General features: G+C 28.9%; 1 protein-coding gene across 2 annotated transcripts; it reads left to right on the top strand.

The window, feature by feature from the left end:
* The first annotated feature begins 332 nt into the window (after positions 1-332).
* Positions 333-38,352, top strand: LOC129971947 (dual specificity protein phosphatase 3-like). Of its 2 annotated transcripts, none has more exons than XM_056085931.1 (2): positions 333-1,120; positions 37,577-38,352. In XM_056085931.1, the coding sequence occupies exon 2, from the start codon at positions 37,634-37,636 to the stop codon at positions 38,195-38,197; it is 564 nt and encodes a 187-aa protein (XP_055941906.1). In that variant the 5' UTR covers positions 333-1,120; positions 37,577-37,633; the 3' UTR covers positions 38,198-38,352. The 2 variants fall into 2 exon arrangements, with proteins under 2 accessions (XP_055941906.1, XP_055941902.1); XM_056085927.1 differs by lacking the exon at positions 333-1,120 and adding an exon at positions 12,238-12,322 and having other exon boundaries at positions 37,577-38,350.
* Positions 38,353-60,948: the final 22,596 nt, after the last annotated feature.

Raw genomic sequence — 60,948 nt, 5'->3', positions numbered from 1 at the left:
GATGATATTACTATAACTTAGTGAACATTGTGACTGATAATAGTCAGAATTTCTTTTTAAAAACATTTTTAGAAATAAATCTATAAAAATTCTAAAATGGCACTTATTCTTATGAACACTAATATTAGTTATACTTAAGTGAAATTCGCATACTATAGGCACTGTTGTAAACAGAGTCTAAGAATTATTGCTGTAATCAGTTATTAATGATCTTTATTATTAGGAGCTCTTTACCATTTAAAGATACTGAAATCAATTATTCAATACCTCAAGTTGGATTTAGTGCGTTTTAACTTCAAAAGATTGATCGAATGATTTGATTGTATTTTCTGTCTTCAAATATAAAAAAAAGTCGTTTGATCTGATACTCAAATTTGGATAAGCACAAGTTTTCACGAATAAGACAAGACGCTGGTAAATTTTGTAAAAAGAATTCAAGAAAAACAGCCGGTGCTCTACTATTTTATGAAGCCAAATTAATATCTTGCCCTTCTACTTTATTAAAGGGCAAAATTATTCTACAATAAAGAATACAAATTCAACTTCTAGTCACAAAGCTATGAAATTCACGTGCTTTCATTTTTTTGAAATTTAATATGGAAGCTTCAAGTAAAGACTCCTATTGTAGTGTTCTTCTTGACAAGATTCCAGTTACAGTGCTACAACTGTAGTTCTCAATGTGTGATTTGCCTTTTCTTCTGGGAAAAGAATAAAAATAAGTATCAAGCAATTACTTTACAGAAGGACGGTTCTTGAGATTATTTCTTAACCCACTCACTGAATAGCTGCTTCAATTGGTTCATTGCAGAATCGTAAAAAAGTTGAATAAATACTTGACACTGTAGTTTGCATCTTCAAGAGCTCTACAAAGAGCTTTTGTTGATACTGCGTTTTAGTTTTCATATCCATTGTCTTTAATTGATTTTTTTTAATGTACATGAGGGAAATTCGTGTCAGTTGTGTTATTCAAAGACTTCCAAGTGAATCAAACAGACGGATAGAAATTAAGTGATATTGAACAAAAAACATTAAGTGGATTAATAAATTTCACAATTTACAAATTGTTCTTCATATAGGAACTCTTCCAAAGATTTCAAGAACGAGGACTTCTCAACGGAAGGTAAGTATATTTCTTACTAATAAATTAATCAACTATTTTAACCTTAAATAAAGCATTGAAACTTTCATTCGGTTATTTTCTGTAGCGGAACTTGCCTATTTCGAAAATAAAGAAACCATAAATGCCAATTTGATTTAAGAAAACCTTAGCCTAAAAATGAGAACACCAATAGAAAACAATTTTTAACTTCAAAATGGCAATAGACATTTATCTTTACAATTAAGTTTTCTAAATTATACTAAGAAATAGTAAGAAAGGTAATTAATAATTTAAAAAATAATTTCAATAAATAAATAATTTTAATAAATGAACTTTATGAAGTTCTTTAAATACAAAAATTGTACAATAACACTTTTATGTTCACACGACAGTGAATTTATTTAATGAAAACAATTCGGGAATAAAAGCAATTTCTGACGGTTTTGAATTTTGAGTTCAAATGAATCAAAATAAATTTGAAATGCAGAATTGTATTTTATCATTATTTTAATAGAAATATCAAGGGATCGAGGTGGGGAGATGCTAGTTAAAATCATCGGATTAGCAAAGCTCTCTACATATGGGAGATAAGAAACTTAATACAGTGGCTATAAAGGACAGTAATTATATTGTTGCAAAACTCTTAAGCAATAATTATTCAGACAAAATATTAGCCATCAGTAAATGGTTATTTTAATTAATTGCTTTAAATGGCAATAAAATAAAATCCTGCAATTCATTCGAGAATTTAAAACATTTTGTGGAATGTAATTTATGAAAAGCTATAATCTTGACGTCTTTCTTTAAATATTTAATTTTTTATGCAATATTGATTATTGTATAACATTGAAGTAATTTGTGTCTCTCACACCAGATGGCGCAATTTTGTTCATTACAATTTTCTTGCTTTTACGGACACATATGTTAATGTTTTTTTCCTCTGCCATTTAAAAGCTGGTAGTATGAAGTTCTTTCTCGTGTATGATAACTTCCTTTGAATCAGGGGTCGGATCATTTAGAAAAAGTTCAGCCTATGTATATCCATTGCTCTCCCACTTTTGCTTAGTGCAGCTGTAAATTTTTAAAATTTATACCTGGATGTTTGGTAGTCAAAAGTCTGTTTCTTATATCAATAAAATATAAATTAAATGCTTAAATGTTTTAAATAACAATATTGAATTTCCTAATAAATTATCTATTCATATTTTCGCTTATTTTAACAAATTTTACCTCGCTTTCTTATTTGTCTAGTACAAATTTTGCAATCGATTTTAAACTAACTTCTTGAAGAAGTATGGACTTGACACTTTAAAAATCACTAAGAATTGAATGAGAATGCAATATGGGGAATTTTTAAAATTCACAATCACAAATTTTCAAAACAATCTGTATGAGAGTATGAAAAATAATTTTATACTTTTTAGTAAGTTTTAAAAACATCGGGTATTAATTTTTTTAAATTTAAATTTTCATTCTTGTAACATATTTAAATTTAATTTATTTCATTTCATTCTTGTAACATATAATTGGTTAAGAAATAGTGGATGAGATACAACTTTTGAGAGTCTATACGAAAAATTGACATTTCGGTTTTTCATTATTTATAGCAAGCTTAATCGTATTCAGTTGATAAGCTTTGCTTACAGATGCAATATCTTGCTAAATTGCAGTTTACCAGGAAAAGAAAATAGTCATCAAATGGCTGCCATAAACCTCTTCCTAATTTTATTGATACTTGTATATTTTTGTTGATTTTTTTAATCATTTAAATGAATTTTTATTAAAATATGGAATATCTTATTTTATTATCTATAAAGCTAGCTCATCAGAAAATTGGTGGTTTATGATTATGACAATATTTGGAGTTTTTCCCTTATATAATAATAAATAGCATAAATAATTTCGTTTATAGCATAAATAATTTCGTTTTCTTGGGGAGTATCATAGCTACCTCTTAAAAGGATGCTATTATAGTCGATGTCTAATCATTGGCGGATTTCCGCCAAATCAATGCTTAAAAACCACTAGTTGAGCGAGCCCACCAGTAGGCCCATTAAAAATGTTATTAGTCTAATTGTCAAATAAATAAATGTGCAAAAAATTCGAATTCTATTAACATTTCAAAATATAAATGATCAGGTTTCAATTTATTGCATTTATTTTTACCATATTTATAAGCATCAGTCGCCTATTTTAAAAATATTGTGCACAAATAATAAGGGTGCAATCATGAGTCTTAATTAATAAATAAAAACATATACTTTTATAAAGTTACCAAAATAAAACAGAATTAAAAATGTAAACAGAAATAAATATGCCGCTAACAACAGAAATAAATATGCCACTTTGGTAATATAAGCTAGTATTTATATTTATTAATGTTGCAGCTATGGTTTGCTATTTATGTTTTTATGTTAAAAAGAAATTATTCTGGAATTATGTGAAAGGTAGAGTTTTATTTTTTGTTATACAAATTAGATTATTGCAGTTATGAAATTTCTGAAATTTTGATGCTAATCAGCGATCATTTACTGACCAAACGAAGCACCCGTAACGAATTAAACCAAAATGGAAAGAAGAAAAATGTTTTAACTATTGCAGTAACATTCCAACCATCCAAATTAATTGGGAGCATATCCTATCCGGATAATTGAATTTCCGGATGGCTGGATAATTGATGGGCAAAGTGTTATTTCTTAGAAGGGGGGAAAAGGAAAATTTGCTTTTAACATATTAATTTCGTGATTAGAAAAATATTGTTCATATTTTGTAAACTTATACAAGAAAAACCAAGAGTTTTTTCAAGATTCTATTGTCAGTATTTTTCGAAACACTCTTTAAAACTTACTGTAATTATTAACTATTGAAGATTTATAATATATTTTTAAAAATTATTTAACAGCGATAATTCAACAATATTAATAGTCACAATGTATATCGTCACAGTTTACACCATAATAAATTATGTTGTTACATTACATGAAGTTATTGTTACATACAATATGTCACACAATAAAAACAAGTGTACAACAATCTTTTTTTTTTTTTATTATTTTATAGATTCTATGGAACAACAATAAGTCTATATTCATAAGGCACTTGATTTCATTATTCTGATGAATGTTCATTATAATGATAGTTATGAAATGTAGTTTTTACATTATATAATTTTTGAAATTAACTGTATAGTCTTAAGCCCAATTCATTCAGTTGCAAAATTGTAGCCAATCTGAATTATAAGATTAGTTCCGAAAACTTTATGGAGTATCAATTATCATATTCTTCGTCCAAAGGTGCCTGTTAAGGAGTCCTTTTCCTTCATTTGTTTGTCTGAGTTCTAGTTATTTTTCTTTCAGTGCTTGGTAATTTTATCATTATAATTTGTAATTTTAGTTATAACAGTAGCTTAATTTTTAGTAGTAGTTAAATTAGAAAATAATATTGACTAGAATTACAACTTCCCAATACTAAGTTTTCATTTTACTACAGAATTTCTAGAATATAATGAAATTAACTTCCGATTAACCAGCCGCCTATAGCAATGAACAGCCAGTTACCACTTCTTTCTTACACAAATGTATCCCTATCCGTCTTTCTTTTAGTTTTTAATGTCATCTTTAAAAAGAAAACATTTACTATAAAATTAAAATTCACTCGATAAAAGTTGTTACATTATAACAACTAGCCCTAACGGAATTGTAACAAGTTGTCCCTCGTGGCGCTGTTTTATAATTTGATACTTGTGATTGTATAATACAGTGGTATACGGAATTTTAAATACGATATCAAGTGCTAGAAATCCAGTCTTTCTTGTAGTACTGATTTTATATAGAAATTTCCTAAGATTCCGAAGCAAGTAAAAAATTAAAATTTAAAAGAAGAACTGCAAATAACTTTATAATTAATGTTATCGAAAGCGATTTTGTTGTTACTAATTGCAGGCAATTCAAAAGTTGTTGAAGAAGCCACAGGAATAAGAGTTATATAGAAAAAGAAAAATCGACGATTAATTAAAAATTCGAATAACTTGCTATAATAACTAATAATGAAAAACTAATTTGAATAATATGCAACAGTTAGCTTGCTCTTCCCTATTGTATTTAAGTATCATTACTTGAACATATCAAAGTCAATTGTTTCGTTGCATTTATACACTTCTACTCGCAATTTTTTCCAAACACCCTCCCCTCAAAGCGACCCTGATAACGTGTTCGGATAATCGAAATTACACCGCATTAAAATATCGCTGCTTGAACGTATTAAAAGCAGTTTATATATATATTTTTTTTATTTTATTTTTACACGAAAAGAATTTGTTAACGGAAAGACTGTACTTAAAATATAATTTTGCTTGAAATTATAAAACTCAATAAATATTTCAAGAATCTCAAAGGGACTTCTTTCGTGACAATTATCAAATAAAAGATTAAAATTACTTTGATTATTTCCATTTTTTTATTTTAGAAAGCTGGTAACCAAATGAATTATCTTAATTCATATTATTTCGTAATTTTTTATAACTTATAATAAAACATGATTTCATGAAAATGGCACATCCTATTGTAGTGAATAATTACTACACCATTTTAAAGGAATAGAATTTTAGGTATATAAAGAAATCAATTACTAATTGTTTTTCTCTAAAGAATTATTGCAATGACGATTAATATTTTGATAAGATTAGAAATCGTGTTATAGAAATTCAAGTAAAAATTTAATCCCATTTTTTCATCATCAATAAAGAAATTTGCAAAAGACAATTTTATTCAAATGAGTTTCATATACAACTTAATATAGCGTTTACGGCGTTGAACCATTTTGGCCAGGATTTAATTGTTTTCTAATGTTGAATGTTTTTTACTGATGTCATCTTTCACTAGCTGATTATTGATTCTATTTAAAACATATTTTGTGAACTAATTTTTTGCTTTTTATTCAATAACTAGATTTAAAAATTCTTAAAAGTTATTACAAAACTGACTAGTTATGAAATTCAAGAACGAAGATTTTATTTAATATTCATTTGAAATATTTCCTTAAATTTCTGATTGTTTGGCTAAAAGGATAATATATGTATGTATAAGTAATTATTTTTTAATTATTACAAGATCATTCATTTGAATAATTGCAGTGGCAATAAAATGCTATTTTTTGTGAGTCAATATTTAAACATCACAACTTTTTTCTCTTTTGCATTTTTCATTGATATTTTATAGTATTGTTCATCAAAGACCACTTCCGACATCTACCTTTATTTATTTCGTTTACTCTGCATTACATTACAAAAGCAAACCAATGTTGAATGAACTCATGTTCTGCAACTTGTTAGAATGTTTGTTGTATTAACTTCAAGATATTTATAGAATCTTCTAACATTTGGAATTTTTCTTTCCTCAACTTTTGAAAGCTTTTCCGAACTAAAAGAATGTTGTTTAAAATACTATTGATATTTTCCATAAAGAATATGTTTTTATATTTCAACAACACTTTTTTTAACGTCAGCATTTTATTTCATCTTCTATGACAGACGAAATTAGGATTCTATGAAAAAACGTTTCTTAAAATTCATTAAAAGTCAACTTTTACATATTTTTAAATATATTTTGTTTCATAATAAACTCGCTAGATGGCACCACCAACAAATATATATTTCTGTTTAGTTGTTAATTTTGTCTTGGGAATAAAATTCTAATTTTCACTTATGAGGCTGAAATAAATAAAGCCTGAATAAATTTCCAAATTAGTTTTCACTTAAGATTATTAATCTTTGCAGCCATATATTAATGCTTTATTTTTTTTCAGTTCCGTTATTTTCATACGCATTTATCATCTTAAAACAAATTTTTGATTCAGTTACAAAGTGCGATATTAGAAATGAAATTAAACCAATGTCCCAAATAGAAGTTATACTTTTGAATCATAGAATTATTTCCAACTTTTTTATTTCGAGTAACGAGAAATCAGATAGGTTTTCAAAAATTTTAGAACCATTTTTAATAAATTGCTGCCCCATCAGAATCGTAACTGGGTATTTCAACACTTACGGCAAAATAATTTTATTCATAATAACCGAGACGAGTAGAGAATAAAAAATGTCTGTTTTCTGAATTGAATTTTGTAAATTTGGTTCGAATTTTGCGATTATGATTCGAATTTTGTGTCTTTTCATAATTTTATTTAGCAAATCAACTACAATCGCCATCCCTGATTATATAGCGATAACTTTTAAAGATTACATTTTAAAAAAAGTATTAAAATATATATTATATATTCATTTAATACAAAAAATAGTTATATACTTAATGTTCAAATTAGCATAATAAAACATACACATCTGTATTTAAACTTAAGATAATTATTTAATTCATTGAAATATATAATTTTAATTTATAGCATAAGAAAAATTAATTAGATTAAAATAATGCCGGATATTTAGATAATATAAAATAAAAATTACTATAACAAAAATATATGTAAATACTTTGCGTCTTATTTCATACTTTTGCAATTATTTATTTCATTACTATAAATAAGTTTGTAATGTCTACATATCTTTCGGTATTTATTTATAGGAAATTCATTAATAATTTTGGTTTTATTTATATTTTCTAAAATGGCATATTCTAAGGATAAAATACTTAAATGATATAACTTGGATTGTCGTAATGCCAATCCCAAATAGTTCTTAATCTTATTTAATGGCGGAATTCCTATCAGTGCAAGCTTTAATTACATACTTTGACCCCAAATCAATATTAAATCAGTATAGTAAATTTTTAGGATAAGTGCATTCTCGGGTTAAAGAGAAATTACTAAAAAATATAAAAGTCAAAGATTTGTTTTAGTTTCATAAGATAAGAATTTGGAAAATATGAAGTAAAGCAACATTTAAAGGACATTTGAATCACTAGCCGAAAGCATCGTAACATAATAATGTTTCAGTCTGATTTGCTACTCTTTATTTAAAAAAAATTACTCATTTATTACATTGCACTGATAACGAGCGTATAAAAAACATTTAATGTCCTTCAATGCGCTTGTTTATAAATATTCAGTAAATAAAACAATGTAAAGTGTTGTAAAATATCTTTAAAAAATTTGTTTATTCATTAAAATTACTACAAACTAATTTTTTTTAAAATTTTCAAGGGGTATAAAAATAGATTTGCACCATAATATGCTCTAAAGTTACCAAGGATAAACGTCAACAGTAAAATTAATCTTTGGATTAAAAAAAAAAAACATTATTTTTCTTTAAGAACATTCTAAATAAGTGCTTATTGTCCAAGAAATGATTATGGTACAAATTTGCTAACTCTACGTCTAATTATCTCTGCCTATAGTGGACAGCTTTTAGCGTGTATGTATATCTAGCTCCTAAAAATTATATTAAAAATGGTTGGTTGAAGAGGATTGGTCACAAAAACAACAGAATAAGTCACTGCGCACATTTCCGAATTATGTTCAGACAAGTCATTAGAAGCAAAATGTCATATAAGTAATTAGTTGATTGTGATAGTTGTGAGATAAGTGATAGGAGATAAGCGTGCATAATCAATAATTGTGCACGCATATCTTCGATTTTCCTCTGGTCTTTGGGGAAAATACTGTGTAAAAGTGTCTTGAATGATCTTTCCGATATTTCAGAGTCGCAACAAGTATCTGTGCAGTACCTATCTGCTATCAATCCATTAACAATAGCCACTAACGACTTGTCCAACTTAATTCAGATGTGTGTACCGGAGCTGAAAGTTACACTTTGTTCAGTATGAAAAGTAAAGTTTTCTTTGCATGAAGAAAAAAAGATAAACATAGAAATATGGTCATCATCCATCATTAGTCGTCATCAGCTTAATATATTTGACCAAATAACAGATGTCGACGCAAACATTATTCTAAAAAAAAAATGTTTTTTGAACATCTTTTTTTAATTTTGAAATGGGACAGTATTTTTACAGGAAGTGCCAACGCCTTTATCCACCTGCGAACTAATGTCGTCCAGGGTGGTCAACTCTAGAGTCCAACGCCTTCGCTGAGCTTCTCAGAAACGCAGATCAATCATACTTTTTTTCTTTTTTATGGCCATTAAATGTACCCTGTCATACGAAAGAAAGTTGAAGCTGACGATGACAGTTCAGCTGACAAAAAATATTGCTCTGATAACGGACATCTCGCAGGGGCCGGGGGAGATAATATTTCTGAAATTAATTAGCTCCACTTGCAGCTTTTCTGACTGCAAACTTTTTATAAACTTTTAATCATGGGCCACGCTTTTGAGACGATCGCAGAATATGGTTCAAGGAATATGAAATCTAATCGATAAAAACGAGTAATTGGAATAAAAGGAATCATAGCTGTTCAAATCAATCATAATAACGAATCTGATAAAGGTTTGACAGCAGGATGACGTTTTAAAGAACCCCTAATTTAAAAACTAAGCAACATTAATGTAGTACTAATGCTAGAGATCATTCTAATTATTGTGAAGCGAACTCTTTTAATGACCTTAAGTTATGAACTTAAGTTTTTATATTTCTTTAAGTAGAAGATCTCTGCCTTCCAGAGAATATAGTGCATCATTTCGAACATGGCATAATCGATTTGCTTCTCGTTTAAAATTTCTAAATGAAACATTATAGCAATTTATTTAATTTCTCATATACGAAATATATAAAGATAAGGTATGACACAGTACACTCCCGATTATCCGCGGAATTGGGTGGCGCGGCCGCCGCGGATAACAAAAATCGCGGATAATCCGAAATAAGCTAAAAACGGGTATAGCAAAAGAGAAAACAGTCATTCCAACTTTGAAAAATCGTTTTATGTACAGTAAAACGTAAAATAAACAGCAGGAAATGTTTAACTAATGCTTAATATTTTAGCATATCACTCAAAACTAACCTAAAATGCATTTTGTTAATGAAAACAGAAAAGTGCTTTGAACTTACGAGAGGTGTCAAGGATACACAGAAAAATCAATACATATGTACTGTTTTAATACTGTAATGTATTATGTAATTACAAAAGCATAACTGTAAAACTACACCTTTTTGAAGAATCAGTCATTTGTGTTTGCTTCTTGCTTTGGAAACATTTTCTCTTTGCTTGGAAGCAAAAAAAAAAAAAAAAACTTAGTGCGGCAGGCGCGGATAACCCGTCCGCAGATAATCGGGAGTCTACTGTATCACCAAAAGTTGATCCTGTTTTATGAATATCTATGTTTTTATATCGCTCTAAAATTGAACCAGTGGAAGTGATCTTCCCAAAACTTTCTCTCATACTCTTTAATAAAGGTGTTATCTTAGATAACGCCTTGCGTGGCGTACAATAGTTACGAAATATTAACCTTTGGCTTGAATTTAGCAGTTTTACTGAGTCTATCATGTCATCCTTGGCGAGGTTTTTTGCCGTTAATAGTAAACAAAATTCGAATTTTTGTTTTGGACACTCTTTTCCCATCCGATTGAAACCAAAATTTGGCACAAAACTGTACTTGTAATCACCAAATTTGCTATATTGCATTTTTGAGTTATCGTTCTTGCACGTTTCTGAAAGTATAGACCTACAGATAGTCAACCCATTGTTGGATTTAACTTAAAATTTGACAGATGTCTACACTATAGATGGTGAATCTGTGTGCTGAATTTTATCTATCTAGCTTTCTTTGTTTTGTAGCTATAGCATTAACTTATATTCAAACAGTCGGAGAGAAAGACTTCCCCTCAACGGATTTTGATCGGAATTCGATAGAAATCAACAAAGTTGGTGTAAAGACTCTATACCAAATTTTTACCATCGAGATCAAAGCGCTTTTGAGCTAGCTTTTTCACAGACAGGTGGACATTTCCGAAAAAAAGGTTTTTCGAACTTGGAGAAGACTCAAACGTGGGAATTCTTCAAAATTTCGAATTCGATTTTTTTTTTTTTTTTTTTTGTAAATTTTTTTTATAACGATGACAATATTTTCCCTATACTTCATATGCGAGAAAGTAAAAATGAACACAAATTTAAATTCACTAAGACGAAAAAGTTAACTTAAAACAAATAATAGCCATGTTATTTAAATTTAAAATGTGCAAAAATGTAAAAGTAAATTTGATGCCTCCAATGTATGCTGCCTAGGGCCGTAAACCGCCTAAATCCGCCACTGGGTATCGGAATAAAATCAGTTTCTGATCAATAAATCGATGCGTCGAGTTGAATTCTTCAAAATATTTTTTTCCGAAGAAAAAAAAGTTTAGAAATAATAATTTTTAAAACAAATTATAAATAATCTAGTTAAAAAAATTAATGTGTTAATATTTCATTTATAATAATAGCCCTATAACTTTTTCTGAAATAAGTTAAAATGCATAAAAATTATTGCTCCAGATTAATTATTTTTTGTTCAATGATGACCGGCGAAATTTATGATTAATTTCTGTTTATTACTCATGATTTTTTTAAAGAAATATTTGAACTTGATATTATATTTGAAGTAATATTTGAAAGTAATATTAATATTTAAAATTAATAATAATGAACATTCCCATTTTTTTGTAGTAAAAATATTTGAAATTTAAAACAGAAATTTTGATTCTTGCCTTAATAATAACTCTATTTAGATATACTGTTTTACTGGTTCTATATTTCTAGAAATTATATCCATTCCTTCTACTGAATATAAATCCATTGCTAGATTCTCACGAATGTCTTCAAGTCACGGTCCAGGTGTTGGAAATTGTTTGAAACAGAATAAATGAAGAAGTCACATTCGTCACGTGAAAAAGGTGTTAAGTTGACTTTCCCCAAACATCACACCTATGGGAAATATTTCACTTTGAAACGAGGTATTTTCCCTCCGTAAGCACGTTTCATAAAAGTTAGGTGACAAATGTGCAGTAATAGTTGGCGTTTTTCAAAAATAGCAGCTATTTTCTCACACCGATGGGTCCAGATAACAGCGTTTACTTGGCACTCTCTTTTCCAAATATAACTTAGGTGCTATCTGCATTTGCGGGACTGTAGAGTTTGAATTGGGAGATCCCAGGTGCCTTAGTCATGAATCTAAATCCGTCTGGATGCAGAGGATTACACTAATTCCGAGCTCCCCCTGGCGGCGTATTTGAAAAAGTACCAAATTAGATTTACTAGAAGTTGAGACCAGGACACCATTTGGAGGAATGAAAAGCTGCTTCGAGTTTATTTTGACAACGAACAATGCGTGAAATAGGATTACAGGTAATTGTTGTCGGAAAGATGGAAATGGTTATTGCTATGTTCTAAAAAGATGTTTGTTCGCGAATTATGAAATGGTTCTTTGTCAAACTATAATCCGATGAATAAAACTTTCCCGGAACGCTCTGAGGGTTTCTTTTATTCCTGTTTCATTAATCACTAGATCTTTAACTTGCATGTTCTTAGACAAAGAAAAATAACCCCTCTTTACCTTAAAACCTTCTCAGTTTTTTGGCATGATATCCAAGCATGATCGGTCGGATATTTATCTCGACTTAAAACAAAGAATAATATATTATACATTATACTAGCTGCCTTTGTCGACTAACTTACTGACATAAATTATTGACTTTTTTGGATGTTGAACTATTAATATAGAATGCTATTTAAAAAAAACTTCGCCATTTTGTATGATTGAAAAATTTGTTTTTAATTGTATCATTCTACTACAAACCACTGGATGTGCAAATAAAGTGTACATACTACTAAATAAAAGAGCAAGTGAAATTCCAGTTATTCAGTTAATGTCAAAAGAAAGCAATTATTTTATCTTAATTTTTTAATTTTTTTTTATTTTGACATTAGCACACGATTGAATATTCTGATGGATTAATTTGAATTTCATCATTATCCGAAAAAGTTAATCATTATTACATTGTGCACTAAATTAAATCTTAAAAATGACAGAAAATAAAGAGAAAATGATGCGTTAATAAAATTGACATCAGTACAAAGGTAATTTTTTGAATTTCAAGCTAAGGCAAAAATCATTTTTCTGAGACGATAGTTATGGCAAATATTAATGAATTTTCAAAGGCAAGTCATAGAGACAACTTATCTGTTTTATAACTTAACTCAGTGGCACAACAGTCCATGTAGGTCAAGGCCTACAGTGCCCATATCTGCTTTCTTGACCGAGGGCCCTGGGGTGCAGGCATATGTTCCAGTCAAGGTGGTCAGCCTAACGTGGAACCCCCAGTGTTTAGTTCCCAAGCATGCTTGGTCCTCAATTTATCGACCCACTCAAGGGATGAAAGGCTGAGTCGGCCTTACCGAGGCCCGAATCTTGGATCTGCGCGTTGGGAGCGCAAAGGGCACTACCACTACGTCACCGGGCTTCTATCTGTTTTATTCTACTGTTAAATCTATTTCCGTACTTGATTTAAATTTCTATTAGATATCTATTTATCTGTCTTGATTTTCTTTACATCTTTCTTCTGATTGAATTGAAATTTTGGTAACACAGCGATTCCTTTTCTGAGCATTTCTAATAATATTTTGTAACTCCATTAATTAACTAAGTGAAGCTTTTAATTAAGCGCGGTTGTAAAAATGTGAAATGTAATGTTCATAGAACGGCTTTTTTTACATTTTACTGTTGCCATTCGACAGTAACTAATGAATTCTGGACCATGCATGTTGGCGTTTCATGCATAAAACTCTTGCACTTTATTTATTTTTGTGAGACATCATAATCAATGTTATTTTTTAATCTATTTTATTTTATTTTACTTGTTCCGTGTTTGGTAATATGGAATTTTGAAATCGATTTTTCTATTCACTTTCTGATGTAGAGAGGAATTCTGGAATTTTGTTCTGCTAAATGCTTCTGATGACGATAAAGCAAATATTTTCCGATGTTAATTATTATTAATTGCTTTAATTAAGATGGTATTAAATTTTGCAGAAATATACTTTGAAGATTAAAAATGAGAGCTTCAGAAATATTTTTTTTATCAATTAAAAATTCTCAAAAATATTTCAATATTATTCTTACGCTATTTTAATCTTTAAATATTATGCCATATCTAAATTTCATCCGTCTAGCTCAAAGCATTTTTCAGTTATCGAGTTCATAGAGTGACAGGCATATAGTATATTTCTCGGACTCGGAAATGTCCAAAGCATAAAGATTCTTCAGAACCTCGAGCTCAAATTCTTTGACTATTGCAATACCTTTTTTCTATATTTTCAGTACGAGAAAGCCGGCGTCCTGGCCTAGGGGTAGCGCGTCTTCCCTGTTATCTAGGCGCTCCGGGTTCGAGTCCTGGTTCTCTCTTCCTTGTGTTAACTCTTCCACACTCTTCCTAGTGTTCTCTGTGAGGTGCGTGAATGAGCCCCCCTGTAAAAAGGGGTTGTGCAAGCGAGTGTGTGTGTGTGTCTTCATTTGAGCTAGAAGTCAGACTTCTACCCTCTGGTGCTCAGGGGTCTTTACCCTCGGAAGCAACTCTCAACCCTTGCTTCTGATATGACATTGGGTTTGAAATATGAAGCAAATCATAAAAATTAATTTGTCTAATTATTTGGGAATATTAATCTACAAAGGAATTGATGTAGAATGTAACTTGAATGAGATAAAAGATAGAATATCTGTGTTTCTTAATCTTAAAGTTTTATGACTCCAAAATTGAGAACTTGGTATTTTGTAATATGTTGTTTTCATTAAAGGAATGAAAATTGGTTTTTGTTTTGAATGATCTGATGGAAAATTTAGAGATAAATCGGAAAATGTTTTTTTGATCAGCCAAACAAGCCTGGAAACATTTTACGAATTCAATCTGAAACTTTAGATAATTGTACGCCCACACAATTGCTAAATGCCCATCTGTACAATTATCGAAAAGTTAATTAAGCAAAGAAAATTATCTATCACATAACCTATTTGTAATAATAACAGTAATTATGAGAAAATGTTGGTACAGAAATCAATTATAAAACAGGAAATCCAATGACGAAATTTTTTTGTGAAAAACCGATTTAATAAAAAGGTGAAAAATTCAATTTTAAGGAATTCATACGTATTAATTTTTCTTTAAAAGTAAAATGATAACGGTGTAGTGCGCGAATGTTTGAACACACACCAAATAGCAACTTCAAATGTTATTAATTTTTTTAATTCTTTTCTTACTTTGCAAAGAAAGTCATAACAGAAAATACAATATCGATTAATCAGACATAGCTGAAATAAAAAGAAATGGGTCAAGTATTCTTCATTCATTGATAAATACGCAAATTCATAAGATAATTCTGACTGTATGAAATTTCGGATCAGAGCACTCATTCTTGAATCAGACTGTTCTATAAACCAGATACAGACGGCTGTTCTAAAGCAGTTCCTGATCTTGTTTTTAAAATATTGCATTTTGTTATTAAAACATGATATTTTATAAATCTATTGGCTACATATTACAGAACGGTTGCAATTCGACAGTACAGAGAATCTTATTCCATGTATTGTGACATCAAGTTAAGAAGCACTGCATATAATCCAACTATATTTAATATAAAACTCCGAAAAAAATTATTTTCATGGAAATTATTTAGATGGATGTTTTCGAAAAATACTCTCTTATTATAAATCCGATTTGTATTAATGTTTCCGCCAATTTTATTTTATTCGTATTTTTTTTCAGCTTCTTGACATTCATAATTAAACTCTGCTTTTTTTTAAATTTAATTTATATTTTGAAAATTAGATTTCCAGCTAGTGAAACCAATATTTCTTCACTTTTCAGTTCTAATAATTTCTTTTTACTGGATAAATTATATCTATGTTGTTTTCATGTTCACAACGCGAGCTTTGGTTTAGTCGAAAAGCTTATTATTATTATTATTATTATTATTATTCTAAAGTTGTGTATGGATAGTTTTTGTGCGATAATTTGCTTCGAAGTTATGGGAAAATGCTGTCTTTTGACTAATTTTTAATTAAAATCTAATTAAATCTTTGATAAATCTTTTCTTAGTGAGCACCTGTACACAGGAAGTGATTATACCTGATTAAAATTGAGTGACTAAAATTGATTTGAGTGATTAAGAGAAGTGATTAAAATTTTATTTTTATATCGCATTTTCTTACATTTCCAATTTGAAACTTTGATGCTCTTTGTTTACCTTATCACTCTGAGGATTCAATAATCAATTAAAACAGGAAAAAGCAATGAAAACATGGAATAAGACATGAATCACAGCAAGTGAAACGGAGGTCCGGACGATTCGTCGAGAAACACGTGAAAGTCCACTGCACATACAACTAATTGTTTGATTTAAAGAAAAAAGCAACCCTTTTCTTCCTTTTAAGGGCGTTAGAGCTTCAAATAGAGTAGACCTGACTTGAAGCGCTGATTTTAAATTTTGGTTTCGATTTTTGTTGCTACGACAGAAACATAGCTACTTTATTGAATTTTTTTTTTTTTTAATTTTTTTTTTAAGAATCACTCTTAAAAAATAAACGTTTGTGGATAATTTTCTAAAATTATATTAAAAATAAAATTTTCACGAAGAATAAAATATTCAACGTTTATCCTTACACGAAAGGATGACGTTGCAGACTATTTATTGCATATCTTGATATTCATTTTTGGATGAGGATTATCCAGCTGATTTAGGCAAAGATGGAAGTGCGTGCAGGGGAAGGAGGGGGCTTGAAATTTCTATTTATTGAATTATCACTTCAACGCAATTTTCTATTGACAAAACTATGAAAAAATTTATATCAGATACTGCTTATTAAATATGTTTGAAATATAGTAGACTTTATACGTGGGATTTAAATAAAAGATTTTATGCTTCTTAAGCATAAGGTAGCATTAAAAAATGCAATCTTTTTATAAATATTTTTTTGCAGCAATTCTAATTTGTGAGTTGAAGAACCGTCAGAGAAATCCGGCGAATCAATTAGTCACCAAAGCCGGCTAGCATTGTTATCATCAGAATTGAAAAATGAAACAAATGTGTAAATTTTGTAAGGATTTTTATTTCTGCTTAAAAAGTAGGTATATGAAACAATTATTTTCCTTAAAAAGATGGCGAGTTTTGCTTCAGGCAAATTATTAACGTAATTCTTTCAAAATTGTATGATTAAGTGCTCAAAGCTTTTTATTGTTTATGCATTTTATTGCATTAAGTGTCCCTTTCTTTCCTCGTTTTTGTCAATCTCCACCGCAAAATCAGGCAGCTGCTTTGCACTATTTTAAAGCCTTGTAAGTTACAGACGCTTTATTTACTTCTTCATTATCTCTGTTTTTGTTATCGGTTGATGTTATTCAGTTCTTCCTTTTAATTTTTCAATCATCAATTTTAATTTTTTTGAATTTTCCTTCTTCCATATTTGAAAATTCCTTACTAGAAATTGCTTTTGTAAATTATACGATTACTTTGACTTCATTTTAAGTAAATGTAAATTCTTTAAAATTGTTCATGTGATATTGTTTCTGTAAATGAGGCCGTTAGTGTGCAGTACATCAAGCACGAATAAAAGTCAATTGTTGGATCTGTATCATAACTTTGGCACCCAGGGCAACAGATGTTCATAACCCCCCCCCCCCCCAACCTCTTACTATTCATTCTAAACGTAACCATTATTGACGGTTCAGTAGAAGGGTGAGGCCATTGCCACTGTGGTAATTAGAATGCTGCGTTGAACCAACCAATCAAATGGAAGTAAACGAGGAATCAAATCTGCCTTTGATTTATTGTAATCCGCAAATCGTATTTTCTCTCTTTTTAGCATATAGGAATTAATATTTCTTATATTTTGAAGAACTTTTTTGAGTTATTTTTTTTGCATACAAAAGTTTTTAAATTTGAGGACAGAAGCATAGTAACTCATAAGGAAAAAGAACATTTCATAGAAAAGAATTTATTTTTTTGTCAAAAATTTGGAAAGAGAATTCATCTTAATGTAAATATTTCTTGAGTGCTGACTAAAGTGACTAATTATATTAAAAAAATTAAAACAGTTGGCATGAAAAATTGTTTGATTTAAGGAAAAACTGATATGGAGTTCTTTAACAATATTTATGTTTTGTGATATTATTGAAAGTGTTCAGTATTTTCCTGTTTTGAGATTATTTGATTGAAACATGTCAAAATTTATTAGAACAAAGAGGAATGCAGAAATCAGAAAAGAGGCACTGCGAAAGTATTTTGAACTTATATAGTTTCAGAATGGAATTTTACAGAGAAAGAACTTTTGGTTTTTAGCACATGGTAATCATCGAAGTAAAATAAAAGTCCTTGAAACTCAGAAGTTAAAGCAAAGCTGGAGTTCGAATGATTAGCAAATAAATATTTTTAGAAGGAAGATAAATAATTTCATATACTATATACATTTAAAAAAAAAACATTTTTAATGAAATATGTGGTGGACAAGGAAATTGGATTGGTAGATAACAAACAAAAGACATTGGAAAAAAAATTAGCAAAATAATAAAATGAATGTATTGTTTCTATTACTGCAAGGGAAAGCCAAAACCATTCATACATCAAACATACATTACACAATTCAAACAATTGCGACATCGGCGTGAATCATTTCTACACCGAACTTTTTTTTGTTGTCCAGTCATGTCAGAAATATGTGTAACATCGGCAGTATTTCCTGAGACGTCCGAATAGTTAAGCGGTTTGACAACATTGTAACAAGACTCTTGCTATCAGTGTTAATCATATGTTAATGCAATAGGCACATTGACCCGGTGTATGAATAATAACGGAGCCTTCGAAATAGTATCAATAAATCCTGAAACGTTATAAGAAAGTGTTTGAAATGAAAACTTATGGAAGAACAATTATGTCTATTAGCGAATTAACAGATTTTGCGGCCTTGTGCAGTGCGCATTATACCCCTCTTTCTGTAAGCCGATCAGTTTGGTTTCACGTTTCAGCACATTTTAAATTTAGCCATCAATATAATCAGTTTTAAGTTATTATAGTTAATATTAGAAATTTTATGAAGATATCATTATTTTTATTTATTATTCATGACTGCGAGGTATCCACGTTTTACACAAAATATTATTTAAGTCCAACTTTGATATTTTATAAATACTGCAATAATTAAATAAATGTGATACAGCATATAAAAATTTGACCAATAATGCTGGACCAAATGTTATTTTATCTGAATGTTTTAAAACATATAGAATTAATATTTTTTTACAAATTTATTTATCTGGCAAATAAGTTAATAATATGTCTTAAGGTGTCACTGCACACTCATGAATTAAACGGAACGATCCTAGACGTCCGCCTAGTTGTAAATCTGCCACTGGTTAAGTCTATGATGTCACTCTCTGCTTTAGAGATAATATAATGTTTCCGCAGTGATTTCAGAGAAAAAATCAATTTCCCTCGCAAAAAAAATTATTTCCCCTACAAGTCTGAGGTATCAGCAGAAAGTAATATAATTGTCAAAAAAAAAATTATATTCTGATATTTTGATGAATTCCCAAGTTTCACATTTCTGTATTCGAAAAATACATTTTTGGAATAATGTCTGTCTACGAACACGATTAAATAGAAAAATGCGACAAGCTAGACTTATGAAATTTCTTATGTGATCTGTACATCAAATGAATGGCCTCATATCAAAATTTGAACGAAATATGTCAATGTATAGAGTTTGTTTGGATGTCCGTCCATCTACACGTGAACATTATAGCTCAAATACAAAACTAACAAAGTGGATGAAATTCGAGTTATGGTTTTACCACCTGTATTTTATAGAGGTATCAAATTTTAAACTAAATCAATTTATGGAATAACTGTCTTTCTGTATTTCTATGTATGTATATGTGAAAGAGTTAATTGAAAACTGCGTCAGGTTAAAAGGATGAATTTCTGCATGTGATCTTTACGCCAAAATAAAATTTGTATCAAATTTTAGAACCAATTGCTGAAATGAAAAAGGTACTCCTTTCGTTATACTAATAAAGTTAAGAGAAGGCGTACCTCGTACCTCACTCCAGATATTCATATCAATATACTCCATATATACATGTCCACTCCAATATCAATATACTCTATATATACTTATATTGTATATACTTATATATACTTAATATCAATATACTTAAATCTAAATTATAGCAAAGTGGAACAACTGATATATTTCAGTTAGAAAAAAAAACTCCTATAATTTTTATCTTTAGTAGCATAAATAACTTTTTAAATTTAAACCAGGGTTAAGAAATATCAAAATAACCTTTATGCACAAAAATTCGAATTAAAATAAAAAACAATATTCGCCAGTCGAAATGGCTCTCAAAGTATGAATTTCCGCCAATATGTTTCAAAATTTATTTTTTGGCAGGTTTATTTGCTTTTATTAAAATTATTTAATCATCTGTATAAACAATTCATCTATGGTTTCAAGGTAAATTTTTAGCGATTTGACGTTCTTCTACAAAACTAAAATCAAGTATATTCTTGATTTAAATTTAATAAAATGTATAATTTAAAAAGTAGGAAGAGATAACCAAAGGCAATAAAGAATTTAACAGCGCAATGTCGCACATCTTTTGACTAATGAACAGTTTTAGCTTGGCCTTCAGTTGTCAGTCATATGACTTTTGTTTTAAATTTAAGATTCTTCATAATTAATTAAAATTTTGTTTAAAATCTAGTTGTTATTCTAGCCAAACAATCAATTCATCGCATTTGTTTGTCTCGATTTTGGACTTGGGGAATATAATTACCGTAATAACAGAAATTCGTACATTCAGTAGCTCTAAAACCTCGATAACTTAAATGCTATTAAATGTATTATATAAACTGTTAGGCTTTCCACAAATATTCGCGGTACAGTTGAAAATAATATTGACTAAAGAAAGGAAATATTTTACTTATTTTTTGAGAAATTCAACTTTAATTCATTAGAACGACAATTGAATTATTGCCCTGGTTAATAAGTTCCACTTACTTTTCGTGCCATTTCAACATTTATCTTATCTTTCGTCAGTTATAATTTAAATGGTTTTTATTATTTTAAAATTTGAATCAATAGCTTAAATTTATTTTTAATTTTAAATTTCAATCATTTATTAAAAATTATTTTCATATTTTGAAATTTTAATCAATTTAAAAAGCTTGAACGTTTATATTTTTAATCGATGAATTAAAATTTTAAAGGATAATATGAAGTATCTCAATATTAAAAAAATTCTAAGAAGTCACGAAAATGATCGTTACTTTATCCAACAGATCAATGCTATTTCCAAGTTATTATTTTATAAGTAAATTAGGGAAGACGATTGAGTCTTCAAAACTGTAGAGAAAAACAAATTAAGAACTTACATGCATAAAATGGAGTTCCTATGGTTTTTGATTTTGTGCTTTATATTAGAACATAGCATACATCCTGGCCAGCTTTCACTATTATCCTTCATATATGGTGTAAGTATTTAATATTTCAAAGAAATTAACACAAACGTCAAAGGAAATAAAATTTAAATCGAACAAGAATTTAACATTAAGAGAAATTAAAATTAAAGAATAATGAATAAAAAGATTACAAAGACTTCAGGATTTTCATATAATTGGAGAGCAGAACTTTCTTTGATTGCAAAATAATAATTTTGCAGCTTTAATAATCGATAAATTTATAATTATATAGAAATTAAAAGTTATTATATTCTATGTTAGTAATGCTTTAAAAATAGAATACAGATTTTTATAGAATACAGAAAATTTAATTGTTTTTATGACCTCAAAAATTACTCAACTCTCGTTTACTAAATGTACGAATTTGACAAAAAAACTCAAGAAAAATTTTGTGTTGAATGAAATTTATTCCAAAGCCAACTAAACATGCATGAAATTGTTCTTTTTTTCTTATTCAAATTATATCAGTTCTTATGCGTTCTTGTGCTGGAACAAAGAAGTAAATTATATTTTGTCTTTCTGAAAAATAAAAAATAAAAATAAAAAAAATAGAAAAGATCGTATTTCAGTACATCGAATCTTTATTCAAGGTTAATTTTGGCACATGTGCTTCCGTTCTTAGCCGTGATTCAGAATTCATTTTATTCATGTTCTTATTGATTTGATTAGTTGTTTTTTTAACCATTTCCTTGTTTTGAATTCCCTCCAAACTTGTTTTGCTTGCATTTGCATTGCCCAGACTGAATCAATCCGTGGAATATTAACCTTTGATTAATGCTTACTCGACTGGCGCCAAAAGAAACGCGATATGATGCTTCACTTTCGAGTACTTTGAACTTCCACATCATTGCTTATTCATTGAAATGAATATTAAAATGAGAAAACTGTTATAAATTTAGAGATCTGTTCTGCATTTGATTAAGAGCTTTTGAAAGCGAATTCTTATATTGTTGATGAATACAGAATTGCTAATGCAAATTAATAACGACTTTACTCATATTCTCATCAAAATAATGCAGAATGAATCAATAAAAAATGGTTTCACCATTTGAACAGAACAGGAATAAATATAAAAAGATTGGGTGTACTTATTTATTGTGTAGTTCTTACTTAGTAAATGCATGAAGAACACTGCACCAAAGAGAAGGGCAAAGTGCTAATATCTATTTAATAGATTTGATTGAAGAAATTACAATAGTATTCTTAATATGATCAGATAGGTTAAGAATTATCGCAAAATTCATAAATTTCGTCTAGTTGAGTCGGATTGAATATATAATAGTTCCACATTTTGAATGAAACTCCACCGATTTTCCTGTTTATTCCTAGGTAATGCTTTCACATTAGAAATTATGCTAAGCCATATATAAAGAACTATGTTAAATGTTATTCAAATAAATATGGTAAAGGTAATATATTATATTGCATAATATATATAATATATTAATATTTATATTATATTGCATAATCCTAGTTTAGTTTATAATTCTTAAAAAAAATCTTCATTATCTTCATTTCCGTTATGTGCTGCCATTAATGTGAATTATATATAAATAAGAAATGTCGGACTAATTTTTTTTGTGAGCTTAACGTTTCTAGTCCTTTACCATACCTATAGAAATAGTTCCCAAACTATGTGCCATGGAACTTTAGAAACTTCTATTTTCTCACAAGGGAGCCACGAAGTATTATATAATTTCACCAATTTTGTTATTTTGTTTGCATTTTTAATTCAATTTCGTAAATTCTGTTACATTATCAGGACACTTACCACAGCTAATAACTCGGATTAACCATTAGAATCCTGATTTTACAAATTAAATTTAAAAAAAATATCAATGTGTTCATTACAGTAACCAGATAAGGGGAAGAAAATAACAATCACAAAACATATCTTAGTATATTTTAGCCTGAAGTATCAAAATTGATAGTGACAAAAATAGCAAGATTTTCTTCAAGCAAAACAGGCCCTGACTAAAAATAATTATATTATAGTAAAAATAAGATACTCGCCTACCTCAAAAGTATTTTTGTTTTTCAGAAAAATGAATTGAATGTCATTCGTTCAATACAGCGGGAAAACAAAATGTCATATTATTTGAACAATTCTGACAGCTGGAGTTTCCTTTTAAAACTTTTGTTCAAAAGAACATTATGCAGTGGTAACATAAATACAGCCAAATATCAAAAACCAACTGCAAATGCACAATTCGATTTAAAACTCCAGTAGCAAATTTGAGACTTAGGGCATTTAAAGGTTAATAAATATACTTTCGAAATATTATTGATATTTTTGCTTATGTGCAAAATACTTTTAATGCCACTGTTCATTTGCATTTATTGCACATCAATGACATTTCATTAAAACTTCGGCTCCTAAGGTGAAAGATCTCAGAGAATTTTAATCCCTTTTACTACTTATTTATATAAGATCGAGATTTCAGGAACTATTGAAATAAAAACAGATGAGTACAATTCATTTTCACAATTTTAGAAACAATGTATTTATTAATAGGCTCATCCATTTCACTTATTATTATATTTATTAAAACTTTTTGAAAAATTATTATATATTTTAAAATGTATCATTTTTTCCCACTCCTTTTCTAAAATTGTTAGCTATTTTGTAAAAAATACTAGTGAAATTTCATACAGGGTAATGTAGGAAGCTGTGGTATCAGTTAAGAACGGCGCGAAATGAAATCGTTTCGGAACCACTGTTATAAACCGTCACTTTTGATAGCTAAGGTTAACCAAATAGAATTAGAATAATTATTCATATTTCTTAAAAACGCATTTTCTTTAAGAACGATTCCTGTATCAAACTGTATTTGGTATTTTTTCTTACACAAAAGCATTTTTATTCTGGCTTGTGATCTTGTAAGTAATATATCAATTTAATTTTTATTTTGAAATTTATCTTATTTAATTAAATTATAAAGGAATTCGAAGAGTCAGAAAAATTAACAGACGATTCTTAAAGTTCTTTATTCAATTATCTTTCCTAATAAAATTATCTATTTTAATTTGAAACATTCCAAGAAACTTTTACAACTCATGCTATTTAGTTTATTTTCGTTTTTCAATTTTTTATTGATTTAGCCTTCTGTTGGACTATAATGTTTTAAAATAAAGTGCTTTTGTATGTGCAATGAATCATACAGAAATCAACATTCTGTTTGAATTTTTAAAATAAATCACTTTCACAATTAATTTCTTTTCGAAACATCCGAAACGTGGAATTCATTGTGAATATGATGTTAAAAATAGATCCACAATGTAACGCTAGAATGAAAACAATTAAGAATAGAGATCACCTCGTGAACAATTTGTATTCTAAATTCAGTGCATTAGTCATAATTTGTCTTTGACCTGATTCGAATATTGATTCAGTCTAAATTCCTATTATGAAGTTTGCAGAATTATTTTAAACATTTATACTTCTGAAATAGAATTTAATAGCAGGTTAAAGACTTGCCTGCGAATTTTTTCAAAAGAATTCCATTTTCAAACCAGTTAATGATTTAATAACAGGTAATTTTAAATAGAGATTATTTATCATTGTGTATTGAGGCCATTGGGGATTTTCAGTGTAAAAAATAATTTTGAATATAAAGGGAAACCTTTTCTGTGCTTTCATTTCATATCTTACGCTACATAATATCCTTGAATAAAATCGATTTAAATCATTTACATTTTGGATAATACTGTTCTTTTTTTTCCATCTGGGAAGATATTTCCAGAACTTTTGTGACACATTAGTTGTCTGAAATTAATTTCTCTGATATTTGTTATTTTCAAAATCATTAATTTGTTCGGATTTAATTTTTCTGGAATAGTATTGCAAAACCAGATAACTAAGCTGAAATGAAATATTTCTCAAGGTTTTATTATGACTACTTTCAAAAGTATTTTAATATTTATCTAAATAAACTCTTTTTAATTGAACGAATTGATTCTAGATCTGTTAACCTTAATCTTTTGCGTATTCACTAGGTAATTTTTTAATAGTTTTCCAATAGTGCATGATTAATTCAGTGAGTTATATCAAAGAGAAACTTAATAAAGTGAGAATAAAAGCTATGTTGTTTTTTTTAAATTATAATTAAAGAAAACTGAGTCTAAGAATGAATCGCAAAAGTTATTGAGAATTACAGGAAGAGAACAAGTTTCTATTTTAAAAAAATTAAATTCAGCAGTAGATATCAATATTTTAAAAATGTATAAATATTAGCATTCTTTACATACAACAGCATAATTTATAAGAATAGAACACTACTAAACCCAAATTAAATAATTTTAATGAGTATAATTAAAATATTTTAATTATTTTAATGAAAAAATAATTTTTTATAAACTAACAATTCACAATATTTCAAATACGACAATTTTGCAGTAAAATTTTGAAACAATTTAATATCGGATTGAAGAAAACACTTTTAAAAAAAGATATTTTTTTATTGAATGCATTATATAACAATAAAGTCCTCGTATGATATATAGGCCTTAGAGTTTATTTATCCAGGATTACTAGAGATACCATATATAAGATATCTACGGATCTCCATAGACAAATTTGTATATGGGTGGTATAAATTCGATTACTGCAGGAGGTGAGATCAGTGTGTTATTAAAAGAAAATTATTTATTAAATATATTACTAACTCTAATCGAATATAAATTCATAATAGCATAGAGACACATTTCCAAGAGAAATAATAAGCGAAGCGTGGATCTTTTTAAACGACAAATCCTTTGAATATTCCTTATAAATTATTCAAAGTAATTAATTATTACAAATGTATAATTATTCTAAAATGTTTAATATATAGTTCTGCTTGTTTTTTTATATCCGTAATGCTGTATATGACTTTCGGTGTTATTTAAGCAATAATGGTGGTGTTCTATTATGAAATGACATTCCATAGAATGGTTGTTATACATTTTATGAGTAATGTGTTTTTATTAATTCACAATGGTTGTTATACATTTTATGAGTAATGTGTTTTTATTAATTCATAGTATATGAATTAAAAATGATTTTGTAGCATTATTTAATAGAAAAAAAATCAAAGGACGACAGAAAAATTCAAATTCTAAAAGAACTCGATTTAAAAACGTTCGTCTAAGCCAAACTGCATTGCAATTTCCTTTTTCTTTCCATTTTCTAAGAAATTAATTTCAAATTATATTCACTACCATTAATTTCCCATTTTCAAGAGCTTAAATATAAAAAAGCAACTTTCTTAATATATTGTCTGTTGGTATGATAGATTTATCCATACTTGTTCAACAAATTTCAGTTTAATCCTATCGAATAAATTAAACAGAAGGTCAATTCAAAACTTGACAACGAGGTGCATAATAGATTACATCGAATGAAATGAAACGCTGGAAACACGATTACTGTTATCCATATTTATATTTGTAATCTTACAAGTTAAATTGCGTTTTATGTTAATAGACAGAATTTGTTTTGGTAATGTAACTACCAGCGCTATTTATTGAAGTAAAAGAAAAATGCACGTTATTTTTTTTAATTATCGCTTAAATAGAGAGAGAATGACTTATGTATTTTGTATTATTTCAATAATATACTTAATATTTTAAGCATACTTTGTGACGTATGCAATAAAATAAATTGATGATTTACTCTAAAAATATTTGGACTATTGATAGTGTAGTTTTGCTTATGCATTACAGTGGTCCCAAGAAATACTCACCCTGTGATTAGAACGTCCAATAAATGCAAATGACATGCCCGTCGCAACAAATAGTATTGGAACTGTAAACGATACTAGATAAATACCATTATGAACCTCTCTACGGGAGATCCTCTCAAAGAGGTGGATCCTGCCGTTGGTGAGGAGACCGTTAATCAGTCTTACTTCTACAATAATCGCAGATCACGAATGTAACAATCAATCGGTTGTAATGGTCAAAATAGCGAGAAACGGATCTTCCGCATTTAAATAACACAGAGATTCCTGGTCGGTTCTATTGAACAACAATTTGCTTACAGCGATCAATTTCGATATCCAAGCGGTTCGGCGTGGGGGTTTTATTACGGCCAATCAAGAGGATGATTGGTTCATTGAAAAGTTAGCAGACGTTCTCAAAAAAAATATTGAGGTCTGGTTCAGTTTTGATGCAAATAGGGAGACAACTTTAAAAAAAAGGATTTAATTGAAAGTAAACATAGCCACTATTTCTGATGAACCAAAAATCAAAATGCTGCTATATTGATAATGAAACGCCTCTTGATTTCTTATGTAATCGCATTTCATATATTGTTCCATTCAGCATATTTTCATAACATATATATCTGAATTTTTCAGAATTAATTGTTTTAATTTTGTCGATCAGTTTCCAATGAGTTTCACGAAAAATGCAGAATTGACGGTTTCTTATTTAAATCGCTTCAAATTAAAACATGTATCATTTCGAAGTTGCAAAAATAATAATAACACTTTTTAGAATTTGTTGCTAACGTGTGATACATGATAATTATTTACTAATGATGGTTACATAATCTAGAAATAGTTAAGAAGTGATTTATAAAGTTTAATTCTAAGTCTTCTAAGTTAAAAAATTGTGTAGGCTAAATAAAAGACTTTTAATGCTAATTGAAACCGCAGCTTCTCTTCAAAACTGATTGGCAATAAAGGTAACATACAATTTGTTTCTAGCCACCTTTGGCGATCAATTGGTTTATCGGGAATACTGGTTATTTTTAATCCAATTAAATCTCTTATACATACCTTGATATTTATTATCTAAATAATGTATTTTTAAATATGAGATTGTAATAGACATCAGCACCATATTATTTTAATATGTGGTGACGCTTCATAAGCCAGATAACAGCTACGAGACGCGAGTAATTACTTTTGTCTTGTGATCATGTTAATCGGCTAAGAACTCAAACGTTGCGAGTTCGGTCCTAGCCTATCTCCAATAGCAACAAATACTCTGTTCTAGGTATTTTGTATGTAAATCTTCATAATAGTCAAGTACAAGTAATAAATCCATAGGATGATTTCTCTACAAACTGCACATTGCCTTTTATAACTACATTCTCGCATTCCTCACGAAAATTGCCAAAATAATTAACAGAATCATTTTTACGTAACTTTCTGGAATGGAAGAAAATCACATGATTGATTATTTGATGAAACAATAAAATCAGTTTGAATTTCTTTTCAGCAATAGAAAATGTTGGTGAAAATAATGTAAACATATATTTAAAATTTTCCAAAATTCAGAAAAAAAATTGCATAACAAATATTCATTATTTAAAAAAAATTTTAAATTATAGAGAATTACTTTTGTCAATTATATTGTAGACAATTATCACAGAAAAACGTCGAGTAAAAGAAAAAAAATTATCTCCGAGATCCACATTTCTATCATTCAAAATATATTTGTGCCAAATTTAATAGCTCTAAATCAAATGTTCTGACTTTTTGAACACTCATATATTCTACTTTATTAGTAGTATAAAGATATTCGTTGTTAAATCAAAATTTGGATGATTACACTTGGGATTATATAGACAGAACATCAGTTTATTAGAATTTTTTTTTTTAATTCTAGAAGAAAAAAAACACGTGCTTCTTTTTATATAATAATCTATAATATAAGAAGCATTAATTTCCTTCTGATACAGTTTTTGTGAGAAAAGAATGTGCATAATTTTTCGAAAATAATTCGTTTTTTCGGCCGAAATGCGCATCTGTATTTTCTTATTCTTCTGGATAAAATAGAATTTTGTTAAAGCCATGGAACAATAAAAAAAAAGATTTGAGTTTATCGAGCCATAAATCATATCTGCCTGATAAGAAAATATTAATAAGTAGAATAGCGAAAATGTCAAGAACATAATTGTTAATCATAAAACGTAAGAAAGATTCAAAATTTATTTCAGGCATATTAAAGAAAAAGACAAACCAGAATTCGAATATTATGCAGATCTCCCTAAAAAAAATTCATTTGAGTATTTTACTGTCTGTAGTTACGTGCAGCTGAAGCAACTGCCAAAAAATAATTAACAGAAATATAAGAATCTGATAAATCTTAAAGAACAAAAAAAAAAAAAAAAGTCGTTTTTAACATCCTAAGATGACATGATTTAGGACAGTTTCGCCAATTGATGTGAACCGACAATCTGCATGACGTGATGTGAAGCCATCATATGGCGATTTCGTGCCGTCTCTGGCATCTTCTTTCAGTTTTTTTAGTCTTCAACAGGGTAGAAAGGGTAGAAATATGATTCGTAAAGAATTTAGAATAAAAAAGAAATTACAGAAATGAATTTTAAGGCAAAAAAAAAAAAATGAAAAAGTATTTTAGTATAGTCTTTCTACGCGTATTGAAGAGGGATTTTAATCTATCGCATCTTTTTTTACTTTCTCGTAAACGAAGGGTAAAAAGAGAAAAGCATTGATTGATACTTACGACTTCGAGTTTTAGTGCCAAGTTACTGTGATGTAACGTGAACATTGTTTTAGCCCCAAGCTACTGTGATTTTACGTGTTTGCATTATGTTTAAGTGAGCTTGGCTTAATCTGAAAATCGCCAAGTAAACTTGAAGGCCCTAAATATTACTAATACCGAGACAAAGTATTGCAACTTCAAAAAAAAAAAAAAATAGTACTATCCACATTACTGACCTTTCTCACTCCGAAAAATACATTTTGCAAACATGTTTGTTTGTCTTTTTGTGAACATCATAACTTAAGCAGCAGGAGTAGTCATCTCAAATGTTTCTCGCATACTCTTTAATAAAGGTGTTATCCCAGAGAAGGTCTTGCATGGCATTAATGTATAATAGTTAGGAAATATTAAACTTTGGCGTGAATATAGCAGTTTTACTGATTTTATCGTTTAATCTTTGGCGAGTTAATTTGGCGATTAAATTCTGGCATTTGGCTAATAGTATCTGAAAATCAAATTTGTGTTTTAGATACGTTTTTTCCCAACAGATTGAAGTCAAATTTTTATACAGAACTATTGTTGTAGTCACAAAATAACTTTCAAAATTTTATGTATTTAAGTCACAGCATCATTAAGATATCACATTTACATGTTTCTGAGAATGCAGGCCGATAAACTGTCAATCCCTTGTTGGATTGGCTCAAAATTTGAAAGGTGTCTAGACTATAAATATTAATTCGAATTTTATCGGTCTAGCCTTCGTTTTGTATTTATCGTGTTAAATTATATTCCGATAGACAGACTTTTTCTGAGTGGATTTTGCTCAAGATTTGATACAAATCTGCAAATTTGATCTAAAGACCATATATGAAATTTTATCCGTATAGATCAAAGCGTTTTTGGGTTATCTTTGACACAGACAGATGGACATTTTCCAAAAATATATTTTTCGAACTCAGGTAGATAGATCTAAAGCGTGGAGATTCGTCAAAATCTCGAGTTCGAATTTTTTGACGATTACTATACTTTCTGTATACTATGTATGCAAGAAAGTAAAAACTATTTCACCTAGATAAAGAAAATTTGGCGCTTAGTTTTTATACCACATGTCAAATTTGTATATTTCTCACAAATTTTGAACGAAGTCCATTAAATGGAAGTTTTTCTCTCTACTTGTCTAAATAAAAATTAATAAGATAATAACAAAATATAAAGAATTAGATGAATAGAAATAAAGTTTGGCACAGAGTTTAAGTGTAAGTACTTACCCTGTGATAGTAAGTGTGATGTTGAACCTGAATCAGCGAGATTTATAAATCGAATAATTTTTTAGTTAAACAAGGAAAACTATTATTTATTTCCCGATTTCTCATGCTCGATAATGCTTCATTGTTTCACAATACCTACTATTTATGCAACAATGTCATTAATATACACAGTTAAAACAGTTCTCGAAAACATTCATTTGAAATAATAAGAAATTATATTTTCAAGAGAATTCTTAAGTTACTAGTTTCTTCAGCGGCAATATAAATCTGTGCATTGAGAGTTCAAGCTAAAGCAGTGCGAGCTCATTTAAAGGTAATGTATTTAAACAATTCTTTTGTTTACTTAATAAAATTTAAGAGCCAATAATATAATTCGCAATAAAAATTTAAAATACAGAAATATGATTCGTAAAGAATTAAGAATATTGATTGAAAAAGAATTCCAGAAATGAAGTATAAACGAGAAAGTATTTTATTATATTCTTTTAAAATGAGTTTGAAAATGTTTATATTATTTAAGTGTTACCCATTATTTTCTGATTTGATTTTTAACGAAATGCATATTTATTTCCTCATCCATATTCAAATACTTTACAATAAAACAATGAATAAGAACAAGTTTTCTTATGGAATTTATCTCTTATCAGATTAATTTGATTAAAAATTTCTTATTTTAAATGCCAATATTTACAAAACAATTTATCACGAACAATCAAACTAAACGCTACGAAAGAGCGAATTCGTATTTATGTAGACATATCAAATGTGCTGCATCTATTACAAGCACAAGCATCTCACCTAGAACTAAAAGTATAAAGTAACATTTAGTTCTAGGTGAGATGCTTGTGTGACTACATAGCCACATGAGATAACTGCATTGATAAATCGAGATTTAGAAACAGTAGAAGTGAAATAATTTAAAAGATGGAATATAAATGAATCACTGATTAACTGCAATAAAAATAATTTCTTTACAAATTTTCCTTCCTAAACATATTTTTTAATGTTATTCCATTCTTCTCAATGCATGCATTTGTTTACTTTCTTTTATATAGAGAAAATATTGTAATCTTCAAAAAATTCGAAATCCAGATTTTGACGAATCTTTATTTCAGACTTCTACATAAACCAAATATATAGATTTTTTATATTGTTTTCTGTTAATTGGAAATTTCTCCGTCTGTTTGAGCGAATACAAATGAACGTAACAGCTGCAAAACATAAAGAGATACTTTATTAAAGTTTGGTGCACACTTTTAACATTCAAAGCGTCGATCTCTATCAAAGTGTTGAACCATATTCGTCTATGGTTTGAGCATTTGTTAATCTGTATATTCCCATACATGTGATTGCAATAACTAAAAAATGCAACAACTTAAATACTTGAAATTTGAGAAAGTTATTTCTGAAACCGTAATTTCATGTTGAATTTTGGTTTCAGACAGTTGAACATAGCTTTTTTTGTTTTCTACAATACAAAGCACTAAATGCTCATCTACTCGACTCTGAAAATGGAAGCTTGAGCATGCATAGTATTCATGGTCAAATTCAAGATCGATTATTTTTATATGGGGCAGAGGGGATAATACATTTATTAGGAAGATGCGAGAAAGTTTCGGAGAGATTTGACTCTCTGATTTCTAAAAGTAATTATCGATTTCTTTTGCAGACATATCCGACATCTTTTTTATTTCCTTTTTATTAAATTCTTGAACTTCAAAAATGATACGTTTATCATCTTTTTTTAGCTTTATTCTGGATTTGTTTTTAAATAAATTAAGTCGATTATTATTCGAGCTAAAGGAAAAGCCTTCATGCTGAAACATAACTTTATTTCAGTGGTTAACAAAAAATTTGGACAATGATAATAACCTTATCTTTGTGCAAGCAGAATTTTTAAAAAATCGAAAGCAACAATACTACGATATCGTTGCTTTCGATTTGATTAATTTCTATCAATATCTTGCTGTTATTGATAATGACTAATCAAATGAATTATGAAATTTGTTGCCCATTAGGATTACGTACAACGTACTTAGTAATATGCAATGAAGACCATTAAAGGGAATAAAAGAAATTAATATCAAAAAAGATATATAATGTACTCAAATAAAAATGCCATCTGATATTTCCTCCAAAGACGAGCTATTGCTTGAGTATCAATATCGTTTTAACGTATTAATCTTTTTTTTTTATGTGTATGTGAGAAAATAACTCTGAGCACCGTTTATCTTCAGGGCTACAGGGAATTTGTTAGTGTTTCTAAAAATGAAAACGGCTGAGAAAGACGGGGAAACGACCTTAACATTGTGTAAACATCCTTCAGCTAACTTCCGCTACAGAGCACTTGATTCATACCTGCGAAAAGTTGCTAATTTCCGTTTGGAAGACTCCTTTTTTTTTAAAAAAAAATATTTTGTGTAAGATGTATCCAATAACTGCATTTGGTGTAGAGAAGTTCGGTCATTTTAAGAAAATGGATAATTTGTGTATTTCGTGGGTATGAACCAGTTACTGGATAACATATCATGGATAACAGGTTAAATTTTGATCTTTGAATAAAATAAAAAATGATACGATTATGAATTTTTAAGCAAAACTCATCCAAAACACTCGGTTCTAATGAAAATTTTGGTTTACGTAACTGGAGTATGGAATCAAGTACAACTCTTAAGTTTGGTGCCTAATTTTAATAAAATTGTGCCCTTCTAGACCGGATGTTATCTTGTTAACAGTATCTCAGTTTTGATTGTCACATATGGACTAACAAAAGTTGCGATATAAAATCTGATATATATTAGCTTGTCACAGATTAACTGATGAAAGCTGTAGAAGAAAATCTGCTGCACTTTGGCAGAATGCTTAAGAAATGAAAAATACATTACTTGCAGATCAATTTAGATGTAAATAAATAGTAACATTTAAAGTTTTGTTTCCTTACAGTGGAATCTTTCTCTATTCATTATGTTCACGAATGCACAAATCAAATCAAAACTAAAATCTGTTTGTAACAAATATCCATTGACAAAAGGAAATCAGGTATGACTCAGGCTTAGGGGAAAAAAAAAACACTGAACTTTATAAAAATAATGAATTCTGTCAAACCTAAACACTAAGAAGTAAATTAAATACGATTATGAATAATAAAAAAAATTATGCTACAAGTGCTTGAAATATTACAAAAATTTTAGATCATTACATAAAAGAAAATCAATCGATTTCAAGAATGATAAAATTCGATTCCGAAGATGCTGAAATTCGCGTTTCCGTGGAGATCTAATAATACAAAAATAATGCTAAAAAAGTCTCTTGGCTTTATTTCGTCTCCATCGTGCAATTCTCTCTCGCATTTAATAATTTTGATTCTTTGCTGAGAATTCTTTTCTATACATAAAGTTCAAGAGCACACAAATTAAAACTTGTCATTAAATTTAGATAGAAACAAGAGGGGATATACAAACAGAAAAAAAAAATATTGTGAATTACAAGTATAAAAAATGCTGAATAGAAAAGGGAAAAAATCTACCAGTGAAGCAAGAATATATTAACAGCTGCAGACCTCAGCTGATTAATCTTTGCTGCAATCCAGCATAAAAAAAATGCAGATAAAACAAAAAATTTAGGCTATAACTAATTATTATTAATTCGCATACATTAAAACAGCATGTCTGAGTCGCGACTCCAAAAGAGCGTTTGGACGTAATTAAACAATTCTTATATAAAGGTATAGTAATGCCTCGCAACAGTAAATTTTTGGGTTAGAGTTTGTACCTCGGAAACTGTAGAAGATACGGCGAAAAATGTAGTTACTACATAGTTGTAGAATACCAACAAGATTCAATATTAAATTGAAAGACTCGATGTGATTTATTTTTTTTGCTTTTTTTGTGCCAATAATTGAAATATTTAGGACATAGTAAAAAGATTAAATTAAGAATTTGGGAATATTCGAAAAAAAGTGTTTACAGCCTAAATTTTACGCTTCTAAAACTTCTTTCTACCTGTTTTTTTCAATAAATCCTAAAAAGCATTTTTCTCTATTATGAATCCTTCTCTGTAAGAAACTTATTTCATCACTTACTTTCCATTCATACTTTTCTAGATTCAAAACAACTTTTAAACTATTGTTATTTTCATTTTCTGTCTAGAGATAGAGCTATTGCATATACTTTCACTTATTTTTTTCATTCATTTACAATAAAAGCTGTCTGAATCTTCACTCGAGCCATTTCTGAAAATCACTGAATGAAAGACCAGATTCTCGCACCTTTTCCTTTCACATCGCTATGGTGGAAATGCTTTAAATTGTTGTTGTTTGCAAATGTGCCTTAAAATTAAGGCATCATCGTGAAAGAATTCTTAAATTCAAAACTCTAGGAAACCTAAATACGTAATTAAAGACATTCACCATTCAAGTCTTACTGCCACTGAACTAGAGACTTTGGACGTGAATTCTTTAAAGGTTTTACTTTCCGAAAGCGCACAGAAGCTAAGCTTTTCGTGTAATGTCGGCTTATAATGTCGTCGACCGTTTTTTATGATAAAAAAAAATCTTTACATTCAATGCTATATGAAAGCATTGAAAAGTATTAAAGTTTTCAAAACGAACATAATGTACAAGTATTAAAAAAAAGGAAAACATTCAGATGGAAATTAAATTAAAATTATACAGCAGGTTGAGAATGAAATTTCGGAATATAAAGAAGTAATTTTAAAAATAATGTAATATACACTTAATTTTCAGTTTTAAAATGTGTAGTAATTCTAAAATGCATAAATATCTTTCAATTTTCTCTTCATATGTCACATATAATAAATAACAACGCATGTCATCTAATATCTAATTGCATGCTGTTTTGCATTATTCTGTGATATTGCATCCCTTTTCATCTTTCCAAATGAATGCTCCTAAAATTAAATGTGCATGCATTTGATGTATAACAATACATATTATGGTATGCATTTGATGTATAACAATACATTTGACTTCATTTCGCGACAGCCTTTATTTATAAATGTTCCAAGAAAAGTATACCATCATGAAATTTCTGAAAGTCTTTATTGTATTGATTGATTTGCTAAAATCCATATTTGAAAATAGAGGAAGAGTATTTTAAATTAAACTTTGTAATTTGAATCGAAGTTGTATGACTAAGATGAACGGCAACGTCGTGATGTTTTGGAGTCCCGCGGTGTGACAAAGTGGTCACGAGTACCTCCACTTTATAATTTGGAATAGCAATAACAATTTGTAAGTTTACGGAAAGATTAAAATGAAGTGAAACTAGTTTAGACGAGCGCATAAAACTCTAACGCCATGAAATTTGGTATAACTATTTAATTAATTGTTATGGTCTAATCATTAACAGAAAAATAATATTTTATTTATGGGAAAATAGAGAACTTTAATGGATTTACGTTGCACGTGTCTTACTTTGGGGACTGATTTAATTCACTATTTTGATTAGTTATTTTTGAAAAAATCCAGAAAATTCCACGCGTATAGCTAGCTCATCGTAGCTATCTAAAGCGGAAAAGGAAGTAATTTTGAAAGACTAATCCACCAGATTGGCGACGGAATTAGAGAATTCTCAGTCTTTTTGCGGACGGAAAATTAAAAAAGCAGGTCTAGGATCGAACCTTGGCCTCGCAGACACGAAGCCGTTGCTATGATTAACCGCTACTTATTTTGCCAAATTTTTTATCAATGAATTGGACGTGAATTAGGCCTGCCTACATGGGAGAATCTTCAATGAAACAGATATAAAATCCAACCAAGCAACCAACGGTATGTTATCTTTCTTTAGTAAATAAAACATATTAGTAATAAATATATGTTTTGACGTGACATGTTATGACATATTCTATAGTACTCGTCAGTTTTTAAAATTGAAGAACTGTCGAGTTCAATCTGAATTATCCGATTCGTGTTTAAAAATCATAACGCTGAATATTTTTTCTAGTTTTTGCAATTCCATTATTTAAATAAAGAATAAATTTTTCAAATGAAATAAATCTCTGGACACTCTTTATAAATGTATTTACTTTAATTTAGAGAAAAGCATGGTCCAATCCCAACTGCAAAAGCTTTATTATTTGTTATTGGTCTAATTCTTTTAGTCATATTATGACTTATGATTACCGGTTTTAAGTTTCCTTTCATCAATAGAAGACAAATTTTGAGTCAAACGCCCCAGATATTGCAAATTTATTTCCTTCCTAACACAGCTGTATTGCGGTACATAATGCACTGTGGCTCCAAAGTTTATGTTGACTACAACAACTGTACCTAATTTTCTTCAGATTTTTTTTTTATTTCAATGATTTTTCTAAATAAAAAGATATCAATCTTTCTTTTTTCTTTTTTTTCTTTTAATTTTCTTTATAGCTCGCAAGAATCTAATTAGTTTTTGAACCCTACCGCCTGCCAATATTTTACTTCAGAATGAACATTCCGCCAAAGGAGCCATTATGTACCGTAGAAGAACTTCGAAATATTTGCCTATTTCCATCAGGAGAACAAGAATTTCCGACAGATGATTGCGACGAAGTGTTTCCAGGCATTTTCTTAGGGAATGCGGCTTCAGCAAAAAACCTCAACCAGCTACTCAAGAACAACATAGGGTATGTCTTGAACGCCGCTCATGGCTCAGATGAATATTTGAACATGATAGAACCTCTGAGTGAAAAAGATTATTCAGCAGCAGGAATCAGATTTCTAGGTATACCAGCCATCGACAGCATGGGTTACCCTTTGCACCAGCATTTTAATGAAACAATAGCATTTATGCGAGAAGCTTTGCAGTCTGGTAAAGGCGTTTTGGTTCATTGCAAGCAAGGAATAAGCCGTTCAGCTGCGGTGGTAATAGCATTTCTCATGATAGAATTGGGCATGCCGTTACAAGAAGCAACTAGAGTGGTTCGGCAGAGAAGAGAAATTTTACCCAATGAAGGATTTTTACTGCAATTGTGCAACTTGTATGAACAAATGCATGCAAAAGTATTGTGAATCAGTTAAGTTCGATGATTGTATTACTAGAAATATTAAGATGTCTTCTTCTGAAGATTTTGAGTAACTGATTTAAAACAGAAATTAAAGTGGGAGCATCTGGTATTATATGAAATTGGTTGTTTTTTTTTCTGAAGAAGTGACAAAAAGTTTCTCTTAAACTCCTTTATCCCGACAATATTTTGTTTTAATTTCTCACTAAAACTTTTGATATTTATTTCATTAAAAGAAGTGAAACTACTTTCTACTTTTATTTTCCACTATTTTAATATTATGTATGTGAAGTTTCCACAAACGCTTATTCTCTGTCATTTATCTGAAATTTAATTTTCATGTATTAAAGTTTATCAGCCATATTAATCAGTTATATTGTTATTTATATTCAATATCTCTGAATAACTTCCTTCAAAGATATAAAAAAATTACAAATTATTTTGGAAATCACTCAAAAAACAGGAATTATAAAATTTCTTTATCTGAGTCTCTGCAATGGTAAACAGAAATCCTTAAAACAGAATAAAAGAATGTTCTTAAAATATAAAAATTATATTTTAAGAAGACATCTGAATTTTAATGCGTTGTTATGGTGAATTTAGGCACGTTATAGTCCTTGGCATTCTACATTATCGGGACACTTTTTTTAATAAGTAAGTCAATTTATTTTCACATTTCAATATATTTTTAACTTAATCAACATGTTAATTATTTAATCAAACTAATTTTTTTTACTATAGTAACTTTTTGAAAATGTTATTTATTTATTTATTAAGACTAATGATAGCATGGTATCTATGATTGTACACAATTTTATTTATAAACAGATGCTCGGTGCTTATAAATAATATAATATTTAATTGAATCTAATGAAACAGAGAAAAACTTTAATATGCTTGACACGGTATTATTATCCTAATATTTTATAATTCATAGAATTCTTTATTTTATAATTTCATACAATTATCTTTATCTATGAAGAGTGATAAAATAATCTTCATGGAAATTTAAATATATCTTTTGAGGGCTTAAAAAATAAAAGTTGGAAGGAATCACCTTAGATTTTTTTTTGAGTTATTTCTTCAAAAAAGATTAAATAAAATTGGTTTCGTTCACATAGGCAAAAGAAAACAAATAACTTTCTTAAAAATTTTTTATTATAAAAGTTGATTTTATAGAAGATCTTGTGATTTGTAAAGCCGGCATTTTATCAATGCAAACACAAATACTTCACTCTTTATTTTACTTATATTGTTTACTTATAATTCATAGAATTACAGGAAACGATACGAATAAATAAACACAAGGAGAAATTCTCTTTATTATTAAATCATTATTCGTAAAATGATATTATCAAAGAAAAATAAAATAAAACATATAGTTAGAACCAATTATATAGATAAAAAGGAAATTAAGCCGGAAACGTATTTACACAAGAGATGATCGCTGATTTCGGATTCTTCTGATCGCTTCATTTCAGTTTTTTTAGTCGGCAAATTTATATTCATTATTGTTAATTGAAGATTAAAATTTTCAACATTGATATTTAACGATTTCTGAATAATTTCATTCAACGACTGTTGTTTATTTTCAGCAATCTATTAATTTCATTAATATAATTTTATTATTAATAACATAGGATACTGATTTCAACGTATTATTTATTCGACATATCAATTCATGAGTCAATGGCTTCTAAAAATTAATAAGCCTGCATGTTAAAGCCAAAGGGAAACTTTTTCATGGAGCTATCATTAAAATAAGCTTATTCAAACAAACTATTCAGAATTTCAAAAAAATTCGTCAGTGTCTCTATAATTAAATTTATATGATAAAAATTAAATTTAGGATGAAAATATTTTATCTGGTACTGGGGGAGAATGAATATATAATTTTCGAGCGTTTATTAGTTTATTAGTTTTATTTATTAGTTTTTCATATTTTTCTAGCATTTGACTGAGGTTAGATGAACCGATGATTAAAATTTGCAAACACTTGCAATACATTTGGGATGCAAAATATGGTATATAAAATCCGACTGGAAAAATTTTCAGCTAACATGATATAAATAAATAGTCGGTAACTCTTATTTTCATTTCTTTATAGAGAAATTTAAAAATTTATTTAATCTATAGAAAGTAATCTGTATTTGCTAAATTTTAAAATTGAAATTCTTTTAATTTTGAAATAAAAGTGTTTGATTATTCAAGTAAGTTTTTAGATGATAAAAAATTTTCTAATTATTGAATTCAAACGGATATAGAAAAGAGAATTTCAAGAAAGTAGAGATTTTTTATTTTCTAATACGGTTAAAATTTCACAGGAAAAAAAATCGTCATTTTGATATATTATCTTAAAACGTAATACCATCTGTATATATTCTTTTGGAACAACAACAACGATGAAGATGATAACGAAAATATCTTTTAACAAACAGTTTTCTTTCTTGCAATGAATTGGATGATATAATTATTTTAGAAGAATTTATTTTTTTATTTCTAATATTAATTAATTAAATAAGTTTTTTTGACTTACATTCGCTTTACGCAGAGGGAAAAAGTATTTTAACTTCCATATATTCCTTATCCATAACTTCCTTTAAAAAAAAAAAAAAAAAAAAAAAAGCTCTTGGATTTGTGTGCTCAAGTAACAGATTTGGACTGGACTATAAAAAATTAATAAATAAACAACAAAAAATGATATTGGACTATTTCAGAGTTTTTCACAATTATCTTTTCACAACACCTCTTTTTTTTTTCCATTTTGTTTCTTTTCTATCTCGAAATTATCTTACAATAAAAATGTAATAAAAAAATTATTAATCACAAAATAGTTGTTTTAAAAAAAGTTAACAATCTCTCAGGAAATAGCATTCACTTAAATATTAAAATAATAATAATACTTTCTTTGAATAACATATTAAAATTCTCTGGTTATCTCTACAGGAACTGTCCGCCAGAATTGCATTAATAAATCTTTTGCTAATATAATAAAGAATGATTGTTTAATTTTTTTTTCCTTTGTGAAATCTGTTTTGTTCCATCCATCAAACAAAACAAAAAGAAATTATCAACTTAAAAGAGGATCTATTTCAAATATCTAAGAAAAGAGAAAAAAAAAAAAATTCTTCAACTAAATCCATAAACAACAATTCTAAAGTGATTTCTCCAGTGATTCCCTGCCAGATCGATATCAACTTAGCCTTTTCTGCTTATACATTAAAGAACAGACAAGATCTTATCGCTCAGTCAGGACTGCCACGAGCTCTTCTCCACATTAGAAACAAAAAGAACGACTAAGAAAAACATACAAAAACTCTCAAACTCCACCCAAAAATCCTTGCTCGTCACCATTCTAAACAAAAGAAAGCGAAAGATAGAATGCCGCGATGTGTTTTCGTTTTGACTTTCATGAAGCACCTGTAAATCAAATCCCAAATAACCTATGCCCTGCCTGACTGGACACAGTTGAGGCCTTCCGCAGTTTACGATCTTTTGGGTCTGCATGGAAAATGAAATGAATTTATAATTTCAAGGTTATTGCCCCATCCTTATGCAATTCGACTTCCTATTCGAGGGGGAAAAGTGTTTCTGGAATTTTAAGCTTTTCCGGTTGCATCTTTCCCAGGCGAAATAGCGGAAAATTTGTGTTGGTTATCGCATGAAATGACCCAATGAATTTAGACGTATAACGGTATAAGCACATACCATTTTAGCATGGGATGTGATTTTTTGATATATTTCCTATTGAAATCTTTATAACATAAAAGTGCATAACTCCGATAACCGAACAGCGACCGTGACTCATATTGATCCTTGTTAGAAATTTAATGGAATCAAGTCGAACACCAAATACACATAGCATGAAAACTTAAAATTAGATATTGCATTGCTTGCGCAGTTGCATTATAAGTAGTTGTAAGCGAATATGAATTGATATCATTAGATCAATGATCTGAAGATTGATGACATGGCTTAGTTAAAGTTTATTGGTTAATTTTGACTAAATACACAAGGTATTAAAATTGCGCATACGTCCTTTTTTAGCACGTTTTTATTAACTAGCTTTTTTTCGTTTGTTTGTTTATCCGAACGGTTCAAATTTTTCAATTGAATTTAAGCTAACTTACGTATATGCAAGAGATTTGAAGGTACTTTTCCGTTAGCCGGGCGGAAGCGCAAAATCGCCAAATAATGTAGAATTCCGCCAAATTCGCGTTTGATTCACAATTGGTGACATTTGCGCCCAGCTAACGGAAAAGTACCGATTTGAAAGTTGAAACATAGGATTCAGGATCGAATGATAATGCTATTGCAATATATTTACTAGCTTTCTTATTTGTTCCATGCAAATTTTACCATCTGGTGTAGCACATTGGGAAGTTAATTTAAAATCGACTGGTAAATTTTGCATGCAAAAGACTAAATATCAGAAAGTAATTATTTAAAAAAAAATTAATATACCTCGTTTATAAAATGTGCTTAAATTTATAAAACTACTACTTCTAATTCTATACAAATTGTCTCGAAAATTTATGATATCAAGTTTTTGAAATTCATATTAAAAAATACTTAAACAATTATTGCAACTTTAATTTTATGATTTTATAGCGTATTTTTTCATGTACTATAATTCTTGACTCTGATCAATTTAGTATTACATTTCCGCATATTTCTAATTTAATCAGTATGCTGATAATCTAATTCAGGTTATTGCTTTTATTTTAGTAATATTATGAAAAAGCATATTTATTTATTTATATGGCGTTTCACGACTACATGATATCTATGTTTGAAAATTATTTTATTTAAGTGCACATTTGGCATCTATAAATACTATAATAGTTAAATGAACGTGGAAATATTATACGATCTAAATGAAACAAATAGAAACATGTACAATTAAACTTGAAAAAGTATTAATACTATCCTCATTTTTTTAAAATAATTTATTAATTTTACATTTTTACAAGTTTATTTATTTGTCAGTTAGCTTAATGACATTTTATTGTGTTAATTAATCAGCTTGCCGGTTCTCCCTATGCCTGACGACCCTAGGTAGGCTATTGAGTTTGCCTATTCAAATCTCCATAGTAGTTTGATATAAAAATTATATTAAAGTATGTTGATGAAAAAACATAAAAACTTAAAACATATATTTAAATTTAAATAAACTATAAATGTTTTATTGATTAAGAAAACTGAAGTAAAAATCTGTTAATAAAGTAATTCATAAGAAAGATTTATTTTCAGAAAGATAAAGGACACTTCATCAAGATCGAATAAACAGTGCAGAACAAGAATTCGTGTTGGAAGTTCATAAAAATTTACCACTATGACGCATAACTTTCGCAAAAAATGCGGAAGATAATGGATGACATCATTTCTGGAATACCCAAGTTTTATTGCATTGATGTTAAATTATAGAACATACAAAAAAAATTAATTTAAAAAAATATATACAAAAGAATTGTGCCGCTATGTTTGCGAAGAGAAAGATAGAATGTTGGATTATAGGTGCATTTTATATTTCCAAAACGATATGGAATATGAATGATATAGATAATGATTTCATATGAAAAACAAAGCTCTCGGGATCAGGAAATGATTACAGAGAAGGTACATTAGGCATGGTCCAGGGATTGCTATCTCCGGTGTTTAAAAATACAGACTCCCGAAATGTTGATGTTTTTAATAGCGACAGATTTAGTATTTTTCGAAATACTTACAATTCATTATCAGTGAACACTTCCTTATCCAGCTATAATTTCAATCATTAAATCAAATGATGAATTTACATTTTCAATGATTATCATATACTTTAATAATCATTAGCATCAATGGATCTATTCAGAAGGTTTCTCTATATAATTCATCTATTCATAAGGTTACTTATATTATTATATAAGGTTATTCTATTTCGGACAATAGCCTTTTGGAAATGGGGAATCATTCATTTCCAATTTCATCCATTTCAATTTAAGTCTTCTTTGAAACCTGTTGGCGAAACATAAAATTCTATTATTGTTAACAAAAATAGAGTTGTAGTAATAAAAATAAGTAAAGTTATGAATATTATTTAAGTGTTTAATTTAGTGCTTAATTTCAGTTACATCTCTACATGTTCATGATTCCCTCAATAATATATTAGTAAACGTGAAGTCGGGCGAGACATTAAAACTGTGTAACTTTAATAGCTGTACATCCTTTTTATTTATTATATACATGAACTTTCCAAATGGAGTCAAATTCCCTGACATCATAGTAATTTCTGATTTCTCTTGTAAACTGTAAATAAGCAACAAAATCTTTTTCTCTTCATTTTTAAAAATGTTAGAAAATCTCGTGATTGTTTGATGAAATATTAAAAATGATTAGAATTTCATTACAACAATGAAATCTATTGTAAAAAAATTATGGAAATTTTTTTAACTTAAAATTTAGGTGAAAAAATTGTCAGTCAAATATATTTATAGCATTGTTATGACATTTTCTTTTAAACTTTAAAATAAAATAAAAACTATTTTTGAGCAGTTCTATGTATGGAAGAAATGGTTGAAAAAATCAAAATTTCGCTCCATTTTTAATTAATTAATTTTTTTTAAATCACTCCGATGTGTACATTTCCAGTTCCCAAAGTATTTGGTAACAGTAAGCCAAACTGTACATCTCAGAAAGGTCAACACGGAGGCACACTTTCTCCTTCACTTTATTAGTACATATTTCTTCCGTTTTCGGCACCGATAAGAGATCCGTTTTCTATTTCGGTTATTATGTTAGATAATGTTTCTGTTGAAGAAAGAGATCCGCTTTTAGATATTTCATGAAATAATCACTTGAATACCTTTTTTTTTTTAGATTTGTAATTTTTGGTTAATAAGAGCAGATTGATATAAGCATGCTTCCGATAAAGCGATGAATTTTCAATGCCTTTCAACACATCATATCATTTCAAACTAAATTTCCGGCCATGCTATTAATTGAAAATAAACATAGACATATTTGCAATTTGAGCCCGATTATATTTGAAAGGATTAAAGATAAGGCCAAAAACGCCGAAAAATAATTTGTAACGAAACAAACTCACTCGCCGCATTTATTCTCATCAATAACAAAAATGTTTGCTGTTGTTTCTTATTATCTACTTTTTTTACTGCAGTATATAAGTATATACTGCAGTATAGTGTTTTATAGTGCTAAGTGCTAGTGGTTTTATTTAATATAAACATTTCAGTTATAAATATAATTCGAATATTATATATTTAAAATTATTTGCTCTTTGATTTATAAGCTAAATTCAAGAATAACAAAAACGAGAAGAGTCTTTGAAAATTTGAGTTCGAAGTTTTTTAACTATAGCAGTATTTTCTACAATTAAACCTTGCATAACAAGCGAAACAAAATAGAAAAAAAAGTTACTTACTTAACGAGTGATGTTTCGCATAACAAGTGAAGGGGAGATACCGAAATGTCACATGCAGATTGATCTGTTTAGTCTGTGCTGAGAACTTGTTTGAAGAAAATCATTGTATCTACTTGGAAGAAGTTTTGGCTGAACAGCGTCGTCGAACAAGAATTCGAGATTGTCAAGCCTTAATCGACAAGATTGTGTCTCTGTCTAATAGTATGGGGCTAAAGGTGGATAGCAACGACATTGATGAGCTGGTGGAAGAAATAGCCAAACTACCGAAGACCTTATAGAGCTGCAATCTATGCCACAGCAAAAAGCTATGGAGTTTTGTGTAATAGAGGAAGAGATAATAGACCAGATAATATTATATATATATATATATATATATATATATATAATAGTAATAAAAACCAAGTTAATAGGAAAAGTTAATTTTTTTCCCTATTAACTTGGTTTTCATTACTATTGTCTCAATTCATCTGTGTTTTAGTAGTAGCTGCATTTAAGCTCTCTAAATACTATGGCGCTTTTTTTGTTCCTTTTTTGGTTTTAATTTGAATAAGAAATCATTTTAGTTGCGATTCCGAAATTATTTAGTTTTGTTTCCAAAATATTTTTAATTTTAGATATGACTACTTATATATAATCTTAATTTAGCTCATATTAACTTCATTCTAAAATGTTCTCTTATTTCCTGCTCCAATTCCCACTTTTTTATTTAATTAATTTTACACGCGAGCTTTAAAATTACTAGTCTCAGCATTTTCACACGCTCCGAGTCAAGGGAAAACAATCCCTAATGCTTACAACATTCTTTTAAAGATACCTAAAATTCCCTTGTCTAAATCGACACTTGTTAAAGAAATCCCTGTTAAAATTTCATAGTAAAAACTATTGAAGGGAAAATTTCTGCTCTTGTGTCGCAATGTAGACTGAGGTATTTCTTACCACTTATTCTTTGTTCTTAAATTATGCCTCCCGTAGAAAAATAAATCGAAATGAAAATTTCCAAAAATTTCTTCTTCTCAGCCACGCATGTGCTTATATATCAATTCTTTCTCAAAAGATGGGAAAAGTAATTGAAATTGTAAGACTTTTCTTTCTTTCCCTTTAAAATACAAACTATTCTTTCAAGAATAAATGTATTTTTCAAAAATACTCTCAAGAAACATGCTATTTCTCAAGTTAAGTCTTCAACGCTGTTACAAAAATCCTGAAAGAAAATAAATTGGCTTTAAGCGTTACAAAAAGAGAATGACAACTAGTTCTTCTCTTTCACCGGGGAGCCATTAAAACAAAAATAGCAGGGTTCACTGAAACCTTAAGCACCTCGGCGCGTGCTCTCGCATCGACTCGATTACTTTCAGTTTCCAAGTCAGGTGTTATCTGAAGGTGAAACAGCGTCTCAATATGTAGGATCAGTTAAGAAGTTCAATATGTGATGAAAAGGCATTTGGAAAAAAAGGGGGCGCCAAGATCTTGACATTTTGTGGGATAAAACCACGCTGGCAGATAACTTTTGGCGCCAGAAGGCACCCTGCAACGGGGGGACAAAGGGGAATAACAGACGCGCGTCGAAACTGGCAAAATCCGAAGGAGGTAAATAAATTCCACCCAAGAGGTCATATAATCGTCTAATCTGAAGGCTGGACTGAGATGTCAAAACTTACAGAGCGCCATTTAAGGTCACATAGCAACTGAGAGACAAACATTCTATTTATTCAGTTTCAGAATTTTATACAGTTAAGTTAAAAGAAAATTATTTGAAATGGAGGAGTAATTGATGATGCTTGAAATTAGACTATATTAAAGTAATTATTTAGAAAGCTTTTAATGAAATTTTAGGAATTAAATTGATTTTCTGAATTATTTTGCTTGCAAAGGAAAGAAGGCAGCCTTTTGAAATATTCTTGATGTAAATTACTTTCCGAGTTATTTGACGTAATGGGAGGTAAAATAGTTTAAAAATGCTCAATGTCCTTTTTCTTTTAAGTTTTTATTAAAATTGTTTATTTAGAAGGAAATATTTTCTTATCTTTAACTGTGCACCAATATAATTTTTTTCTTTAATTCAAAAGTTAGTTCACGGTGTATTGTGCAATTTACATGATCATCTTAGATATATTCTTGTTGTAGATTACTTTCCAAGTTATTTGATGTAATGAGTAGAAAAATATTGAAGACATAGACTTTTAAACGTAGTCTTCATATAATCAATTTAGCATTACGCGATATACTTTTTCTTTTATATCTTTATTAAAATTGTTTAATTAGAATGAAATATTTTTTTATCTTTAACTGTACACTAATATAATTTTTTTTCTTTAATTCAAAATTTATAACACAGTCAATTGCGCAGTTTACATCATTATCTTTGAAATATTCTTGTTGTAGATTACTTTCCAAGTTATTTGATGTAATAGGTAATAATATACCGAAGACATAGACTATTAAACATAGCTTTCGTATAATCAATTTAACAAAATATACTTTTTCTTTTATGTTTTTATTAAAGTTGTTTATTTAGAATGAATTATTTTCTTAATTTTAACTATGCACCAATATAATTTTTTTTTTTTAATTCAAAAGTTATATCTGTGTATTGTGCACTTTACGTCATCAACTTTGAAATATTCTTGTTGTAGATTACTTTCCAAGTTGCTTGATGTAATGGGTAGCAAAATACTGAAGACCTAGACTTATTAAACGTAGCCTTCATATATACGGTTTAACAATATTCAATACACTTGTTTTTTTATGTCTTTATTAAAATTGTCTATTTTGGATTAAATATCTTTAACTGTACACTAATATAAAAAAATTCTTTAATTCAAAAGTTATATCACAGTGTATTGTGCAATTTACACCGTCATCTTTGATGTATTCTTGTTGTAGATTATTTTCCAAGTTACTTGATGTAATGGATAGTAAAATACTGAAGACATACTCAGTATACTTTTTCTTTTATGTCTTTATTAAAATTGTTTATTTACAATGAATTATTTTCTTATCTTTAACTGTAAATATAAATTTTTTTTTCTTTAATTCAAAAGTTACACTCATATCATAGTGTATTGTGCAATTTATATCATCATATAAATAAATACTCTTTTTGCACTTTTATCTCTATATTCAAAAATTTTCTTTTTTCTCCTAAAGAAGTAGAGTAATTTTACAAACTTGTCCAGCAAGCCTTTTCTTGTTTAGAATTCCTATTTGTTGTTGAAAGCCATTAAATCCGCTGGAAATCATTGTTTTATACTGAGGATCTAATAACGCAGCCATGCCAACAATATTGATTCAAAATTATTTGTTTTTTATAAAGGTGATATTTTTTTACTTTTATCGTGAGTAATGAGTTCAAAAGTATTCATTTAAGCATGTTTTTTAGATCGTTAAAATTCTTACAACCGCAATGTGAATAAATACATCTGCTTGCATAGTATCAAAGGTTTATTTTACTTTCCAATAAGCTAATTGGTGAAGAGGATAACAACATCTACTGCTTTAAAAATTCGAATACACGTAAACACTAAGTATTCGATAACTATTAGATTGTTGGGAGATTTAAAGAAGTAGAGTAACAATTTTCTAGAACTTTTTGAAAAAATTATAATACGAAAAAGGAGAAAGGAAAGATTTTCGTATTTTCCAGGCAATTTTTTTTTCTGTCGTTTCAAACTCAGCGACATCTCTGTATTGACATGTGACTAATAAATATTATCAAGGTAATTATTGAATTGAGTAATGGAATTTTGTGAATGCAATTACATAATTATCTCTAAGCTAATGTTTTACGCAATCTGGATATCTGGAAAAAAAGGTACATAGAAGAAGATTTTTACTGTGGCCTTCTTTATAGGAAAGTGCCTTGCAACATAACTGATAATGCAGTATGGAACCGGGTTATTAAATTAGGAAATAGGCAATTGCCTATGGGAACCCTCGAGAGGTTTTTTGCGATATTTTGTGAGTTGTTTAATATTATGGTTTCATTTATTTATGAATATTGTGAAATCAAACTTCCTCAAATCAAAATTAAGTACTGTTTAAAATAACTTTAGAACATTATTCTAGAAATAATCTTAATTAATTACTCTTTACAAGGCTTGTATTTTGTTATTTTATAATTCTAAATAAAATGTAATGATTTATAATTTTTTAAAATGTTACTAAATATTACTTAGAGTGTATTGAAGGAAGCTCTGCCAATTTTTTTGTTTAAAATTACTTACAGATTTCAGTTGGATATTTTATATACGCGATAAGATAAAATTAACTTTTTAGAAAACGATTTTCAATTAAGCGTTTTACAGCTTCATTTTGTCAAAATTTTCTATTTAAAACTACTTTTATAAATATTAAATTAAAATAATAAAAAAAAATTAAATTATTTTGAAAGTTTGGAAGAGGAAAACGGCTCCTTAATTTGCATCGCTTATGAACTACAAGAAAGCTTAATTCAACCCTGATGCAGTAGAAGAGTTTAACTTCTTTTTCCGATTTATGAACTGTTACTGTAGAAAATTAACTAAGCTCATTTTCATTGAGAATAGAAGACTATTGACTTTGATTCTCACGCCTAAGTGATTGATGATATTCTTTGTGTCGATAAACTTTTCAGGTGCCGGCGTCTTGGCTTAAGGGTAGCGCGTCTTCCCCGTGATCTGGGTGTCCCGGGTTCGAATCCTGGTTCGGCCATGGTTGTTCTTTACCCTGTGTTCTATCCGTGAAGTGTGTGAAAGAGTCTCCCAGTAAAAAGGGATCGTGCAAGTGAGTGTGTGAGTGTCATCTTCATATGAGTAGAAGTCAGACTTCTGCCCTCGCGGGCTCAGGGGCTATTACCCTCAGAAGCTACTGCACAAACTCGGCTTAAAATAGCTGACTTAGTCAGCGGGCTTGTCTATGACAAGTACCATAAGTAACAACAACATTTCAGGTGCTCATTCTTTGACTAATCTGGCATCGAAGTTTGAATATTTTCTCGTGTCCGATAAAATTTTGTCCATTAGGTTGAAGTCTGTTTTTGGGAAGAGAAGACATTCAAAGTTATTCGAGATTTTTAATGTCTTGGATTTTGATATATCATCTTATATAGTATTATTATTTTGTGCATTATACTGCATTCTTAATATTATAATATTTCATATAGTTCTCGAAATGTCTAATTTTTGGGGATTATAATAGCAACTTTAGCATAAGATAACAAATTCTCTGTCACACATTATTAAGTGGTATAATCTAAACTAACAAAATGAAATACCAGCTACAAAATAGAACGATGATTAAATCAATTTTTTTTCTATTCAGTCTGCCACTAGTTTTATTCTGAGGATATGTTCTATTACATACATAACGGGGAAAAAAAATCATAGAAGTTTTAAAAATATACAAGTTGTAAATCATTAAAATTCCTTACCAAAATTAGAAATAAATATTAAGTTAATAGCCAAAGAATCAAAAAGAAAGATTAAGTGAATCCGGCCCGAAGACTTTCTCAAGGGTCACCCTCAGGCAAGGATTCAAACCAGGGATTTTTTCTGTGAGGGGTCTGACTTTCGTCCAACAAACTGAACCCTCGTGACCCGAAAATCCCAGAATAGTGAGGTTTTAGAGATAAATTAGTATCACAAGATTAAAACAAGTAAAAACACTAGCAAAAAACAATCCAAATAATACCACAAAATACATGAAAATAGTAATATAAACACAAGGCAAAATACTTACAAATTGAAAGTACAATTCTGAAGAAAAACTACTTGAGGTTAAAACGTGCTATTGTAGATGCATTTCGTTAAACTAAACTAAAATTTAATTTTTCCACGTTTACAGCTATACCTCTTTCTTTAAAGTTTATCCGAAGCAGTTCAAGAATAGAGAACGCAATTGTATTAAATGTATAAAACAAGTTTCGTTATTGGGTAACTCAATTCTTTTCTTGCATTTATTTCTTTTTGTAATTATATGTTGCCACCAATTATCCATTGTTCAACGATATTTAGAAAAAAAGGCAGAAATTCCTTTTATATATAAATTTAGCTTTGAATTTCACAAGTAAACTCTCACGACCTATTATACATTTTAGTAAACTTTACGTATATGTTACAAATGATTTGACTGCTTATCCAAAATATTTAATATTAATGAATTGCTACGCAAATTAGGTTTAAGAGCTCTAAGTCATCTTAAGAGGTTTGACATAAGAATTAAAACAATGCACGAAATGAAGTTGTATGCATTTTCCCTTTTCTTACTTATATATATACACATATAACACAAGGTACAAGAACTTGTATTTTATAAAACTTTTCAAAAATTAATTCAAGGTTAAATATTTCTTTTAATATGATACATTTACTTCTAAATCATATTCCTCATATCAACATGTTCTTATTCCATGCATATTTAAAAGCAATTTTATGTCGAAATTATAAGGCAGAAAAATTGTCCAAAATCTAGCTGTAAAAAAATTTGTAGAATTTCGATAAAATCTATGCTCTGTTTAAACTTATTTTATTCATTTTACTTCCCTTTTTAACATTATGCAAGAAAACAGGATAATCAGAGGAATTTTATTCCAATTGGAGAACTCAAAATCGGGGACAGTGATAGTTAAGCAGGATTTCATGATCACGTATAGCAAAGGTTGGGTTGACGAATTCTCCCCGATTTTTCTTTTTATTTAAAATTTTCTTTTGTTTATCAACCTTTTTTTTTTCTTCGAAAGTAAATATTTTTTCATTGTAAATATTTTTTTTTTAAATTTACAATATTTTTTCATAGTAAATATTTTTTTAAATATTTTTTCATAGTAAATATTTTTTTAAATATTTTTTCATAGTAAATACTTTTTCATAGGAAATATTTTTTTATATGACATATTTACTTGTAAAATTTTTAATTCAAAATCGAGACAAACTTTATAAATTCAATGCATTTTCGGCTAATCACTTCGTGCTTAATGTTTTATAGTCTATCGGGTTATTATTTGTCGTTAAGCGAAATAAGCTAATTCTTAGCCAGTCAAAGAAAGGGGCACTGCAAGAATTTTTCATAGCTAAATTAATTTAGTACATGAGTTATTTGGTGTAATATTGCAAATGGTGCAGATGAGTTGACAATTTAAGTTTCTTCACAAAAAGGAAAAATTCCATACCGCATGCGCTTGTTTGTTTTTTGTGACTATTTGTGTCTTTTCAGCATATTTTTTTGTTGTAGGATTCTATGAAATTACAAATGATACCGAAGCAAAAGTATTGAAAATAAATATGAAATTATTTGAATATGTTGTATATTTTTCGTAAGGACTGCGTGTAATATTTAAGCGTACCATAGAATCATAAATGTAAAAACAAAATGTTAACCAAAGTAAGAAAAAATTATGATAAGGTTTTTATTTAAAAGACGTGCATTCTATAAACGAACTAAATGTAAAATGCAAACTTTTTCCGAACGTGCGTGTTTGCATTTGCTTGAAATTCAAATGACAAAATCTGAGTCTGAAACGAGGGCCTTAAAAATCACGTGATATTCAAAACGAATCGGTGGTGTATTCCATTTTTTGCTGCATTGCAATTTGGTGTTTCATAGAATGCCTAGAAAATGTATGAAATATAAGGGTTTTTTTTTATTAAATATTTTGTTTAAAAAATATCTAGACATTCTATAGACTCGCATGATTTGCCGCTTGATATTCAAAACATATTGACGTTATATTTGATATTTTGCCAGTTTGTATTTTGACACGGCATAGAATGCCTATCAAATGTAGGAAATCTGAATTGCTTCATACTTTGCCTAGAAATGTCTAGACATTCTAGAGAATCATGTGCTTTGCGTTTCATAGACATATTCAAGCAAATTGACGTTATATTTGATATTTTTCCAGTTTGTATTTTGACACGGCATAGAATGCCTATCAAATGTATGAAATCTTAATCGCTTCATACTTTCTTCATACTTTGCCTAGAAATGTCTAGACATTCTAGAGAATCATGTGCTTTGCGTTTCATAGGCATATTCAAGCAAATTGACGTTATATTTGATATTTTTCCAGTTTTTATTTTGACACGGCATAGAATGCCTATCAAATGTATGAAATCTTAATCGCTTCATACTTTCTTCATACTTTGCCTTGAAATGTCTAGACATTCTAGAGAATCATGTGCTTTGCGTTTCATAGGCATATTCAAGCAAATTGACGTTATATTTGATATTTTTCCAGTTTCTATTTTGACACGGCATAGAATGCCTATCAAATGTATGAAATCTTAATCGCTTCATACTTTGCCTAGAAATGTCTAGACATTCTAGAAAATCATGTGCTTTGCGTTTCATAGGCATATTCAAGCAAATTGACGTTATATTTGATATTTTGCCAGTTTGTATTTTGACACGGCATAGAATGCCTATCAAATGTATGAAATCTTTATCGCTTCATACTTTCTTCATACTTTGTCTAGAAATGTCTAGACATTCTAGAGAATCATGTGCTTTGCGTTTCATAGGCATATTCAAGCAAATTGACGTTATATTTGATATTTTGCCACTTTCTATTTTGACACGGCATAGAATGCCTATCAAATGTATGAAATCTTAATCGCTTCATACTTTGCCTAGAAATGTCTAGACATTCTAGAAAATCATGTGTTTTGCGTTTCATAGGCATATTCAAGCAAATTGATAATGTATTCCGGATAGTCATTTGGAACTGAATAGCCTAGAAAACGCATGAAATATTAATATTTTCATATTTTACTTAAAAATTCCTAAAAATACAGACGGCCGGATTTTAAATTCTGCCGATAACTTTTATTTTTAATTACGTAAATATGAGCACACCAAAATCATATTATTTAGTGTCTAGGACCTCTTAAGTATTTCAATCCGACCATGAAAACGATCTGTAATGAAGGGGGATTTTGAAGGTTGAGAACGGGCGTATATTCCGGCCCTTACAAGCCTATGTTAGCAGCCCGACGAACAGATTCCTGCCACAATTACTGTAATCTCTTCCTTGATCAACCCTGACACCCAGAAGATATCCTCTGGAGAAGAGGTTAACAGGCTGACAAGGATTTATTGGAACGTTAAACGGACGAGCTCTCGGCGCCCGACACATTCGGCTCAAGGCGCTGAAAAGTCTCATGGAGGGCGATTGCAACACTTAGGTAAGGAATAGATTGTGTCAGCAAATGGTACATAAATGTGAAATACACAATTGGGGGGAAGCTCTCTTCCCCATAACTAAATATAGAATCGCATGATTAATATCTTCTTTGCTTTTCCTGCAGTCGACGAAAACAAGGGATAAAAGTGATTTGTCAAAAGCGCTGCTGGCTGCGCGTATTATTTTTCCCACGTTTTTTTATAGGCTTCCCGCTGAGTTGGAATGTGTGTTACAGTCTCTTCTTGTCTTGTGGATCTAGATCTCGTCTTCTGGTGGGATGTTGTTCGAGAAAATGCGGGGTAGAAATCAATTGGCATACAAGCCGTGCAACTCCACCCATACGGTCGGACGTGCTTGTTGTAGACATGTAAAGGAAAAAAATATATAACTAGGAAAGAAAAAAACAAAAGCACTTTGTGAGTTTAAAATAGCGAATAAGTATCTTTGTTCCTATTGTTTCCTAAAAAATTAAGCTTTCAGTTCGATTTTAAAAATTATGGAGTTCTCGAAAACTGCATTAATTTAAAAAGAGAAAAGACACGTTTTTTCCCCTTTGTTACCTAATATTTTTTTTAATGTTTTTTTTAACAAATTTTCAAATTCTGTTTTTTAATAATATTTTTAAAAAATTTTTTTATTACTAATTATTTAGATTGCAAATAAATGAGTGATTGATAAATTATAATTAGTGAGTAGAAGAATTCTTTTTTGTTATTTCTCTGAAAACAACAACGTTATTTCTAAAAAAAATCATTCGGCATGAGTTAAAATCTATGAAACTTTCATGAGTCTGGTTATTGGAATTCAGCCACAAAAAAAAAAAAAAAAAAAAAAAAATCATATTTAGTTCTGATCAGTTGAAAATCATATCAACCTGACTGCATCGCTAATGTCAAGGGATCTCAAACTACTTTCAAAAGAGATCATTTTTTAGAATTATCATTAATTAAATGGTATCAATGATACTGTACGTAATGGACGCATTCATGAGTGATAGTAAATAAATAACAATATGTACATTAAAAAATGTGTGCAAGAAATCATTATTTGGAATTATATGAGAAAGTTTCAATCGCATCAATCACTATAGTTTTAATTTGTTATTATCAAAAGAGGATTTTACAGCTGAAGTCGAATAATGAGATAATGCAAATAGTTTTCATGAATTGTTATGATTTTTTTCCGTTTATTTAGATTTATATTTTATTTTACTATACGTAAGGGTATTCGTTTACTTTTTACTTATTTTATTATACGTACGTATTCGTTTATTTTTTACAGCCCCGCTATAAATCACACACACACACACACACACACACACACACACACACACACACACACACACACACACACACACACAAAAAAAAAAAAAAAAAATGAAATTGTTTCCAATTTGGTGAATAGCAAACTCGGCATTGGCGATCCTGGCGTAATCTGAAAATGGCCAAAAAATTTCGGGTTTCGGGAATGCAACCATCCTGGCGAAATCTTGAAATCTTAAGTATAATAAAGACCGACGTTCTTGATGTAATCCGAAAATCTCCAAATAAACCCACTATATATATATATATATATTCCAAATATAGCTTGGTTTGGTTTAGTTATATATACACTCTGTTTTGATGTAACATACTGGGTGTTTCGGGACAATCCTTAACTTTGAACCGTGATCAGATGATGAGAACGTCAACTGAGCAGGTACCCCCTCTCAAAAATTTCGCTCCAAACCGAAGAAACGATACTCGACCCCGATAAATCTAATGTTTACCAGATTCGCTTACAAAGGTGTAGAACAGGGTTTCGAGCTATGGTATCATTCGATTTTGAGGTATGATCTTATTACAGGGCCATCATACTTCTTTTAAATTGTCAAATTCACATGTGTGGAGAAGATTAATAGACCGTCAACATGTTTATCAGATTTTGTTTATATTTTTTTTTAGATGTGCAATTTCCGTAATAAAATAATTCGGTAAATTTCATTTTAAGACAATATATGCTAATTGATGATGAACGTTTGAAATATTTATTTTGTTCATTTTTGTTTGTTCAACGTTGTTGTGTGTTTTTGTTCAAATATTTATTTTGACATTGAACTTGTCCGTTGGATACCACTAATTTTCATCTTTGATCGTTACTTTTTTTTTTTTTAAAGGTTTTTTTTTTTTTTTTTTTCAAATTTCATTTAGATTAACCGCGTTTTTGGATTGGTGGGATTTTTTCTAATCTAAGCATAAAATTATGTGACCAAATATGTCGAAACTGCAGTATTTTAACCAGAATTCTCAAGAGGCTGTGAGAGGCTGAATTTCCAAGAACAGAGAGACACACTGGAGCGGAAAATTTACAGCCATCGTGTTTTGGAAGGCGATATACAAGCACTGATAACGCCGGATGCCATTTATTATTAATAAATTAGAAGATGACATATTGAAATTCCCTCCCAGTATTTGTCATTCCTTTTTCGACTTTCTGACAGAATTTTTATTTGTTTTTTACCCCCAACTGACAAATATGCGCTCATTCATTCGTAATAAATTACAAGAACTTCTCCCGCAGATTTAACGAAGAGTTGGCTCGTTTTTTCTGAACTCAAGAGGCTAATTTTTACCATTTTAGGATTAAAGATAGCATTGGAATGTCAGAAATGAAGTTATTCTGCAGTTTAAACAATCGCTAAAATATCTCGATTTCGTGGAACACCATCATTCCCGAACATAACCGAATTCCTTTACCTTTGGGGGGCCTCAGATAAAAGTCAATCTCTCCTCTTTTCCAAGGGTGCGTCATTTTGTAGTCTTTATTGGCAGCATGTTTTTTGTTGGACAGTTTTTTTCTAACGCCAAAATATTTTAATAGTTTTTTTCCCAAGATTTATATTTTATTAACAATAAATTTTTTAACGCATTACTTTATTTTAAGCATCTATTTTAATATAAAATGTGATTAGGATTAAAGAATTGCGTGTACGGGTCACGTGATCATGTGCATTCCAAATTTCAATACAATGGATTTTAGATATTGAGAAAATAAATGATACAAATTCAAGAAGAGATAATATTGCTTGACTTGAGAAATTGTAACATTATCTAAATCTTATACATGTTAATTCAATCGGTATTTGTATTAAAAACAGATTTTATTACTATAAAATCTATTTATTACTATAAACAGTATTTATTACTATAAAAAATTACATTTCGTAATAATTCATTTAGCCTAATCACCAATACAGAATGGTGATTAAGTTGTGTAATTATCTTGGACCATGCCACTATCTTCTCCCTTCATTCTTTTTTAGTAATTTCTCCATCATCTTTCATTCTGAAATGCACACCAACGAGATATGGTAATCTAACGATAACGATCTTTTTCAAAAAGTTGAAATAATATGCATTGTTTATTAGATTGTACATTCGATGCTAATTTATTGTGATTATCCCATGATTTTATTTATCCCAAAACTTATCCCAAATCGCACAATTTATCATTACAAGATGCAGAGCCGGTCTTCTCTATGAAGGGGTCCGGGTACAAGAAACCATTTGGGGCCCTGATTTTTTTGCGAAGTAAAAAATAAAAACAACTTATATATTGTTAATGCATGTTTATTTAATGCTTCAATAGTCATCAATAATCTTTTTAAAAAATTGAAATCATATACATTTTTTTTTATTAAATTGTACATTTTACAGCTAATTTATTGGGAGTATATCCCACATCCCACAATTTATCATTACAAGATGGCGATTAGATTTTGTAATTATCATGGAATATGCTACTGCTTTCTCCTATCATTCTTAGCAATAATTTTCTCCGTTATCATTCGTTTTGCCTTGTTCTGAAATGCGTATCAACGACATCTGGCGATTTAACGACTATGAATTTCTTTGCAATGCTGTTAGCAATAATGATTAAATTCTATTTATTCCACTAATTATATTATTATAACAGTAACAATAAACTTTAAAAAAAATTCAAATCATATATAGTTTTTATTTAATTGCACATTGTGACCGTTCCACAATTTTATTTAAACATTTGACGATGTCTCAGAAACTAGTTCAAAAGATGATATTTTCAAAAGACATCAGTTTGTATTTTACATGGAGAAATAAATAAATAAAAAAAGTATTTATCTGTTTTTGAGAGCAGAATCTTCGAGAAAACTAACCATTAACATTAAACATGGATAAAGTGTTTTAGAACATAGTATTAATTTATATAGAGAATGAGTTACAAACAAAAGCTTGTAGCTAAAAACGAGAGAGCGGTTGAAGGTGATCTGAAAGAATTCTTCGCATTTTTTTTTTTTTTTTCAGATAATCAAAATAGCAATAGACTCTACAGCTGCAGAAAAATTGAACATAACGAATTTTGTTAACACTGGACATGCTGCTGTTCTAAAGTGATCAAATCTCCCAATTTTTGACACATCCCTGGCTTCAAAATTTGACCCAGAATTTTAGTAAAATGCCCTGTATAGGCTCAGTTTACAATTTTAAGTGCATAGTGGACGAAGAAGCAAAAGTTTTTGAAAATTCCATCGTTTATTTTCTTTTATACTAGCCGCTTTTGGCGACTAACTTTTTCCCTGGAAATATTAATTATATTTAATTTATCTGAATTTCTTAGACGTAATGATTCCGATAAATTGTCAGATATTAAAACCAAGTTACTTTTGCTGTTTTACATATTTTTTTGTTCATTATTTATTCATTAGGAGATCCATTCCATGACGTCACAACGCTATTAAAACCACAGTTGCCTGTTTCATCTTTCTTCGAACTTTCTTGATTTTGCAAATTCAATTTTTATTCGTTTTGTAAACTGCACAGATATCGGACAAAATCCATCTTCCTTTCCTTTGAACAATGGAAGAAAATCCCAGATTAAATATCTAATGAGAAAAAATTGAACTTCATATTAATTAACTTATTTATTGTAGGAAAACAGATAACAAATATTTTTTATAAAAAATTGCCAAAAATCAGGAGACATTTATATAATTGTTAAAATGATAACATTAAAAAAATTATTGAATTTAGAAACGATGTAGAAGCCATTTTTGTGCAATAATATATTTACGAGGTATCGTAGGGGAAAATTCAGTTTAATTTCTAATTAAAATTTTTAAAAAATTCTCTGAGAGGTCTATTTAAATATGTATGGATCCAAAATATATATGTGCCAAATTTAGCATTTGTAGGTCAAGCGGTCGGGTCTGTAGAGGACAAGCATATATATACATGCAGGCACATGGACATTAATCTTTGTTGGTAGTAGCGATACATAATTCGTAAGGTGTTATAAAGAATGTTAGTGAAATCAAAACCACGATAACATAAAATAAAACTATGAAAAACGAAATAAAAAATATTTATTTTCTTGCTTATTTTTCTACATGAAAATAATATCGCCTTGTAAGCTATAACCTACAAAATTGAAACAAATAACTGAAAATGAAGGAAAAAGAGATAGAGAAGCAATGCAACCAACCAGTTTCCTGAAAATGATGCCATTAGAATTTAAATTATATGAAAATATTTTTTTTTTATTCTTGGTTTCTTAATTTGGTTCATTGCCAAAACAGTTAAGTAAAACTTCTACCAGCGAATCCATTCTTTTTACCATGAAACAGCGGAAGAAAATCTTTCATCTCACAAGGAAAACTATTAATTAAAAATATTTTAACCATACTTGCTTCAAATTAAAAAGAAATGTTAAAATATTCGATTAAAATTTTTTTGAAAAAAAAAATGCAATTAGAATGTGGGATGCAGGAATTTTAATGTTCATTCTTCAATTTTTACTGAAAATTTGACAATTTTTTAAAAATTGAAAGTTTAGTAATTTATAACAAATTACTTTAGAACAAGATTTGCGTGTTCTATTTGATGGTAGTATTTTTTTTTTTACTGTCATAGGAACAATAATGTAGACAATATATAAACATGGCGCGAAAAATCAAAAAGAACTCAAAATATCAAATAAAAGTATTACTTCATCAAAGTTTAAAATTCGGACTTCGAAGTGCCTCGACTCAGAATTACGGCAATCTGTGTGCAGAATTTCATTGCCCTAAGTGCGAAATATTTCTCAGTACACCACATAAAGTTACATAATTTTTTCCAAGTATAGTTTTTTGCTTTACTATAAAACTTCATGGCACAGGGAG

The sequence above is a fragment of the Argiope bruennichi genome, chromosome 1 (assembly GCF_947563725.1).
Source record: "Argiope bruennichi chromosome 1, qqArgBrue1.1, whole genome shotgun sequence".
Lineage (NCBI taxonomy): Eukaryota > Metazoa > Arthropoda > Arachnida > Araneae > Araneidae > Argiope > Argiope bruennichi.
Note: the sequence above shows the minus strand (reverse complement) of the source record. Positions and strands in the feature narration are given on the sequence as shown.

Bases quoted from the DNA above. Each gene is read 5' to 3' on its own strand.
- LOC129971947 (XM_056085931.1), top strand. From the start codon at position 37,634: ATGAACATTCCGCCAAAGGAGCCATTATGTACCGTAGAAGAACTTCGA.